Here is a 61,474-nt window from a genome sequence, read left to right as displayed (position 1 = left end):
TAAAGGGGTTTGCAGACCCCGAAACGTCGGCTTTTGCTCCACTAAAGCTATATATATATATATATATATATATATATATACACATACATACATACATACATATATTTATGTATATATACATACATATATATTTATGTATATATATATGCCACCCTGCTTCCCCCCTCCCTACCTGAATCCTTCGCCACCCCACATCCTATGCCACTCTGCGTCTCCCCTCTGTCACCCTACATCCTATGCCACCCTGCGTCCCCCCTCCCTGTATCCTCTGCCACCATGCAACCAACGCCACTCTGTATCTCCCCTCCCTGCATCCTCCACCACTTTGCGACTCCGCTCCCTGCATCCTCTGTCACTCTGCATTCCCCCTCCTACCCTGCATCCTGTGCCACCATGTCCCCCTCACAATCTGCATCCTATGCCACCCTGCGTACGTCCTCCCTCCCTTTGTCCTCAGCCACTTTGCATCTCCCCGCCCAGCATACTACGCCACCCTGCGTCTCCCCTCCCATGCACCTCATTTGCAGCCGGAGGGGCTGGGGACATAGCCAGCAGCTCAGAGAGCCACTAGCCATGCCCCCACAGCGTCAAAAAAATGGGCAGTGGCCTCATTGAAATAGACCACACCCCCATAGCCCTAGGCCACACACCCCAAAAAAAAATCGGGCGCACCTGCGGCGCGCAACAGGAACCCCCCAGGGCTGCCTCTAGATATTTCCCGGGCTGGTTTTAATTCCCAATCCGCCCCTGGTCTGAGTCACTTTGTGACGTGTGGCTGTCAATATCGGTGTAATGCCTATCAAATCTTCGCCTACTACCCTGGGTATTGCGCCAGGAGCGGCCTGTATTTTGTTTGTTGAGCCAAGGATACACACGCAGTTCTTTGTAGTCCTCACAGACTTTTCTATATTTGGATTTCTTAAAGCTCAACAATTCAGATTTGAAAGTATCCACAACTTCAGTGAGTTTGTTAAGCCAATTGCCCGCCTCGTCTGACTTTAGCACACCCAAACCTCCACTCTCACACTCTGCTATCTCACTTTGCAAAGTAGAAATCTCTGTGTTCACTTGTTGGACCACTAGGACCATTAGGTCCAAGCTACATTGATTTAAAATCATGCACCATTGACGGCAAAAATCTGGGCTGCTGCGTCCGATAGTGGGTTGATTCCGGATGCGGAAGCCGCGTGGTATTAGTTTATCTTTATGATATTGAGAAATTGTAAGACCATGAAGCTCCAATTCAATTAATCTTTGTCTCAGTTTTGATAAATCAGCATACACATCAGCGGGGCTATCTACATCAAAACATAATTCGGACGTATCAGAAAAGAGAATTTTAGATATGTATTTTTCTAAAAAGCGTTTTGTTCCCGTGAGGTCACCCACCTCAGGTTCCATGCTATTTATGTCTAGAGATATCTATGACACAATACAGTGGTAATCAGAATATACTTGTATAATAAGTCACGGTGCAATTTCAGTCCCAAACAAATGGAGATACAGAGAAAGTCTTGAAAAAATCGCACTCATTGATGTATAAGAAAATGCAGGGTGCCGGTCAAAAAATAAACAATAGATTCTTGCTAAGTAGCAAAGCTGCAAGCAGTAGAGTCACAGAGTAAGTGGGCCAGCAACACCAAATTAAATCATATATGGCTCCTTTAAAATCAGACTATGGGGGCATAGGTATAAAAAAAGCCTAAATAAATGGGGACATGGAGAATTCCTCATTCAAACCCAGTGGAGAGAGGGTCTTTAATTTGTATATCCAAAGGTTCTCTTTTTGTAGTAACAGTCTATGCCTGTCACCGCCTCTTCGTAATGGCGGTACGTGGTCATGACTTCTTACAGGTGTGTTTGATCTGTTGTTTAGGGTTGAGCTAGATTGTGCCGCCCTATATATAGCCAGGCTGTGTCATTTACTAGTTGAGCAGTCCAGGATGAAGGTGTTGTGGACACCGAAACGGTATCGTTGACTGTTGTACTTACTATCCCCATTCAAGCAAGGGGAATGTTTTTGTTGGATACTTCTGGCTGATGTCACATTAAAGGAGCCATATATGATTTAATTTGGTGTTGCTGGCCCACTTACTCTGTGACTCTGCTGCTTGCAGCTTTGCTACTTAGCAAGAATCTATTGTTTATTTTTTGACCGGCACCCTGCATTTTCTTATACATCAATGAGTGCGATTTTTCAAGACTTTCTATATATATAGAGAGAGAGAGAGAGAGAGAGAGAGAGAGAGAGAGAGAGAGAGAGAGAGTGAGAGAACACCTATATATTTCAGAACTCAACTACAGAAGGGATATGGATGGCTTTCAATTAACTAATTTAAACTAGCAGGGGAGGAGAGGTGCCCCCTCCATTGCCTCCCAGACTTCTGCCCCTGCATTATAGTATTCAAAAGGAGAACACACTGCAATGTAATAAAAGTGGCTGCAAAAGTTCTCAGATTGCTGAGAGCCGGTGACTAATGAACAAAATAAAGATGGATTTAAATAAATGAGTTCCTTCATGTTACATGTGAGGAAATGACAAACACACACACACACACACACACACACGTGTACACATCCCTGTATATCTCACATAACAGCTGCGCCATCACCAAGGGTAACATACCAACTCTCAGGCAGCAATAAAGGCCAATGTTACTTTCCCTTCAATGTCACCAACATAGATAGAAGCGCACAGATCCCTCCACCAGTAACTTTTCCCTTCTGTACCTGCTCCTCATGGGCCTGATTCAGACCTGATTGCACATGTGATTAGTAAGCTGCCACCCCCCACAGTGTAATCCCGCCCTTCACAAACCTGCAAATAGGTAGCGAAGATGTCGCAGACCAGCAAAAAGCTGCAGATCCATTTGCAGCTCACTCACCATGGAAAGATCTCACCGCTGTGTGCAGGCTGTGCGTAGACCTGGACTTACCCACTGTGGTGTGGTGTGGTGTGTTGTGTTGTATCTGTCCAATGTGTAAGTGTGTGAGGTGCGCTACGTATAAATATGTGTGTGCAATGGTCGAAGTGGAAATTTGGAAGTGGGGGTATGGTAAGGTATGGGAAATTAAAGGCTGAAGTTATGTGCACACTCCAGAAAAAGAGGGTTCCACCACTCAAAAGGGGGCATGTCCTTGAGTGTAGTGTCAAAAATTGGTTACACCTGCGCTGCTGAATTAATGCTTTTAGGCCTATGAGCTTTGCTGAACAAAAGGACAACCGGAGACACTCATTAATAATGTAACAAATTTTATGTCTCCGGTTGTCCTTTTGTTCAGCAAAGCTCATAGGCCTAAAAGCATTGATTCAGCAGCGCAGGTGTAACCAATTTTTGTTTCTTTAACACCATAGTGAGACCTAGCACGCTCACTCACACTCTGCAGCAGCTATCCCCATATATGGTATTTTCCTATTTAATTTTCTTTTTGGTTAAGCTTTTTTGCTTTCCATAAACAGCGCCAGGATCTGTGAACGGGAGAGGCTCTCCTTGGATCCTCTTACGTCCACAGAAAATCCCCCACCTCCTTGAGTGTAGTGTACCATGCTGTATGCCCCTTGTACACATTATGCAAAACAGTAGTAGATCCCCTTACACTTGCCCCTTAATTATTATGCCATGCGGAAAGAGCCAAAATTCCCCTTATGCGACACAGAATGAGCAAAAGAATTCACATTATGCAACATGGATTGAGGCAAAATTCACATCATGCCACCTGGAATAAGCCCAAATTCACATCATATAAGCAGCGCTGATAAATTCGAAACCATAAAATTGTAAATATAAATGAAAATATCAGATGGGATTGTCTGCAATATTATAACAATTTATTCAATACACATAATTTAAAAGCATTAATTTAAAACAAGTAGTTACTACTGAGCAGTAGTGGTGTGAGCCTTGGGGGGAATTTTTGGAGGAGACTTTCTGGTGCAATTTAAGTCCTCTTATATGGGCTATATACTGGATGTACAGCTGTACTTATCTCACCAAATTGAAGGGATTTTTCCGGCTTGGGTCCAGAGTCCTCACTATGATGCGGATGCGTAAATGATGGTAAGGGGTAACTGGAGGATGATCACGGACCTTGTGGGGCTTCCCAAAAGTGGTGTATTGTAGGATCTTTGCTGTAGCAGGAGGGAATCCAGTTATTGCAGTTAGCCAAGGTGAGGTGAGAATCTTAGTACCAGTCACTCCGTTCAAGGGTCTGTTTGCTGTGCCACCAGAAACTGCCCACTGGGCGCCAACGCGTTTCACTGAACTTTGTCAGCTTTTTCAAGCACCTACCAGAAGCAGTACAGAAGGGATACGGTCATTGTGTGACCAGCAAGTAGGTCGACAAGCATTATGTTGACACCATTACTTTGACATGCAGGAAGGTCCACATGACTTAAGGCCGACATGGGTTAGGTCGACAGGGTTGTTAGGTCGACATGGGTTTTTTTTTACTGTTTTTTGAGCCAACATGTGCCGACAGATGGTATTTCATGCCCTACCATCCACTAGGGCGTGGTGGGAGAATAAAATAGTGCGCCGAGCACAGCGAGACACCGTGCCCGAAGCATGGCGAGCGCAGCGAGCCATGCGAGGGGATGCGGTGGTACATTTCGGCGTCCATGTTGACAGGACATGTGCCGACAGGCAGTATTTCATGCCCTACCATCCACTAGAGCATGGTGGGAGAATAAAAGAGTGTGTCGAGCGTAGCGAGCCAAGCGAGGGGATGCGGTGCTACTGCTACGGGGATGCAGATAGCGCAGAGCTATGCAAAGCCATCCATCTGCTGGTATCACCAGCAGATGAGCAGCTTTCCCAGCGAATGATGCGGGAGCGCGCAGCAGCGCTCATCGCCCGGGCCTAAACACACTGGGTGGCTTTGAGCTGAAAGCTGCTCAAACATGCTGTTTTGAGCGACTTCCAGCGTGTATGGCCTTTTAGAATTATTCAACAGTATAACTGTTGAATTCTGATGTCATTGTTTATGAACAGTCAGCACTAATTAGCAGCAATCATTTTATTATTAATTTCACAAGATAAAGTTGTGTATAATACGGCTATGTGTCCCAAATGCATTACTCAAAAGTCCCTAACATGTACTGTACATAACATATATCAATTTATTCCTATATTCTTCTTGGCTGGAAAAAGACTACTTTCAACATTACAAAGTACTGCAAAGTGATAGGCTGACAGCTTTTGTTTCATAATAGAGATAGTTATGAATCCTTGTATTTCCCAAAGTCTTCTGCAGGTGCTGTTTAACTCTGCAGAATTCATTATGTGCACTCTGCACATACTTGTATCCAATAGCAACAATATTCTAAACTATATAAATTGTCCAAACAATTTCTAGCAGAATTATCTGAACTGCATGGGACTCTATCAGTCTAATCTCTAATGGACCAGATGTACTAAGCTTGAAAAGTGATAAAGTAGAGAGTTATAAATTGCCAGCTCTTAACTGCTATGTCACAGGCTGTGTTTGAAAAATGACAGTTGGGAGCTGATCGGTTGATGGTTTATCACTCTCCGTTTTATCACTTTTCAAGACTTAGGCCCTTATTCTAGTTGACTCGGACGGATGCGTATTTCGGATGGCCACCGAGTGTTTTTAGCCCCGCCTACCGTACGGATTGCTGACACCATCCGAATGCGGTAAGATGCCGAGCGAACGGACCGCAAGTGAACACCTACCCCCATCTGTGGGAACCTTTCCCATCCTCCGATGGTAGCCGACCATCGAATGATGGACCGATTGGTCAGGCAGCCCCAAGTGCTCCAGACCACTCGGACATGTTTCCGTGTGTAAGCAAGGATGTGGGCGGCCAGCTGACATCCAGCTATATCAGCTGTCCGCCCCCCACACGTGCGTCATGGCAGGATTACCATATGTATGCCCAGCGTTTTAAAGGGAACGCCCATGAAACGCGGGGCGTATGCATATGGTCATGAGCCCAAACAGCCCTTCACGCCCCTCTCCACCCCCTGCTCGGATGGATCCGTACGATCCTTTTCTGCACGTAATTCATGACGTGTTCGGACATGCATGGCATTTGCACATGCGCAGAAACGCCTCTGCACAATGCATCGGCCGTCCGACCAAACACGCAGCCGTCCGACTTAATCAGAATAAGGGCCTAAGGGTGGTATGTACTAACGGGAAAATGAGGTAAAATACCCATTTTATCGCATTTTCCTATGTATCAATACCCGTCCGCCCCGTTTTCGCTAGGCAGGGTATCGCCACCCTCTGAACCCTATAGAAGCCTATGGGCTTCTTTCGCCTGTCCGCCGCCCGCGCCCCCCCACCCCTCCCGTCCTCCTTTGATCTCCTCCTCCCCCAGGTGTCACAGCCGGGAGGACATCCGGCTTCAGGGGGGAGGAGGAGACGCAGGGGGACACTGGCAGCCACCGGGAGGTGACGCAGACCCCCGCAGAACACATCACAGGTATCGCAGGGGCTCTCCGTCACCGCAACCCGATGCTAGCTGCATATGTTAGTACATATGCGGCAGCATCGCGGCGGCTGTCAGGCGAAGGGCGGCGATGTATATTAATACATCCCGCCCTAAATGAGAATTCAGTTAGCGGTGAATGGCACAAATTCGCATTGTGGCAGTGTTGAAATGCCAGCAATGGCACCCTGTCTCGCAGCCTCACCCGGCTGGCAGAATGGCAAATTCGCAAAATAGTGCTTGCTATCCTATGGGGCAGCAAACACTTTTGTGCAAGATCAAGCTGCCACTCAGTGCGGCTCTTGTTGTGCTGATGCAGCCAGGTGAACAGTGTTAAAGTCCAATGAATCCCTAACCAATGGACAATAAGTGAATTGCGCAGTTTGCGTACTGTGTCCGTAAACTGATTACCTTTATACCTAACTACGGATGAACCAATGTGTAGCGCCACATAGTGAACCTTATAAGCGTATCACTCACGCTGAACCGATAACCTTAGGTTGGTATCATACACCAGGTATAATTTCCTGTAAACCCTTCCGCTTATTGTGAATAAGTACACGAGACTTGGTATAAATTCTGGAGTAAGGGTACAAAGTCCTTCACCGCATGTATTGAGTCCCTAATGAACAAAGGGGTAACAGAAATAAGAAACAATAACAGAATATACGAATCACTATACAATACTTAACAATAACAAATGTTGTTATCAATGCATTATCAATTAACGAAAAAATAAATAAATAAGGAAACTGCTCATCTCCATTACAGCTTATACGGCCTACACACATGCCGATATTAAGGCATTTTCTAAGTGATTTTGCTTAGTTTGGCAAAGGTGCTTAGCAAATGCCCTCACATCGATGTATGTGTGGGGGCTATATCGGCAGCAGTGCGCGTCCCCGCGCGTCTTTATCGCTGGCCGAGATTGATGGACAGTATCCATCAATCTCGGCATCGGCAGGGTTCTCCCACCGGAGAACACTGGCGCTGTCTGCTCGCTTAGCACACAGAGCTGACAGCTCGCTCTGTGTGTGGGCTGTCAGCTCTGTGTGCTATGCGATAGCGGCGCAGCACAGCACGGCCTAGCATAGCTAGGTCGCCCTACACACATTGCTATGTGTGTAGGGCCCATTATAGTTAAAATAGCAATATAAATGTTTCCACGAGACATACAGTAGCTTGCATAAGTATTCATGGACCAACTGTTCACAGCCATAGTAATTATATAACCATTGGTAGACCCTCAGCAGTCATCTTTTATCTTTCATCCCTATACATTCTCTGGTCACCTTCAGACTGGACTACTGTAATCCCCTCCTTTCTGGCAGCCCTGACAAATGTCTCTCTCCACTCCAATTAATCTGCAGTGCTGCAGCTCGGATCTTCTTCTTCATCAAATGTCTTACGTACACCTCCACTCACCTACAAGCCCTTCCCTAGCCCCCCTCCCCTTTCAAATCCCTTTTCTTTTTACATCTCCAACTTAATCTCAATTTGCACTCCCATCCGCTCTCTTCTCTCCAATAATGCATGCTGACTCTCCTGCATACCGATTACTTACTTCCATTCACTAAGATGGGAGTTCTATTGAAGATGGGATGTTGCCCTTAGCAACCAGTCAGAACATGCTTCTTATTTATTTAGCATCTTCTAGAATATAAAAGATAGAATCTGATTGGGTGCCCATAGTAAAATCCCATCTTCAATAAAACTCCCATTTTAGTAAAAAATAACCTCTATCTCTCTCCAAGGGGGAGATTCTGCAAACTAAAAATGCGGTAAAAACCCCGTTATCGACCCCCCCTCACCTGTGTCCAGGCAGCACAGTGCTGTGCTGCCCGGACCTGTGACCTACTCCTCCCTGCACTATGATCCTCTTCTGGGTGCAGGGAGGAGGACTCGGGAGAGCCCGGCGCAGCAGCAGCAGAAGTGCCGGGTAAGGGAGGGAGGGGGCAGCCCGAAGGTCACCGCAAAGGACAACCGCTCGTAAGACCCACTTCTTTACCAAACTGAGATAAATCTCATCCTAAACCACCCCCCCCCCCATTCTATTCTCACTGTCTAGCCCATTTATGTCACTTCTGTCATTGTGTCCCTTTCCTTTTGAACAACGAGCAGGGCTCTAACGAGCAGGGCCCTTTCCCCTTATGTGTCTTTCCTTCTCTTAAACCCAGTATAAGTTTTTACCTATGAACTGTAGGACTGCAGCCCCCCAGGTAAAATCCACCACTCAGCCCAAGTGAAACCAGGCTTCACTGTGACTGGCAGTGACTTCCTATTGGACGACCTGCCAATCACCCAAGGAAGTCCCATTGGGATGTATTCCCTCCCTCCGGGGGCCTCGTTGGCTTCTATGGGCTGCAGCAGAAGCAGCCCATAGAGCCATGCACAGTACCTAGGTCAGTACTGCACATGCACTGGGAGTTGGACCGGAGCAGTGTTGGTCAGTGGGGGGGGGGGGGGGGGTGCGCAAATCTCGGACAGTAGCAGCCCCCCTTTTACTATAAGTTAGGAGCTGCCACTGCTTAAACCATCTTCAAAGGCACCAAGGGGGTGATTATGGTCTGTTCGGACGTAGCCACATTTGGCCCCGTCCCGATGATGTTGTGTCTGTAATGTGAATGTGCAGGTCCCCCTTGCGAAAAACTTCTGCGAATTGCATAGTCGCCAAGCCATTCACAGGGATCGGGGCAGGCTCGGGGTGGCAGGGTCAGGTGTCACCCATGGGAATGCCCAGAATTTCATGGGCATCCCCATGAAAACGCTGGGGTTTCCCATTGGAATGCTAGTGGGAGGAAGTGTGCTGGAGGCTGACTACATATGACACATATATGTCTTCATCCAGGCGGCCGCTGACATATATCTGCGATGGCAGGTGAAATCATTCGATGGTCGGGGACCATCGAATGATTTCTCCTGCAGTGGTGGCATGCGAGGGGATGTGTCTTCATTACACATCACCTCGCATGGTAGCGATGGGACTCGGGGGGGTGTATTGGGCAGGGCGGGCTCTCTGGCACTTGGTAAGCTGCGATCCTTGCAGCTTACCAAGTCAACCAGAATCCACCACCAAATCCTTCAGTTTTCTGCCACTCTGATACTTATTTCATTGCCTGATGCAGCCATGTTTATGTACCTTGAACTTGTTCTCTGTTGTTTCCTGTTTTGCATATTCATTGATGTACTCTGTAATTGGCTGCTGTGGAACCTTTGCAGCAACATATAAATGAAGGATAGTAATAATATATGTCAGTCTTGTAAACGATCTCCGAAGATATAGACCACAGCTACTTCCCAATTAATCAAGCTGATACTGGGTGTCTTGCTAGACAAAAAAGCTAATCAAAAAGGGTACAAGAGGGTGGTTTAATCAGTAAGGAAAAAAGACCTCTCATGTATGTAATGTTTCATTCTAAATTCCTGCCAGGCCAGAGCAGGTGACCACTTCTTCCCCTGACAGCCATTAGACAGTGCCGCATGTCAGCCATACTGTCCCAGAATCAGTTGTAAGAGAGCAGGACACACTGGGTTATCTATATTGCACACCCTGCACCCAGTTAATCATAATCACCTCTCTGTCTGACATTTCCAGTGATTCGTGCATGGTATATGGAGGTGTCCTTCAGAACACGGTGCAGGGGCCATGAACCCAGAGAACTCCGCAGACACAGGAGACTCTGGCACAGAGTCTACTGCACTGTTGTACGGCAATTCGTATTCGTATTTTTTTCCGTTGCCTCAGGAGTTCTATTGCAGATGGGATGTTGCCCACAGCAACCAATCAGATGCTACTTTTTATTATTTAGCACCTTCTAGAATATAATAGCAGTAGCGCACGCAGGGGGGGTTTCTGAGTACCCAGAAACCCCCCCTGGAATCTGAGGGTGCGAGTCTGAAAGCTGATGGTCCCCTCTTTCCATGGGTACAAGAATTTTAAAAATCGGCCCTGGGGAACCGGAGATATCTGACTTCAAAGCAGTGGTCCCCATCCAAGCCTGTTAATTGCTCTCCCCAGTCAGATATTTCAGGTTCTGTCTGAGTTTTTCTGAGGTAATATTCCAAAAGCTGGGACTCTCCCCCATTGGTGGACACTAGTAGCTTGTCTCTACTGTTCCCAGAACCAGAGATATCAGCCTTCCAGCAGCTGGTTACTACTCCAGCTCCACACACCTGGTATGTAGTTTTATATACTCATTGGGGGATTGCTCTGCCTCCTGAACGCTGATCCCCTAGTCCCCACTACCATTTGGTAGGAGGGATTCTCTAGTTTTTAAGAATTCCATTAAAAGCTAAGAAATCTATTTCTGGGAACTGGAGATATCTGCAGTCAAGCAAGTTGTCCTCCCACCAGAAAATTATGAATAATAAGCTCACTCCACTATACACCCCTCCTCTGCATATTAAACATCCTCTACCACCCTGGAAGTTATGTATCAGGACCCCTTCATTCAGCCCAATGCCCCCTTCTCCCACCTCATCTCCCATCATCTGTACAGTAAAGGGGTAATTAGTGGAAATTACTGATCCAGGCCCTACATGCTGAGCGGTTGATATAATACCCCTACCACCCGCGGGACATCAAAGCTTCTGCTCATAGCACCCCCCACTCCTACCACTGGAGTATAGGTAGGGGCCCCAATACATTGCTATGCCCAGGGGTCTACACTGCTGTTATGTATATCTATTTATATATATATATTTATTATTATTTATATACATTTGGTCTATCTATAATACTTTAACTGACTCGGCATATACTGGGTCACCTAAGTGTCCATCTCCGTGCTTTGCTCCGCCCCTCTGGAAACCCCCTTCTGAAAATCCTGCGTTTGCCCCTGAATAGCCTATGGGCTTCTATCGCGGCCAGCCACCAGCCGCAGACGCCTACCCCCATCCTCCATAAAACTCCTCCTCCCCCTAGCAGTATGTCACAGCCGGATGTCCTACCAGCTGCAGGTAAGGGAGGAGGCGCCTGGGACAGCCACTGAGCCAGAGAGGTGACGAGACCCCCGCACACCACATCACAGGTATGGTGGGGGGCCTCCATCACCGTTTTGCGATGCTAGGTGCATATGTTAATGCATATGCGCTAGCATCTCTGCAGTGGCGCGGCGAGGGGTGGCGATGTATTTTAATACATCCCGCCCACTATCATTAAACAGATAAGACTGCTTTACTTATATATTTGGTAAGTGAGCACTTGTCATATTCTTTGACACATATCAATAAGAATTTTAAAACTACTCCTACTACTATTAGGTGCTTGTCTTTATGGGATTCAGTATTGAATCCCGGCGGTCGGGATCCCGGCGTTCAGAATCCCGACGCCGGAATCCCGACAGCCGAAATGCCGACAAGGGGGGGACGTGGATCGCCCCCCCTTGCGGGGTCGCTGCGCTCGCCACGCAGCGGGCCCGGTGCCTCGCTACGCTCGGCACGCTATTTTATTCTCCCTCCAGGGGTGTCGTGGACACCCCAGGAGGGAGAAAGTGTCGGCATTTCGGCGGTCGGGATTCCGGCGTCGGGATTCTGAACGCCGGGATCCCGACCGCCGGGATCTTAACTGCATCCCGTCTTTATGTACCCTTTACCAAATTCATCACCATACAATCAATCACACTAATAACAAGCTTTACCTATATCCACAATTTTTAGTTCTTGGTTTATTGCGCATTATTACAGGCTATATTTATTTATAGATACACATCTCAATGTATCTGTCACTCTTACATGCATTCAAAAATAGGAGGCATGATCTTGTGGCAAGGGGGCATGGGAGTCTCGCTGCAAATGATGCCCTTGTTTCCATCACATTGGGGACATGCCCAGTGCTTCGGGAAGCTGCTGGACCATACTTGCCTACCTTTGAAAACTAGTTTCAGGGAGATTATAGTTGGTAGTAGAATTTTGCACAGCGCCCCATTGAGGGGGCGTGACATGCTCCACCCAAAGGGCCTGTCTAGTTCCATATATGGAGAGATTGTGAAAAGAGATTGTGAACGTGTCACCTAGAAGCGTGGGTGTGTACTGCTACATCTGACAGGAATCTTGTAAAATAACTTATATCCAAATGTAGATGATCCCCAAAGCAGTTAGTAAGATCTACTATACTTGGTAAAGTGCTGGGAATTGTGCTGATGATTCAATGTAAATGTATCTGTCTCTCATTCCTTTTATCCCCCCCAAAAATGTAACAGTGTAATGTGGGCTAGGTGACATTAGGGAGATTGCTAGACTCATGAGGGAGAGAGGGAGATTGCTGCTATGTTAGGGAGTCTCCTGCAGAATGCAGGAGGGGAGGTAACTATGATCTAACAGTGTAATGTGGGCTGGATGAAATGAGGGAGATTGCTGGACTAATGAGGGAGAGAGGGAGCTTGCTGTTATTTCAGGGAGTCTCCTGTAGAATGCAGGAGGGGAGGTAACTATGATCTAACAGTGTAATGTGGGCTGGATGAAATGAGGGAGATTGCTGGACTAATGAGGGAGAGAGGGAGCTTGCTGTTATTTCAGGGAGTCTCCTGTAGAATGCAGGAGGGTATGCAGCTATGTGCTGGACGTGCCCCAAGGCTCTATCCTGCAAATAGATGACTTGAGGTAAAGGAGCTATTCTTCAATGTGGTCCTGCAGACATAGGCATTGGAGGGAGGGATGGACATTGCATTGCGATGTTTCACTACCATCGATGTGTTCCAATGGTCCCACCCCTCAGCCAGCCACACTGCAGTGCTCCTGCACATGCATAACTATGCTGAAGATGGTTGCAAAAAAGGGCTTTTTTTTTGCACATGCGCCAATCATATGAACTTTTTTCTATCGAATTCTTTGGATGCGATGGTCAGCAGAAATCGATCCATCATTTGATGGTGGGCTTACAAATTGGAGGTAATGTAATGTGGAATTCTAGTAACGCTTGTGAGGGAGGAGCAAGAGAAATGCCTGGCATGTTACCACTAGAGCAGGCATGTCCAACCTGCGGCCCTCCAGATGTGCTAAAACTACACATCCCAGCATGCATTGCCATCATTTTAGCATTCCCTAATAGCCAAATTGTGGCAAGGCATGCTGGGATGTGTAGTTTTAGCACATCTGGAGGGCCGCAGGTTGGACATGCCTGCACTAGAGGGTAATACTGCATTGGAGACCTATTGACATGTGGGGGGAGGGGAGGAATATGTTGTATAATTCTACACATTTTATAAAAATATTTAAAAATGTTCATTAATATGTTAGAGTAAATAAAATTGACAGTAAAAATCTGCAATTTTTGAGGCGATTTTTGGAAATTGGTTGTCTCTTTTTTAAATAGTTTCCTAAACGCCCTCTGGTGGAAGAAGTACAGAATTACACTTAATGGTTATTTTAGTCTTGAGTAACTTAGACAAAAAAGTTGACACATGCAAAAGGTCGACAGGAAACAGGTAAACACATCAAAAAGTCACATGAGTTATTCATGAGTTTTTTGTCAATGTCGGCACCTGTCTACATGTACCCCCTATTAGTGTACAGTGTATCCTCGCTTCGGTCGCCATGCTTAAGTTCAACATGGGCATGGTCGACACCCCCAAGGTCGACATGCGGTTTTCAGGTTTTTGTTGTCTATGTCGACATGGACACCGTATAAGTGTACCGCGTCCCCTGGCATGGCTCACTGAACTAATTCAGACTTGATTTCATAAATACGAATTTGCGCAGCCAATGTTCAGTTAAGCAGCCTTCCCGCTAGGGTGAAATCCCACCTTGCAGATGAATGTGCTCGCTGTGCGAATGGAAGGGACCGGTGCAGCTACACATCCATAAGTCGCCGACCGAATATATCTAGTATTTTCCTTACTATCTAATGATTTTTACACTGGGGACAAGTCATCGCAGGCTCAGAGTATCCAGGGCCATTCAGCCATTTTCTCGGCGATGCAATAGAACAAGACTTGATGTCACACACCCCCCATAAAATGATCAGGCGCGCCTAGCATTTTCCCGGTCACTCCCAGTGTTTCCGTAGGCTCGCCTGCTGCATTTCTCTTAGCACTAAACAGCCAGGTTCCACTTCCAGATGCCTATTTCCTGTCAACCACCTTGCAAATGACATGAAAATAGAAACGGAGCAGGGTTTCCCCTCAGGACGGCCTCACACATTCATTCTACAGCGCAGTCTATCGATAATGCTAATAATGCCGCTGTGCGAATTTTCAGCTGTAGGATCAGGTCTGAATTACCCTCTGCCAGTTTGGCTCTGATAATGTAGTCTTTTCGGAGGTTGTTGAATGGAGATCCATAGCTGCCAACCCTCCTGCATTCTGCAGGAGACTCCCTGAAATAGCAGCAATCTCCCAGTCTACCTAAAAGGTCTAGCAATCTCCCTTATGTCACCTAGCCCACATTACACAATGGTTACATCTTTGGGCAGAAAAAAAAGACATACGAGATACTGTATATACATTCAAATGGAATCATCAATGCAATTTCCCTGCATTGGCTATAAGGCAGAATTATCCATATGGCTACATGCATTTAAAAAATAAATAAAAATTATGGCCACTTATTTGGAACCATTTGTAAACCACATGTACAAGTCTTGTGAAAAGAAGAAAGAACCAGGGGTATAGCCAAAGCTGCTGTATAGGGAGTGAGTAAGTCTCCCGAATATATAAACAAAACATACAGTGCTTGGGGTAAACTGAACGATACACTCTATCACTGATAAAAATATTTCATTTATTAAGATGTTACGGCGATGTTCCATAAAGCGGTTCTTAAGTGGGCGTGTAGTGCGTCCCACATACCTAGGGCCACAGGAACATGTCAAAAGATATATCACAAATTTCGTATCGCAATTTATGAAATTCCTAATTGTAACCAACTCATCTTCAGTCTGTACCTGCAGGGTCCTATTGGAAACGTGGTTGCACGTAGCGCAGCGGCTCTTTCCACATTTATAGAACCCAGCAGGTCTAGAGATCAACCATGAGCTGGTACACAAATTCTCTTTTTTTTCTCAAATGACTGGGAGCTAGAATGGTTTTTAAAGATCTGTTATTTTTATAGATAATGGAAGATTTATTGGCTAACAAATCTCCCAAGACCCTATCATGTTTAAAATGCCATAATTTTTGTTAATTATTTGTCGAATTTGATAATGTGCTGTATTACAGTATATTTACAAATAAAGGCTGTCTCAAAGTGATACCACTTTTACATTGCAAAAACCTGCTTTCAACCCGTTTTTCTAAACGTTTCTTAAAACTGGTCAAAAGCCAGTTAAACCCCTTTCATATTGCATGATGTAAAGGTATATTGCAGTTTAAATACCGTTTTGTACCTTTCAGATTCAACTCGTTTCACCCATAGAAAGCCATACAATGTCTTTTTAAATGTTTTTTTTCCTGCTTGTGGGCGGGGATCAAGTGTGGTTATCATTTGTAGCAAATACCTTTTCTGAGCTGTTCAGACTGCAGGGAAAACGGCTCAGAAACGTGTAGGATCCTGCTTTTAACACGTGTCAAAATACCGGTTTTCTGTAACCGGTAAATTGACAATGTAGCTTTCACATTGCAGCTGGAACCGTTTTAAAGCACTAAAAAAATGGCAATATAATGTGTTATAGCTGCAATGTGAAAGGGGTATTATTGGTCTGTTGTTTTTTGAATTTGTTGACCAAGAGATCCTCTCTATTCATTTGGCAGACTTCACTGAGAGCTTCTTGAAGGAGGGGGTCTGGGTATCCTCTTTGTTTGAAAGAAGAAATTATATTAACAGCTTGTAAATCAAATAAATCCAATGCTGAACAAATACGACGAATACGCATTAGTTGTCCCTTGGGGATATTGGTCTTCACACCACAAATCCTGGAAGACCAATATGAAGTGAACTGTTAATATGTATTATTGTCTTGTTTTATTATGAGAATTCCCATATATTGTACAATATATCTTTTTATTTAATAAATTAAATCTTTTTATCAGTGGTAGAGTATATCATTCAGTTGAACCCAAGCGCTGTATATTCCTTCTTTGTTATGTAAAAGTCTTGACACGTATCAGTAATCAACAGGTGCAGTAGATCTTACTAACTGCTTTTTGGCTCATCTACATTTGGATGTAAGTCATTCTTGTAGCCTGCCCAAGGGCCCCCAATAATTTTGCCTCCTTTACAATTTCCCTGAAATACATTCTCAAAATTAGGTTCAATTGCATTTGGAATTAATGCATAGGCATTACTTTTTTATCCCATATATTAGTTCGTTAGAAGAAAATAAATATCACTCCAGCTACAGAGCCCCCTAAGACAGGAGGCACTGACACCCTGCGCCCCCACTTAATCTGACTCTGGTCCATATATGGAACTAGACACACCTTTTGGGTGGTGCAAGACAAGCCTCCCCTCAACAGGGCGCTGTGCGAAATTCTAATGCCAACTATAATCTCCCCGAAACTAGTTTTCAAAAGTAGACAAGTATGTGGAGATCCCTATACAAGTGTAATTGGGGAAAGTGCCGGTGGAAGGTAAGCAGATCTCTGTGATATCTCCAGCATTTTCTTTATAATGTATACAAAAAAGGAAGAGAAAAAAGTACTCTCTCTTTTTGGGGGCACGCTTAATATTTAGTATAAAACTTAACTTTTAATTATCTTATATAAGAGAAAAGGAATGTCACAAAACTACATGACAGACAACACAACAAAGAACATATAATGTATACCCCTGACACTTTATACAAAAGTAGAACAAATGTTAATTCTCCCCCATGTAATGATGTGTAATATAACAGCAAGGAGGACTCCAAAGGTCAGGTCTGTGAATAGCATAAACAGGGGCCCTCTCTAGCCTATACACACACGTCTAATTATCCTTAGTCACAGTCATGGAGCATAATGTGACCACCAGCCTTCTGCTACCTGTGAGTGACACAGTGAAGGACTATTTTCCCTTAGTAAAAATGGCGGCTGAGGGAACACCGTGACGTCTTTCCGGTAGGCCGGCAGCCCCCTGCCCTATAAGTAGCAGAGTGCGGCGGGATTTCTCCCTCTCTTCCTGCATCCAGTGTGGTGTACAGAAGCTATTGTCCGCCTGCTCCTGGCTCACCGCTGTTCGCTCGGTTTCCACACGAATAAGTCGGTCAGGAAGGTGATCAGACATGGTGAGTGTACGCCGGGCTGAGTGTAACGGGCTAAGGGGGGTTCTCAGAGGTGCGGTGTCCCGCCCGCAGGAGTGTGATGGCACATGTCGCTGCACGCTTCTGGTAGAGAAGTGTAATGGCGCTGCCGGATGCTTCGTCTTAGTAACTAGCCTTACGGCCTACAACAACGCGTGTTAAAACCAGAGTAACGGCGCACGTAGCAACGCTACTGTGCTCCATGCAAGTGTACCGCAGTCAGGGTCCGAGGCCCTTTATAGTAGGGTCAGACATCGCATCGCGATGGACCATCGATGTTTTTGTCAAAGTGACAGTGGTTATACCATACGATGGTAGTCTTTTTCTGCCACTGAATGGTAAGTATTTGGAGTTGCGATGGTCCTGCCCACAGTCCCATCCCCAGCCTGCCGTGCCTCGGATATTTTGCGCATCATAAAAAATAAATCCTATCAAGAGCTTCTGATGTGATGTTCATTTGTCATTGCATCATTTGATGTTGGCTCTCTCCATGTTGTCCTAACTTTAGGGCAAGCATGGGCAGCCAGCTCCCCCTTGGCAGTGATTGTTTGACGTCTGTTTAATTACATAATGCCCAACTTGTGCTGCAGAGCTTTACAGAGAAGACTTGGCCGTGCTCTTCAGTCCCTGTGCGAGTGCAGCCTACGGTCTATAATTCCTGTCCCTTATATGCACACACATCAGGGTTTTTTTTTTTTGTCTGACGTCCTGTATTACAGTATATTTTTGACCTGTATGTTGCAGCTGGGGTCCCTGCTAAGTGCGCCTCATACACCAGTGATTTGTTCCCTTTTCACGCTACATAGAAGATAAATTGTGTTACTTCCTATCCAATGCGTGTTCAATGGGTCTGGTAATTATCACTGCTGCAATAAGGCTACACTTTCTGCAGCGGTGAATGGGATCACATGCAATACTTTGTATGTAAAGTGTCTGCATTCATTTGTTGTATGCAAATTAACTCTGGAAGTTGCCAAGGTGTCGCATGCAAAGCTGTAGGTGATACCTTGTCTGTGTGTATGGGTAACTTTCTACTAAAGATGCATACGCAAGCCGCGAAAAATTCCAAGTATACACGAGTATACATGGCAACGTTGATTCTGATACACTCCTGTGTTCCCAGATATTGATGGCAGGTGGGCTCCAGGATCAGCAAGTGCATACACACTTGCTGAGGGGGGAGGAGCGGCGACCATGCTGCATTCTGCATGCCCATTGTTAGTTTATACACGCTGTGCATGTATGGACAACAGGGTGTCTTAAACAACCTGTGCAATCCAATTAATGTGACTCGTCCAGAATTGTTATTTCAGTATTGGCTCAGCAAAAATGTCAACGTAGGACACAAATTACAGGCAACCATACGCTTATACTGTAAGTGCCCGAGAACAGTTTTCTCCGGCAGCCAAAGCGAAATCGCAGTTCAACCAAAAAATGGGGCATTTCCAGTAAAGTGGTTTTAGGTGGGCCTTTTTGGACTTCCAAATTAATTAGCCTGAAAAAGAGGAAAAATAAAACATCGGGAAAATGCACCCGGTTTTTGCCAGTAATTGAGTATTGGCCAATTGTTGAGTCTTTGTTTCTATCAATTTGATTTGAAAAGGGAAAATATCTAAAACTGTAAATTCTTATTGTAAATGGTTTTCCCACTTTGTATCTTCTAGGCATTTAAAGACACGGGCAAAGCACCTGTTGAACAGGAAGTGGCTATTCATCGCATCCGTATTACTCTAACAAGCCGGAATGTAAAATCCCTAGAGAAAGGTATGATTCCTGATATGATATAACTATACTTTAGTGTATATTCCACCTCCATGGCCGCTTCTGACTTTGCACGGGAGAGTGGTATTATCCGTAATCACTTTTGCAGTTCTGCAGAGGAAAGTAAATCCACATTTATGGGGGCTGTACTGCTCACATGCAATTTTTGAAGTGTTCCTCCATTGGAAAAAGCGGTTTTGTCCTGATCAGGTCGGCAATGAGGATGATACTCTTGTATGAGTAACAATGATTCACCTATACGCTATTCTGAGCTGACCTGGCCAATGGCTTATCCTGAAAGTCTCCAGACTCCAATCTAATTGGCTGCTTAGCCAAAGTTAGACAGCACAGTATGTTTAGAATTAGACCCCCCCCCAAGCTTTAATATAAGCTGATGTTTAGTGAATCCGTTCCTAAATCTTGATGTGAGCTGACATTTCTCTTTATTGTAACTCTGTTCTAGTCTGTGCTGATCTAATCCGTGGAGCCAAGGAGAAGAACCTGAAGGTCAAGGGACCCGTGCGTATGCCCACCAAGGTGAGAGGAAGCAAAGCTACCATGTGACATCTGTGTTGTGTAACTTGTAGTGTCATACTCTGTGATGCAATTTATTAAATATATATACAAACTATTTAGTGCATTCTTTAATAAGGTATGGTGGAAAGATCTGGAAAATAAGCTTTATAATTGACCACATTAAACCATAGCAGGAGTAGAGGGTTGAGAGTATTTCCTATTCATAGAGTACCAAATAGTCTCATGTTCCAAAGTCATATTCTAGATTTTGAATACCCCTTTTACACCAGCCCTATAAGCCTGGGTTTTTGCATGGGAGTGTGCAGTTCCCAGGGCTTGCAGGTGGTGTAAACACTCAGGATGCCAACCCGGCAAATGTTGCTAGTTCATCCTGGAATCCAGGGTGAAAAGGGAGGCCAACCTGTTCACTGGAAGTGCAAACTCGGGCCCTGGCTAGTGGGGATGCTGGTGTAAAAGGGTCAAAAGCCAGGTCCAAAAACCACATGAGACCTGGCTCTTGGGTGTAAAGGGGGTATAAATGTTAGAATACTCTATTTCCCACCTTGAGCTTGGCCCTTGCACATATTTGGGCCAGTTTGTCAGCTTCAGTTTGGATAATGGGCAAAAACCATGTAAACATGAGGAGAAACCCAAACAGACTGTTCAGAATAAATTCTACAGTCCTAGTCCTGACACTGCATGCTAATACCTGTGGCAGTGACCAGTTCTGTCTAATGAATATACCTTCCTCTACTGAAATAGGGTAACTGAAATCAAATGGAAGCTGCATACTGCCACTTCTGTTACTGTCAGCTTAAATGTTAAACCGCCAACTTTGGTGGTTTTAAAATGATCACAATTGAAAGCTGCTTTTCGTGCGTCTTTGTGTAAAACCCTGGCAATATGCTGGAGAATGGCTTGTTGGTGCTTTGTACAAGATAAGGGAGTTAGTGTATACCTGAAAGCTTTCAGCCATTTCTCATGTCTTATTACAGAATACTTAGCTCTTGCGTGTTCTCATGTACTGGTGACTATTGCTGTGACATCACGGTTACTGTAGTCTTGACTGGAAGCCTATTGAACAGTAACGTAAATGTTTCTCTTCTAGACCCTGCGTATTACAACAAGAAAAACCCCTTGTGGTGAGGGTTCCAAGACATGGGATCGGTTCCAGATGCGCATTCACAAGCGCCTGATTGACCTGCACAGTCCTTCCGAGATTGTGAAACAGATCACTTCCATCAGTATTGAACCTGGTGTAGAAGTTGAAGTCACAATTGCTGATGCATAAATGGCACCTTTTCTGAATAAAAGACCATAACAGGATCTTCTCTTTGTTTATAAGTTACCTAGTAGAAAAGGCAATACTTCTCACACCAGGGGTTCCGTTGCTACAACACCCCCTTTCCTGTACCACACTTTATGAGCTGATTTATAACCTGTCAAATAGGCCTTGGTCAGTTACTTGCCTCACAGTTAATAATGTACATTACCTTAAGTGTTGCATATTCCACACAGCTGCCTATATCACATGGTTCTATATTTGGTAGCAAGTATTTGGTCCCTTCTCAGATGCCAGTCCTGTATTCATCCAGTGTGGTATATGCCTTTATTGGCATATACCACACTGGAAATGAGATACATGTGTACTTACTGGTTAGTACATAATCTGGCATTAGAGGTACTACAAAAGAAGCATAGCTTTTTATACTTTGGGTTGCTATTGAGATGCTTCAATGAGAAGTCCTGCTTAAGGTGCCCACACACGCACCGATCCCGGCGATGCTATATGATGGGGTGCGCGCTCCCGCGGCACCCCATCGCACATTACAAAAAGTATGTGCTTCACATACTTTTTGTACTAGCTTTTTCTAGCATTGCATCGTATGCACAAGGCATACAATGCGATGCTATGTGTGCTAGTTAAGCCCACAACGCACGCCGGGATCGGTGCGTGTGGGCACCTTTACAAATACTTTTGATTTGTGTTCTAAAGCCCTGTACACATGCGTTTTTTTTTTTTTTTTCGATTTTACTTATAGAAGCAGAATCGAATCCTAAACTAAATCGAATGGCTTTTAGGACACTTGATCTACATTCGATGCACGCTCCCGGTTTCACAAAATCGAACAGAAAAAAATCTACTGTGCAGCCAAGGAAATATCGAATTTGATTTAGTAAATCGAATGTATATCGAATGCAAAAGTACAGATCTAATGCCATTAGGAATAATCTAATGCCATTTCTAATAGAAAATCAAATCTTACATCGAATCAAAAGCAAATCACTGTGTGTGTGTTTGCAGGGCTTTAGGAGTATGTTCTAAATTTGTAAAAAAAAAAAAAAAACACTAGTTTTACAATGATTTTCATTTGCTTACTCAAGTACTGGTCAGTGTTTAATCTGCTAGTTATGTACTGCTGGCTGCGTAAATTTCCTTTCATAAACTTTTTATGAATAATTGACTACAACAGATAGTTGGTTGTAATATCAGGTACATTACAGATTTAATAAACTGGGGGGTCACTGGGTCCTCTGACAGCAGAAGAGGAAATTGCTGGTCGGGGCAGGTGAGTGAAATCTTGGTGTAAAAGGTTTATTAAAGTTAGAACTCTCTGGATGTCTTTACACTTTTTTTTATTATGGGTGAACTACAAGACCCAGTGGGGCACATTAATGCCCTTCATGCTGGGTATTGTAGTTTTCAAGTAAAAAGAAATGTGCCTTTTATTTTTTTTCCACACACATCAGCCCAGCATCCACCACCCATAAACACCAGGGTCAGCCCTGGATGGCTGAGGCCTGGGGGTAACATTCCTTGGGGAGTCCCCACTCCCTCAGGTACACTGTCCATGGCTGCAGAAAAGTGGTCTGATATTTCAAAAGCGCCCTTCCCAGATCCAGAAACACCTTACTGGTTCAATCGGCCAGTAAAAAACAATAGTGGTGCAGAGCAAGAAATGGGGAACTAAATTATAGGCGCTCAGGTGAATGTTTAAAATAAAAAAATAGAAAAACCGTTCCTTAATGGTAGAAAATAGTGCTCAAACATTTATTATACACAGACATCAGCATGTTCCATAAAAGCATATAGCAACATGGTTTAAAAAAATAAATTCAGACTCCCAGCATAAATATATGCTCAACAAACATGCAGAGTGAGAATGGGGTAGGAATGATCATATAGTGTAAAGTACCTCTACTCCCATCTCTGGATCTTCCACTCTAATGCTGAGAACTGTCCGTCTCCGTGAAACCACGTGGGAGCCGTTCTCCTGTGTCCTGCAGCTGTGGAACTGACTTATGAAAAAACTTCCACTTCGCATGGTTCCTTCATCATTGGGGATGATGGGCAAGCATATATTAAATGTGGGTATCCTTGGAATTATTCCGTATCTTAAAATCCAATCTGTTGGTGACCACATCTACCCACTGGCCAACGCGTTTCGATCTACTAGAGATCTTTATCAAGCCTTGATCGAAACGCATTGGCCGAGTAGTCAGAGATCCCTGACCGAACAGGCCTACTGTTATGAGTAAATCTGCATATGTGAATGACTCCTTAATCTCATGACAATCTCGGCGACACACTTTATTAGTAACATAGTTAGAATGTCAATAAAACAGTGTGTTCCGGTGCTCACTTACCTTCTAGCATATCTCCTGGTGGCTCCAGTGGTATAACCTGGATCAGGTGACGGTGAGTTCGTGCTGTCACCAGTTGGTTTTAGCGGTCCGTTAAGGCCCCCATACACTGTGATATCACAATGTTGATGCGTGCTCCCGCGGTCATCGCACATTACAAAAAATATAGGTGCTATACATGGTGCAACAGGGCAGTGTGATGAGATGCGCGCTCGTGTGCACATCAAGTCTGTGCAGCCCGTGCTTTTAGTACTAGATTGCATCCTATTAAGTACAAAAAGCAGGAGGACATTGTAAGCTTTGTAATATATGCTGTTCAATCTAGTACTAAACGCACGGAGTTCATCGCACCGTGTATGGGCACCTTATGTGCTGCACATACTTTTGGTACTGACTTCGAATCGCATCGCACACGTGCGATCTGATTCAATTTAGTACAAAATGCATGGGTGCTATCGCACCGTGTATGGGTACCCTCAAACTCATCCTACTGTAATCCCTAACCCTGCCTCAAGTGTTTAGCCAGAACCCTTCCCTCCCACAGCCTAACACTAATGGGTCCTACACACAGGCTATTTCAGGGCATTTTCTAAGGGATCTCACTAGATCGCTCATGGGGCCTACACACGTAGCAATATGCTGCATGCTGGATAAATCTACTTACATCGCTGGTCAGGGCCAGTGTTCTCACCGGAGACAGATCGCTCAGCACACATCACTGGCGCAGCGCTGTGCAGCACTGTGTGCTGAGCCATCTAGCATCGCTCAAAATCGCCCCGTATGCAGGCCCATAACTGTCCCTTCCTGTTGCCTAATATGTGCATTTAGTGCAAAGTCAACATTTAACGTGGTATCAACTTTAAGATTGTCATAATATGGTGTTGGCATTATGATTGTCAACATGGTGACTGCATCCCCCGTGCATTGTGCAGATGCTAACAGGTTCAACAATGTGGATAACATTACAGTCATTGTGATTGCTGTAATGGTGACTGCACCCCCTGGATCACTGTATGTTTATTATAGAGCTTCATCCAATGCATACACTAAATAGATGCCTTGCTGCTGATCCTCTACACAGCGCTTCTCCAGAGCGAGGTGGGTATTTATTATTTATTAACAGTTACTTATATAGCACAGCATATTCTTTACAATAGCAGACAGGGATACAACAAACAGGGTATTTACAGACAGTCAAAAGGTCGGAAAGCCCTGTTCGCAAGCTTACAATCTATAGGATATAGTTACTATACACATCTTTGCAGCAATTATTAAAGTTAAGTAATGTCATGGTCATAATAGTGTCCTAGTTCAATTTCTGTGCCACCTAGTAGTGCCCGAACCATTGTAGTTCCCTAGTTTACTTGTTATCACATTGTAGGGATCCAGTACACATTATGCCATACATTGCCCCCAATACACAGTATGACATACATTGTCCCCAGTTTATATTATGTCTCCTGTTCATACCGTGCCACTTAGAGTACCCTCCAATTCAAATTATGCCACATGTCAGTGTGCCAGTTCATATTATGTAACATTATAGTGCCCTCCACATTACAATGAGCAGATGAGATTATGACACATCACAGTGCCCCCTTACCACTATTATTCCCACTACACACACACTGCTCACTGATAATGTAACCTGTTTCCAGCCCCCCTCGGTCTTTGGGGGTGCCGGACGGAGTCCCAACAGTCGGGATCCCGACTGTTAAAACACAGACGGCCAGGTTTCCAACGGCCGTCGGCTATTTTCCCTTGTGGGGGTCCACGACCCCCATAGAGGGAGAATAGAATAGGTGGCGAGCGTAGCTCGCCACCTTGCCCGCAGCATGGCGAGCGCAGCGAGACCGCAAGGGGCTTTGTTGCGCTGGCCACGCTGCCTGAGACCGGGCAGTCGGGATAATGACTGTCGGGATCCCGACTGTTGGTGAAACATACCACACCCGGCCTTTGGGGCTCTTGCTTACTCCTGCGGTATTGCTGCCTAAGAGCTGTGCAGTCAGGATTCGGAGTAATGACTGTCGGAATCCTGACTGTCAGTGTGTTATACCACACCCGTATTGCTGCCTAAGAGCTGTGCAGTCAGTATATAGCAGTAATATGTTACATTGGTTTGTCATAGGTTTATTTTAGTCTCTTAGCATCCAAATGAGCACTTCTTTATTAATTACAGAGTAGCAGCCATATCTACATTAAGGGCCTGATTCAGAGGAAGACACCGTGAGCATTGTGGCTGTATCTCTGGGTGCAGCAGCAATACTCAAATTCAATGTACACAAACACTCACATTGACGGCCAAACTGATGCATAGAAACTGCAACTATCATAGTGTGACTGAAGTGCATTTACCAACGCACCAGACAGTAATTTGGTGTGTATAAGCGCTCAGTCAGCATCTCAGCCCTTGCACATTGTGATTAGGGATGCCAATTCCGGTGCATATTTTCAATCCCATTTCCCATTCGGGATTGAAAAATGCCTAACCCCGGGAATGGGTTCGTCAATAAATTACGCACAATAATCCCCCTCTGTCCCTCAAACCAAGTGTAACTTATCCGGCAATCATGGTGGGAGATGGTGGTCAGTAGCCCGGCGGCTGTGATTGGGAACCTTGTGGTGGGGTTGAGAAGCGGCCAGCGGTGCAGGAGCCGGGCAGCTGTGATTGGGAGATGAGGTGGGCAGTGGAGCCCGGTGGTGGTGGCGTGCCTGGTGGCGACTAGGAGGTTGAGTGCCAGACAGTTGTCTGGCGGGTGGGTGTGGAGAAGCAGACAGGCTGCGCAACGTGACCTCTGACCTGACATCAGGTCATGCTGTGCGCAGAGCAGAGTACTGGAGTTTGGGAGCAGCCGGGCAGCGTCTGAGCTGGTCTCTCAGTGCTGCCCAGCATTGATTTGCGAATGCACAGGCCAATCCTGGTGTATTTAGGGCCAAATCCTGGGAATGGCCACCCTAATTCTGATGCATGTCTGTACAATAGGGAAGGGCTTTGTAGCAGCATTATCATATGTGACTGCTGCAAAAGAGCCACAGATGCATCTGCATTCACCTTTGAATCAAGCCCTTTTCCCGTACACACTAAACTACTAGGGCCGCCGCCGATATAGCGAACTATATTAACGGTGCCGCTGAGTGTTTACACTGACCGATATTAATAAACAACTTAATGCAATGACGTCACAGGGACCCGTTGAATATGCAGGTTGTTGGGTATATAGCCAAAGTCAAGTTTGCTCAATAAGCTGTGAACATAGCAGTGTACTGAGCGCCTGTGACGCCGCCCGTCCAAACGCCCCTAGCCCACCGATTCCTCTTGGTAACCAGTAGCGCACGCAGGGGGGGTTTCTGAGTACCCAGAAACCCCCCCCCCCCCAGGAGTCAAAGCTGAGGGTCCCCTCTTTCCATAGGTACAAGAATTTTAAAAATCGGCCCTTGGAAACCGGAGATATCTGACTTCAAAGCAGTGGTCCCCATCCAAGCCTGTTAATTGCTCTTCCCAGTCAGATGTTTCAGGTTCTGTCTGACTTAGAGTTTTTCTGAGGTTATATTACAAAAGCTGGGACTCTCCCCCTTTGATGGACACTAGCAGCTTGTCTCTACTCTTCCCAGAACCAGAGATATCAGCCTTCCAGCAGCTGGTTACTTCTCCAGCTCCACACACCTGGTATGTAGTTTTATATTCTCGTTGGCAGATTGCTCTGGCTCCTGAACTCTGATCCCCTAGTCCCCAATACCATTTGGTAGGTGGGATTCTCTAGTTTTTAATTCCATTAAAATCGAAGACAGCGGTTCTCAAACTGTGGGTCCTGACCCCAAAGTGGGTCGTGACCATCTCAGCATGGGGTCACCACTCCATTTTGCTGACCGTCACACTGATGAATTTCTCAGTCATTGATCCAATCAGTATGAAAAATCACATTGAATTGGCTGTTATTTCAGACTCCTCCCATCATTTTGTGCCACCACAATGCTGCCATGCATGTGCCATCTGCTGACCACAGGTATGTGATAACCTTCTGGTAACTTGCTGGGGTCCTTTAATAATTATTATTGTCTGATGGGGTCCCAGAGCAAATAGTTTGAGAAACCCTGATCTTAGAAATCTATTTCCTGGTAACTGGAGATATCTGCAGTCAAGCAAGCTGTCCTCCCACCAGAAAATTATGAATAATGAGCCCACTCCACTATACACCCCTCCTCTGCATATTAAACATCCTCTACCACCCTGGAAGTTATGTATCAGGGCCCCTTCATTCAGCCCAATGCCCCCTTCTCCCACCATCTGTGCAGTAAAGGGGTAATTAGTGGAAATTACTGATCCAGGCCCTACATGCTGAGCGGTTGATATAATACCTCCTACCACCCGCGGGACATCAAAGCTTCCCCCACCCCTACCGCTGGAGGATCGATAGGGGCCCCAATACATTGCTATGCCCAGGGGTCATACACTGCTGTTGACGCGCCTGTATGTATATATATATATATATATATATATATATGTATGTATGTATGTATATATATATATATATTTTTTTTTTTATTATTATTATTATTATTATTATTTATATACATTTGGTCTATCTATAATACTTTAACTGACCAGGCATATACTGGGTCACCTAAGTGTCCATCTCCATGCTTTGCTCCGCCCCTCTGGAAACCCCCTTCTGAAAATCCTGCGTTTGCCCCTGGTAACATGCGAGGGGATGTGTAACAAAAACACATCCCCTCACATGCCTCCGCTGCAGGAGAAATCATTCGATGTAGATATCAGTTTAATGTACAAACCCCACCCTAATCTAACTCTCTCTGCACATGTTACATCAGCCCCACCTGCAGTGCAGCATGGTTTTGTCCATTAGAGAGTGATTGTGCCTTCCCGAGTGAATCAGAATAACCCCCTTAGTGTGAATCCAGATTTTTCCATAGCCTTTATATGGATCCGGATTTTTCCATAGCCTTTATATGGATCCGGCTTTTTCCATAGACTTAGTATTGATCCGGCTTTTACCCACAACCATGGCTTTGTCTGTGCTATATTCAGTTCTCTATAAGACTCAGCTGCTGCAGTCAGATGTGGGTTTGCTTCTGGAGCTGGTAGAATGGACACAAGAAATGAAAGCTGCATGTTCTCTGCAGACCTGAGCTCTGTACTGGAGCCCACATCATGCAGCCTTGTAGGGGACACCCTGGTCTCTGACTCCTCCACACTGGTAGTAATAAGTGTATTTTCCTGGGGAACCTACATTTGTAGCTGGGACTGCTTATTAGGAAACAATTAAGATCTAATCGTGTGACTCTTTATTTCCTACCTGATGGCCTAGAAATAAAACTTAATGAGCTGCAGAATTAAAATATCATTATTATTATTCAGGCAAAGGTTCTTTTATTAATTTGTGATCTTTAGTTTAAAGTGACATGCAGTGGTGCGAGGGGCTACCTGTGGTATGGGGCAGAACATGTACTGGTTTGGAAACTTGGGACACGTTGCCTTCAGGTTTCAATAGCTTGCCTATAAAGCCATAGGACAACTAGACATCATTGTCTAATCCTGCTCTCCAAAAATAGAAATGAATTGCAGATTATCTTTAGACTTTTACCTAATATTAAAGAGAAATGTTTAATAAACTAATGTTTTCTGTCTGTTTTGGTTATTGAGCAGCGGAACTAGTTTCTAGACATACATAGAACCTTTTTTATTTATTTAAATCCCCTGTCTTGTTGTTTTCAGACCCCTGGACTTCTGATTATAGTGTTTGTGTGTGGTGTTGGTGGTGGGTCTTTTTTTCTGTAGAATGATCAAACAACGCATCCATTGAAAGTATTTTTGAGAGTTCGACCTTTTTCAAAGGCAGAGCTGGCAAATAACGAGTCCCAGGTTAGTGTGCAAAATGTTTTATTCTTCTATAATTTTTTTTTTTTTTTTCAATTCAAATCCCCTTTGTGTTTTTTTTTTTTGTTTTTTTTACAAAGTGTTGAGCTATTGTGCTGTACCTTTTGAGATACTCCTGATAAAGGCAAGTTAAATTATAATGACATACACTAGAGCAGGCAAGGCCAAACTATGGCCCTCCAGCTGTTGTGAAACTACACATCCCAGCATACCTTGCCACAGTTTTGCTATTCGGGAATGCTAAAGCTATGGCAAGGCATGCTGGGATGTGTGTCTGGAGGGCCATAGTTTGGACCTGCCTGCACTAGAGGGTGAGGAGAGCCCTGCTCAGATGAGCTTCCGATTGCAGTGGTGTGAGAACACCTATTGCAGAAGGTAACCAATTAATTATTATTTAGCATAAGCAGGATTATCCTCTTTCAAAAAAAAAAAAGTCAGCCATAGGTGACTGACATTTCTGTGCAGCTACTGGTGGCTGGCTATGTATGTGTGGTTGGGGGGGGGGGGGGGGACACCGGTTTGGTTAGCAGTGCACATGACATTCATGGTAGTTTCTAGGGTTACCATCCTCATTCCTATAAATCTGGACACATATTAATTACACCAGTGGCGTAAGTTCGTTCCAGTTGCCTGGAGTCAAGACCTATATTGGTACACACACCTATGTAACCTTATATAAAATATATATTTCTGTATAGATAGAGAGCACATCTGTATTTCAGAACTCATCACAGAAACAATATTGTTGGTTTTAAATAACTGGGGGGTGCCCCCTTGGGAGCAGGAGCCCGGCGGCAGATGACTCCATTGCCTCCAAGAGTTCTGCCTCTGACTTACACAGGTTCTGTGGCTGATTAAAACCAGATGAAATTGAGTATTTGAAGTCAGCCAGCCACAGAACCTCTGCAATACTGTACATGTCCACAATTAAAGGGATGGGTTGGTAACCCTAGTAGTTTCCCTGTGGAATATGTGGGGCAAATGGGATTGTGATTAGCACAAGGTACTGTTCATGAATTGTACTTTCCATATGGCCAAATTAAATTACCCCCTATGGGTGTCGCCCTTGCATGTTGCCGTCCACCGTTGACATGGTCTAACTACACGCGGTCGACCATATTTAGGCATCTACACTAGATGCCTTTGACCACTAGTGGTCGATCATGGTATTGTCGACCTAAACATGATCAATATGATATACCATAACCATATATAGAATTCATTTTTTTTTTTTCTCCCTAGGATTGTGTGACCATTGAAACCTCTGAGCTGGTCTCGCTGTGCGCTCCTAAAGACTCCTCTACAATGAAGAACTGTGAAAGAGGCATTGGGCAGTCTGTGCACAAGTTTACTTTCTCCAGGGTAGTACAGTGCTATCATTACTTATCTTAGGGGCAGATGTATTAAGCTTGGTGAAGTGATAGAGTCGCCGACCAATCAGCTCCTACCTGACATTTTCAAACCAAGCCTGTAACTTCACAGTTAGTAGCTGATTGGCCAGTGATAAAGACCAGACACTCTAGCACTTCACCAAGCTTAATACATCTGCCCCTGAGGGGTAGATGTATGAAGTAGTGATAAGGGAGGAGAAGTGATAAAGTGCCTGGTACTTTATCACCAGCCAATCAGCTCCTGACTTCTAAGTTACAGGCTGGGTTTAAAAAGAAGCTGATTGGCCAGTGATAAAGTACTAGGCACTTTATCACTTCTCCTCCCTTATCACTGCTTCATACATCTAGCTCTGAGGGGTAGATTTATTAAGCTTGGTGAAGTGATAAATTGTCTGGTTTTTATCACCGGACAATCAGCTCCTACCTGTGAAGTTACAGGCTTGGTTTGAAAAATGACAGGTAGGAGCTGATTGGCCGGTGATAAAAAACCAGACACTTTATCACTTCACAGAGCTTAATAAATCTGCCCCGTGGGCAGATTTATGAAGCCAGGTGAATTGATAATGTTGCTGGTTTTTTATCATCAGCCAATCAGCTCCTACCTGTCATTTTTCAAACCAAGCCTGTAACTTCACAGGTAGGAGCTGATTCATCACCGGCCAATCAGCTCCTTACTATCTTTTTTCAAACCCAGCCTGTAACTTGACAGGTAGGAGCTGATTGGTCAGTGATAAAGTACCAGCCACTTTATCACTTTACCAAGGTTAATAAATCTGCCCCTCAGTTCCTTGTTGGGTTTTCTCCGTTGTGCCAATGTGTATGTGCTCTTATCTTCTGCTCTGCAGATATTTGGACATGAGACCACACAGGCTGAGTTTTTTGACGGCACAATAAAGGATCTAGTGACTTCTTTCGCCAATGGACAGAATGGGCTTGTCTTTACATACGGGGTAACCAATGCTGGGAAAACTTTCACAATCCAAGGTATGTGGTCTGTTAGTGTATTTGGAATTTATCACACACTTGTAAGCCTACGTTTGTAAATCTCCTGACCACAGCCTGATTCATTCCCGTGGGATTCTGAGAAGGGGCCCCCCTATGCAGAGGCATTATTAGTATTTAACACCCAGAGTGGCGGCAGGAACTAAACAGACCACAGTTTCTTTGGCCCTTATTCTGGTTCACTCACAAAGGCAAATTCCTTCTCAAATGGACAAAACCATGTTCACTGCAGGTGGGACGGATGTAACTTGTGCAGAGAAACTTAGATTTGGGTGGGTTATTGTTTCTGTGCAGGAAAAATACTGATGGCTTTATTTCTACACTGCAATATAGATCTCACTTTGAAATAAAACCCCACCCAAATCTAACGGTCTCTGCACATGTTGCATCTGCCCCACCTGCAGTGCACATGGTTTTGTCCATTTGAGATTTGCCTCTGTGAGTGAAGGACCTTTATCTCTTCCGTTCTGGGGGTTCCAGAGATGGCTGCCCTCGGTGACCGTCTAGGCTGCAGTGTCTACTCCTACACTGCACTCCTACTAATTGTCCGGGCTTGCTGGAGGGGCCCAGCAGGGGCCCTGGTACCAACCCCCTTCCCCCTCCGTCCCTCCCGGCGGCAGCAGCACACATACATATATTATTGACAGCTTGAATGTTAGGAGCCCCCACAAAACTTGCTTTATATGTAATTCAAATATGATGTGAGATGACCGGAACTAGAGTGATTGCAAAACTCATTATGCTCTTTCTCTTGCATGTTAAAGCAAGATGTAGGCAAATTGTACATCTCTAAAATGTAAGCCATAGATTATTATTATTATTATTATAATTTTATTTATAAGGCGCCACAAGTGTTTCGCAGCGCCGTACAAAGGAACAATACAGGGAGACAAAACTTGGCATAACATTGAATAAATAACAAAAAATACAGTACAAATATTAAAGAGCACCACAGTTTCAATACACAATAGATGATAGTTTTCAATAGATGATCAAGGTTATGCCCAGGGGAGCCGAGAGAGGGGGGGAGCGGGTACTAATTACCCGGGCCCACACTTGCTGAAGGGGCCCCGCAGGGGCCCTGGTCTGACCCCTCCCTTCCCCCTCCATCCCTCCCGGGTAGCAACAGTAGCACACACTTCTACAGCATGTGATGTGCTGACAGCAGGCTCAGCATGAGTGTCTCACTGACAGCATGAGAGGTCATGCTGAGTCTGCAGTCAGCACAGCACATGCTGTAGGTGTGTGCTGCTTCTGAGATTACAGTTTTTAGAGTTTTCTTTCACCCTCCTCTAAACATTTTGGGGGCGTGGCCTAAGTGTGGGAGGTTCCCACAACACACACTTAGGCCACGCCCCAAAAATTTTACCGGGGCCCGGCATTCCTCTCGGCTGCCCTGGTTATGCCCCGTACACACTGGGCGAGTTCCGCTTTGTGCTGAGCGACACTGAATCTCTCAGCACTGCACCAGCAATGTGTGCTGAGTGATCTGTCACTGTCCGTGTTCTCAATAGAGAGAACGCAGGTGATGACTAGATATTTCAAGCGTGCTGGAAATACCTAGTCTGGTGATAGCTCGTGCCGGGCATTGCTATCGCTATGGGGACACACACACACACCGATTTGTGCTTAATTGCTAAGTGATCTAGTCAGATCGCTGTGTGTGTATACCCCATAAGACTATAAATTAATATTTTTTTGATCTCCATGAAGACTGTTCCTATCAAACTTTCTTTTCATGTTGCCTTGCTGATTAAAACCAGTATATTACCCCTACAGGAAGCCCAAAAGATGGAGGTATACTTCCACGGGCGCTGGATGTCATATTTGATCATATTAGATGTCGGCAGTACACCAAGATGAATCTGAAGCCTTATCTAGGCAATGATGTTATGAAGCTAGATTCTGCACAAGTAAAGCAGGAGGAAGCTATAAAAGCCGCACTGCTCTCCAATGTAAAGGAGGTCAGTATGTAGCAACGCACCTTATGTAGTAACTGTAACTCTGGGACAGTGGTAGTGAGGGTGGAGTCTTTCCCATCTTTCAGGGAATATGACACGGCACCAAGCGCACAGAGGCTTTCATTCATATGTGGCTGGAACAGCACCCAATCCTGCCCAAATAAGTCCTGCAGTGTAGAATGGGGGCAGTTTGTCATTTGACGGTCTGCTTCCATTTGGGGGGACAGTGGCCTCCTACATTTGTGTAAAGGTGTCTTTCCATTGTTTAGGGAGAAGGAAGAGGCCTCCATTATTAGGTGGAGATCTCCTGGGTGACTTACATAGAACCATGGGTGCTGCAAGACACCGATGGTATGTCAGCAGGTGGTAATACTTGTAATAGACACCTCCTTTGCATTACCATACACCAGGGGTGGCCAAACCTGTCCTCAAGATCTACCAACAGTTCATGTTTCTCAGTCAACCTATGGATCTATAGTAGGAATGAATGCAGCCTGTTTGAAAATGTGACAGTTAATGACTACAGCTGTGCTCCAAATAGGTGACCTGGGAAATGTGACAGATATTCCAGGCATACCACAATACAGTAGGTGCCTCCAACTGTGCACCACCTCTAGGGGCACCCCCTGTTGCTTCCACTACGTGCTCCTCTCCAGCAAGTCACTCCCCATCCCGGCTATTGTACGCCAGGGCTCCCCTGCCACTGCACCCACTGCCATTCACATGAGTTAAAATGCGCCAGCAGCAGGCAGGCTCACGGGAGTTTGGGTGCCCCAACATCCCCGAGCCTGCCTGGTCACTACCGTGAATGGCGGCAGGGGAACCTTGGAGATCCGGAGTGGGGAGTCGGGACTGGGCGGTGAGCTACAAGGGGGTGCTGGCCCTAAGTTCTGTGGTGGGTATTCCTGGGGCAGGACAAACCTGGTAGGTTTGTCCTGCTCAGAAAAACCCACCACTCAAGGGGTTAAACTTGCTAATTTTGGACAGGATGTTCTAACATCCTCCGCTCCTCTCCGCCGGCTGCCACATACACACTAATGGCATATGTATGCACTAACATATGCAATGTTAGTTTGGAGCATCCCAGCCAATGAACAGTGTACAGGAAGCCAATTCAGTGCAATCACAGGAAAGCTCAAACTTGCCCTCTTTGTTTTATTGTGCTAACAAGCATACCTTCTACTGTGTGTACCAGTTCTAATGCAGGATACACATCATGTACTACGCAAATAAAGCATTGTAGCATTGGATTATTCTCTTCTGTAACAGGATGGTACGAAGACTGTTAAGAGCTCGGTAAATCTACAGAATGTTTCTTGTGTCGGTCTTTCGACTGGTTCTCAAGGTAACCAAATTATACAGTATTATCGCATTGTGAATGAATCATTTTTTTTTTAAATAAATGGAATAACTTTATTTTTGTTTGTTGCTAGAAGGTGATGAACCAAACACTTACCAATTCTCTACCTGGGTATCTTTCTTTGAAATCTACAATGAGTATGTCTATGACCTTCTGGACCAGATCCCTTCATCGAAGAACCAAAAGAGACCTGTGTTGAAAATCTGTGATGATCAGTCAGGCACTTCCTATGTTAAAGGTGACACCACCCCCCCACCCCCCTTAATGTGTTTATGGAGTTATTGAGGTACAATCCCAGCATGCTGTGCTGCTAGCCATGGACTGGAAAAGCATCAGATGAATATGGGGAGATTCATCCAAGATTGGAGAGAGATAAAGCACTAGCAAGCCAATGGAGGTCAACTTCTGTCACTTTACACACATGCACACTACCTGTAAAATAACAGAAGCTGTTTGGGTGATACTTTATCTCTCTCCAAGCTTTAACAATGCTTTGCGTTATTAAATGGCTCTCTGCACTCGCCATGCTTTCCTCTATGCCCGCTGGGAGGCTATAAAATGAATGTGTGCTTTTAAATCATGAAAAACTTGTCAACCTACTGTTAAAGTTGACCTCCTGTATGTCAACCATTCTTAGGTGTCACTGTTGAACATTAGTGGTCAACCTAGACATTTTTGACCTATTAGCAGGATACCATATTGTTAGACCTGTATACAAAAACAATTAAAATTCCAAATGACTTTGTTAATATTAATTTAAAAAAAAGTTTTTCTAATATTGGTAAATGTTATCTGTGTAAGAGTATAGTCAAAGTTTCATCTCTTGCACCCATAATGAATGGTGACTTGACCATCTCTATTCAGGAGGTTCAAGTTCAGTACATGTGGTACACCTGCCTAGTTGATTATGGCAGCCCCCTCTAGCACTCCTTTTCCCTTCCTCCTTGCTGGCTGATGGCCTCTAATTGCTCCCGTAATGCATAGGCAAATGCAGGGGGGGGGGTTTCTGGTTGGCCGGAATTCCCTCTTGGCAAGTGCCTTAAATTATGGCACCAATAGCACTGGTATATAATATGATTAATAGAGGTGCCACCACATCATGCAGTGTAAGGGACAGAGCGGAGCTGCTGCACATTCCCAGTGTACCTGCTTCTTCTACCACATTTACTGTATGTGTGGATCTGAGCCCTCAAACATCGCAATGGACCAGAGAGCAGCTGGCAGGAGGAAGAGATAGGAGCCTTACCATGAAGTGGGAGATTGTGAGTTTAGAAAGTGCAGTATTGGTTCTATTATGTTTGTGTATTTATTATTATGCATACCACGATACAGTAGGTGCGTGCCTCCAACTGTGCACCACCTCTAGGGGCACTCCCTGTTGCTCACCTCCAGCAAGTCACTCCCCATCCCGGCTATTATCTTTCTCTCTCCGTCCCTCCCTTGCAATGCTGCCCTATGTACCAATATTGAGTAGCATCGCATTGGGTCCCTGGGTTACCACCATTCTGAGATGGCTGTATCCTATAGGCTTCCAGCGGGGCAGTGCGGTCAGTACATGTCATCACTAAACATGCCTGCGCAGACCGCAGGAATGGACTCCTTACAGTGCCCTGGTCCCTGCATCTGCAGGGGTGTACATCCCGGCAGTAGAATCACCTATTTCAATCCTGAGTGGTAGCTCCTGTCAGATCACATTGCATATGCGATCCTATGGTAAATGGGGCTCCCCAAGTCACTTGTCATTCTAGGGCCTATTTATCATGCAATATTTGCAGCACCTAGTCTACACTAATGCACAGTTTGCCCAAAATCTTAATTGGAAGCTGCTCTTTTCATCATAGTCACTCCATTACCTGATGCACTTAATGTTTTCTTATTTATTAAGTCAAAGAAATCCTTTTTACTAGACTTAAAGTGGGTGAATATTGGCAGCACTGAGGAAGCATGCAAGATCTTACTGACCGGCAACAAAAACCGAAGTCTAGCGTCCACCAGGATGAATCAGCAGTCCAGTCGTAGGTGAGATGTAACATACTGTGTGTGCTCTCTGCTTTCCTGTTCCTGTTGAAAAATGGGGGAAAAAAAGCTCCTTTTATAATAAACTCCCTCCATTGTCACCAGTCTTTATATATATTTTAGTTATTTCAGTGGCGATGCTTATGGGCTGTGAGCCCAAGTACAAAGTGTAATTCTCCTACATATAACTCCTCTCACTAAAACCGGGTACTAATAGCTATATCAGTCGTTCTACCGGTATGGGGCATAGGGTCCACAGAATTTAGGTTTATGCATGCCATAGATCGACGGGGTCTTGAGGTCAACACAAGCATTAGATCGACAATGGGAACGACGACAGCCGATCATGAGTTTTTAGTGTGACGACTTTAAGTCAGCATGGACACCATATCAGAGTAACTCGTTCCCTTGTGTGGCTTGCTGCACTTGCCAAGCTTCGGCCCGGTGCCTTGCTGCTAGGGAAGCCAATCCCGGGGCATTTTTTTCAATCCCGGGTATCAGGATTGAAAAATGCTCAATCCCGGGATCGGCTTCCCTGGGAGCTGGGCAGGTGGCGGGTAAGGTGGGCTGCTCCTCCGGGAGCTGGGCAGGCGGCGGGTAGGGTGGGCTGCTCCTCCGGGAGCTGGGCAGGCGGCGGGTAGGGTGGGCTGCTCCTCCGGGAGCTGGGCAGGCGGCGGGTAGGGTGGGCTGCTCCTCAGGGAGCTGGACAAGCGTGCAATGAGTGTGGTAGGCTGTGTGACCTCTGACATAATCACGCTGCGCAGAGATGCTCTGCCGGGCACGGGAGAAGCTGGGCAGCGTCTGAGCAGGGTCTCAGACGCTGCCTGGCATTAGACTGTGCATGCGCAGTCTAATCCCGGGATTGAAATCCCGGTGTTTTTAGGGCCAAATCCCGGGATCCCGCCGATCCCGGGATTGGCCACCCTACTCGCTGCGAACGGCACGTTATTCTATTCTCCCTCAAAGCTCTAGCGGATGGTAGGGTATGAAATACCGCCTGTTTGTTTATTTTTTATTTATTTTTTATCTCCTTTTAACCTAATGCTTGTGTTGACCTTCCGAACCGGTCGATCTTTCTCATGTGTTAACCTAATGTATGTCTACCTTAATTTATATCTACAAACGGACGTGCGTCGTGTTCTCCATACACACTGCTTGATCTGTCAGGACTGACATCCCAAATGGGTAGGCGCATTTATATCGGATCACCCATACACACAGCATGATTGTGGGTCCATGGCTTTTGACATCGGCACAAAAAAAAAATCTACTTTTTTTTTTTTTTTTGTATTTTTTTTTTTTTTTTACCCTGTCGACCTTTTAGGGGGACATGTATTGTCTGTCGATGTAGACACTGTCTATCTAATCCACACCCCTCCCCATCAGCCATTGGCAGTTTTTCTGGGAACCCTTAAGTGCTTCACTTGTTTAAAATGGGCTAAGCAGGATTTGGAGAGGAGTGCGGTAGTGCACCTCTGTGCCCCAGTGGTGTGCATGCATGCATGTTCTAGAACAGTGGTTCTCTAACTCGGTCCTCAGGGGAGGGGCTGAAGTGCAGTTTCAAATTCAAATAGGGCAGCCCCACCAACTGCCATTCCAAACTGACTCACTGGCAGTTGGAGTTGCTCCCCTAGCAAAATTTTAGACTGTGCTGCAGCCCTTTCTCTGGAGCCGCCACTGGTTTAAGCTATGTGTTTACTATCTTAAACTGTTGGAAACCTTCTGATTCCCTTGTTCAACTAAAGGGGGCATACGTATGTTGTGATGTGTGCTAAGCATTTTTGCTAGGCTATTTAGGGTAGGTGATTTTCCAGTGTCTAGATCACCCATCGAGAGCCCATACACATGCAGTGATGTGTGCTAAGTGATTTTACTTAAGCAATGAAAAAGAAAAGGGTAGTGGTTAAGTGATGTAGATTGCCATCGCTCATTCTGTACACACAGAGATTTGCAGTCACTTGCTAAGCGATGAGACCCTGATAGTGACATGTGGGGTCGCTCATCCTCATTGCTCAGGAGCATACACATGGAGCAATTTGTGCTTACTTTCTAAGCAATCTAGTCACTCAATTATAAAAATAGTTTGTAAACAAAATAAAAGTATACAATTTTTTTTTTCCCCCGCAGTCACAGTATATTTACAATCCGACTCCTAAAATTAGGTCCTGGTGATGACCCCAGCATCCTTGGAGTCTCAGAGTGAGTATATATACTACACATCTTCTAGGGGAACTAATTCTATTGCATTACACAAAGGAGGGTAGTCAATCCCGGGTCACGACTGTCGGTCTGTCCCGACAGCCGTGACCCTTTTTGTTTTGCTCGACCGCAAGTCAGCAGGCGGGATTCAGTGTCCCACCTGCCGATCAGCGAAAAGGGGGTGTGGCCACGTGAACGGCTGTGGATTGTCGGGCCCGTTCTGTCGATCTGCTTCTCCAGTGCTGTCGGGCAAGACAGCATTGAATAGGCTTCTGCTATTTTCCCGATCGGAAATAGTGGCAGGGATTGAATATCCCCCAAATTTGTGTTTTAGAACTTAACATAAGCTAGAACAACCAACTGCATTTAATACACTTCTTTTTTTTTTTTTTTATTTACTGAACTTGGATCGCGAAACGTACTGTAGTCTGTCTTTCTGGCTGATACACATTGCATTGTAACACCTATATCCTTTTGCCGTTGCACAGGATGTCGCTGTGTGATTTGGCTGGGTCTGAACGCTGTAACAAAACACAAACTGTTGGTGACAGATTGAAAGAGGCTGGAAATATAAATAATTCACTACTCATCCTTGGCAAATGTATTGCAGCTCTGAAGCAGACTCACATCCCAAAGTAAGTGTATCTTTTGAAGGCAACAGGCTGTAGCATGTTTCAGAGAGTGAATGGGCAAAGTGGTTCATATCTGCCATCAAAATGGAATTCATCATCGTGAAAAACTTATTAGCGCTAAGGCATAACAAATTATATGTAGTGCACACTAATATCATAAAATACCTATGGATCTGTGATCAGAATAAATACAACTATTAATAATGAAAACATAAAATAATTAATACAAATCAAATAATGCACCACACAGGTGGGGATACTTATCAGATAATGTATGAATGGAAATGAGCATAGATTTTAGGAGAGTACATGCAGTATTAAAAAAACCTCCCATGTGATCCTGGCATCCCGCAGTGTCATCCTGCTGGCCTAGTGGTAGTGCGGTTGGCTGTCATAGCACTCTCCTAAAAGTGCAGTGAGGGGGAAGTTGGTGTCTTCCTCCAACGAGCACTGAAAGGCCGTTATACACTTTCTTGAGTATGGATCACAGGGTTAGCATATGTGTGTGTGTGTGTGTGTGGTGTGTTTTTTTTTCTTTATGTGGTCACATAAAACAAATAATAATAATAAAAAAAAAAACTGAAAAACAAGTCAACCTTCGCGAGTCCATGTCGACACTTGAACATGTGGACACCCAATTAGTGTACCACGTACACTTGCATAGCTCTCAGCTTACTATGCTTTGGACCAGGCCTTTTCAAGTCAACATGGATGGTAAAGTATTAGTGTCCTTTTTGTCATGTCAACCTTTTTTCTTTTTGTGTCATCCTATTGACTGTCTGCCTTGACATTGTCAAACTATCATCCAGATTACCACTTATCTAGTGAATGGGGAAATTCTAACACAGGAGAGCATATGGATCCTAGCTCGTGGGGGGTATGTGGCTCTATCACCACTAGGCATGTGATTTGGTGATTGGGGGTGGGGGGTGTGGTGGTAATGCAACTTTGGCTGTGGATCCTTTGCTGTTGGGGGTTCTATTCACACGGAGAGGGGGGGGGGGGGGGCAGTCTTACAATGGAGGTCTATGAACACTGTGCAAGAGACACTCTAGACTAGGACAGGCCAACCTGTGGCTCTCCAGATGTTGTGAAACTACAAATCCCAGCATGCCTTGCCACCGTTTTAACACTCCCTTATAGCAAAACTGTGGCAAGGCATGATGGGACTTGTAGTTTGACAACATATGGAGAGCCTTAGGTTAACCAGGCCTGCTCTAGACCTACAGTTGGAGCCCCAGTCAACTTTGTTCCTTAGGTCGTGGCAAGCAATGGCTATCCTATTGTTCTCATCAGCAATACAATACATAGTACAATACAGTAGGGGATTAGCAGAGTAATCCTATTACTCAGTTAATCCCATAGGTGCTGATTCTGTGGGTGCTCAAGGGCCCAAGCACCCAAGGAAATTAATGAGCACCTACGGGCCCCAGTACCACTGCTGGGCTGCCATATTAACTTGCTAATTTGCAGCTGCAGCACCCACATTGCCGGACCTGCCACCTGGGAACCAGTATGCCGGGAAGAGTGTATTCTGTACGCGGAGTACCTGCACTGCGGGGGCATTTATGTATGTGGAACTCTGTTGCCGTAATTTGAATATTGGAGACAACTGTGCTCCATAATATAAATTGGTATTATTTTGTGGCCACACCCTTTCCTCATGAAGCCACTCTATATTTTTGGCTTGAGCACCCACCAGCAAAACCATAAATCGGCACCTATGGTTAATCCAATTAACAGGCTAAATGAGGAAGGCTCCATCTGTACAGCGGGTGTTTACTCCTTTTTTTTTATATAGAAAAATCCTTTTTAATTTAAATGTTTTCTGTCCTTCCAGAAAAGCCAGCTATGTCCCATTTAGGGAAAGTAAACTCACCCGCCTTTTCCAGCCCTTTTTTTGTGGCAAGGGCATAGCCTGCATGATTGTGAATATCAATCAGTGTGCTTCTACATATGATGAAACGCTGCATGTCATGAAGTTTTCCGCTGTTGCTAAAAAAGTAAGTATTCGGTTTTGGAGTGGGGTCTTCAGGCAGTTATCAGTTGTGTGCTAATATATTTTCCCTTGTTATATATTGAGTTTTGTGTTTTATCTATAATCTTTTCTGCTTTAGACTGTTCCATCTTACTACTTGTTGGCAATTCTGGGTTTTCTAAAATGTGTATTTAACTACCATGATAGCTGAGAGAAATTCCATAATTCTGCATAGATCTTCATTCTAGAAACCATTTTTGTTGGTATACAGTATTGTCAGTAAAAAAGGCAAGCAACCTTTGTATCTATATTCAGCACTGTTGCAGCAGCCCAATATATTTCCTGAACCAAAAAATGACACTGCAAGTAAACATATTTGACCTACTGCTGCTGTGGTAATGATGGTTCTAACACTGCGATTGACTAGCTTGGGTGGTGAAAGTTGTGTTTTTGTTTTTCCCTCAATTTAAGGTTGTTCAGACCATTCAGCCTAGAAACTTTGATTTCATGAACCCCAGAATAGTGGGAAAAGATGGTAAGGTTATAGAGCTTGATGCTAATGTGTCTCTTGAGGACCTTCTGTCGGAGGATGAAGATGAAGAACTGGACATGACTGTGCTGGATCCAGAGGTAAGGTTATGCATTTCCTGTTGTAACTTAACAACTTAGAAACGTGGAGACTACATAAACGATATTTCTTCAACTTGCTAAAGACTTTCCTGTCTAGAAAAAATACCTTCCCACACACAGTACAAGGCGGCGCAGGGTGCATAGGCGTTTTACCTTCTCTACCACTGTGTGCAGGGTTGTGTAGTGCTGCTGCTGCGCCTGTCAGACTATGAAATGCCACGGCGCTGGCAGCAGAGGATACTTGAGCACAGCAGCAGTATTGCCGGGAGGGCATCACGCCCCCCCCCCCCCCCTCATCTCAGCATCCAGGTCATGACCGCATGTGCCAAGCTATGATTGGAGGAGCCTATCGCATGCTCCTCTGATTCCTGGACCACCGAGGATCTCACAGCAGGGCCCCCTCTCATGAGTAGAACAACCATGCCCCCTGCCTCCTCTATCTTTGTTGCAACTCTTGCTCAATCTGTCCATGCCCTTCGCCACATCTGTCCCTCTCCCTCTGCCTTGCATATTCCCATATCTCTCCTCAACATCTCCCCACACATTTGGTAATTGGATCACCCTCGGGCGCAGCTGCTGGTGAGTTTCAAACACTTATTGAGGAGTCACCACTCCCCCAAAAACATAGATACACACAATTTTATAAGTGGAAACCCTCTAGCGCTTAGACATGAACAAAAGTACTTCCCTTTATTGGTTTTTAGATGCTCCTGTGTAGACAAGTATGTAGGATAGATCGTCCTTGTGGTGAATTTTCGTAGATGTTTTTTTAGTCCATGTAACAAACAAAAAGTAATAAGGACGTCAGTTTCATCCACACCACAATAAATGGTTCTACACCCGTGCAAAATAGATGGAGACTGTGCAAATTAATCTTCCTCTATCCAACACAAGGAGCAGACAGATGTAATCTGTAAGGATAATTTTTGCGTACCCAGACTCACATAAAAATGTGGCTGGTTCCACACATCAAGGTATCTTTTAATCTTTAATGCGTACCCAACTCACAGTTAAGGAGTATGGTATCCTCACATAAAGGTATCTTTTGACCAAACGAATAAATGCCAAGGGGATGCGTACCCCAACTCACTGGTAAAGATGCTGTACAAATCACATCAAGGTATCTTTCAGGCCACTCAGCTGGTATATCAAAAGTGCTTTTAATGACTTCCACATCCAGAAGTACACAATATGTAATAAAATCAAACAAAGTAATCACTGTGACTGCCGTGAACAATAGAACAATGGTGCAAACTAGGAGTCTACAACCTGGGTGGTCTTCCGGATGATCAGGCCAGGGAGTAGGTCAGTCAGAGTTCCAGGTTCTAGCAGTCATCTGGGGATCACCTTCCTCTAGGTACACACGACGCGTTTCGATCCTGCTCTGGGATCTTTTTCAAGTGTATAGAGGATAAAATTGAATGGGTTTATATACCCATATACAGGAAGTGACAGGACTTCCTGTTTCCTGTGCTGCACAAAATTCTACAAACATTTAAATTCATAAAAACATCCAGTACATAGTGTTACCTAATGTACATTATATCTGATAAGCCCATAGTCACATATCCCAAAAATATGTAAAGAAATCAGGGTTCCCAACGTATTTAAAAGGACGCTGGACACCGCGATACCGGAAGTGTGGTGCGTTCCACTGCACCCACTTCCGCGTGTCACGCTGCCGGAGGTTGTATGCCGCGCTCTTAGAGCCGGCGGGATGGAGGCTGTGCGCTATAGATATGCGCGGCGCCTCTAGATGATGTGTGCGTGTCAGCACAGTTATAGGTAAATCCTATATTCAGCCGGAGACCCGGAAGTGCGCGCGATGTTCGTGCGCGACGCTTCCTGATGAGGTATGCGTTCCAGCAAATAAAGGAAGTGTGCGTTCCAGCACACTCTACGGTAGACTCTATATATAGAGAGCCAGCAAATGGGGAGCGCGCGCGATATTAAAGCGCAGCGCTTCCTGATGCAATAAGCGTTCCAGCATATCTAGATTTGCGTTCCAGCTAGTTAAAAAACGAGCTGCCATATAACAAAATAAAACATGCAGCTTAAAAATGTTAAAAGGTTAAAAAAATCTATTGGGAGAGATGACTAGGGGCTGTACAAAAATACAAAAGTACAAAAATACAAAATCAACATACACATATACATAATAAAAAAGCATGTATAGTATAAAGCGTCCGTGTATTTCATTATTTCTTCCTGATGGCCTGGATGAAATGCTACAGAAAAAGAGAAAGAGGCATGCCTAAGGATACATAATAAAAAAAAGTTCATAATAAAATAATTTCTCATAAAAACCATTTTAGTTCAAAATCACTATTGTGGCCACCCGGAAATAGTGTATTGAATTTGAAGATATATTCCATTTCGGCTTTTGCCAGTTTACTTGCCACATCTTTATCTCTTAAATCTGCACTCACGGTTTTTAACCCAAAAAAACCTGATATATAAGCAGGTGAACACTTGTGTGCAGTTTTAAAATGGGCGGATAATGCATGTGTTTCGACTCCTTTTTTTATATTGCGCACATGCTCGGCAATACGGACTTTTAAAGCCCTTGACGTACGGCCGATATAAAACTTGTTGCATGTACATCTAATAGCATATACTACATTTTGGCTATTACAAGTGATGAAATCACAAATTTTTACCTCTTTCCCATTTATAAAAATTTCCGTGATTTTGTTTTTTCCTTCCCCATTTATATGTCTACATGGTAAGCACAAACCGCATCTATAAAAGCCCATTGATCTAATCCTCCCAGGTCGAACTGGAGGTTTTAATTGGCTGGATGTCAGTTTATTTTTCAAATTAGGTGCCTTTCTGTAGATGCAAGTTGGTTTATCTGGGATCAGATTTTTCAGTATAGGGTCCTTATGCAGTATTGGCCAGTGTTTCTTAATGGATTTTTCGATTTCCCTATGTCTAGGGTTATATCCTGTTATAAAGGCAAACTCAAATTTGTTATCCTTTGTTTTCTGAGCCTTGGATTTGACTGTCATTAGAGTATTCCGGTCTATGTCTTTCACATTTTGGATTGTAGTTTCCAATAGACTCGGTTCATATCCACAGGCCAGAAATCTTTCCTGCATTTCTTTTGTTTGTGTATCTAGTACCTCTGGTTCTACACAGTTTCTCTTAAGCCTCTTGAACTGGCCACTTGGTATGGATTTTAACCAGTTGTTATGATGACAGCTGGTGGCCTGTATATAAGAACCTGAGTCTGTCGGTTTCATAAAGTTCTTAGTGTAGATGCAGTTTTGTTTAATGTAAACCGTGATGTCGAGGAAATTAATATTTTCCTGACTTTTTTCGAAACATAATTTAATGTTTTTGTCATTGTTGTTTAATGATGAACAAAAAAGGTCTAAATCAGCATCACTCCCACGCCAAATGAAGAAGATATCGTCTATGTATCTGACGTAGGACACAAGGCTCGCTCCCCAGCTCGTATTTGCCCAGATGGTATTGGCCTCCCAGTCCCCCATAAAGAGGTTGGCATAGCTGGGGGCGAACCTTGTGCCCATCGCCGTTCCTGTATTTTGAACATAGAACTCATCTTTAAACAAAAAGAAATTATTTTTTAGGATAAAGGAAATGCCTTCTATGATGAATTCTTGTAATGTAGAGTTAAGATTGGACTCTGATAAAGCTTTAGTAGCTGCCTCAATACCATGACTGTGATCTATAATAGTATACAAAGATGACACGTCGGCAGTCACCAACGTGTCACCTTCTTGCCACTGTATCCCATCAAGTGTCCTAAGAAAATCACCTGTATCCTTCAGATGTGACCGATTCTTGACCACCAAAGGCTGCAAATGGTGGTCAATAAATTGTGAGAGATTGGCCGTCAGGGAGCCTACCCCCGATATAATGGGTCTCCCCGGCGGCTTTTCCAGGCTTTTATGTACCTTAGGAAGCACATATATTACTGGAGTGATGGGATTTTCTGGAATGAGAAATTTACTCTGTGTCTCAGTGATGGTTTGATTACTACAGAATCTTTCTATTAGATTTTTTAGTTTTATGACTGTAGTTTCAGTGGGATCTTTTTTCAGCTTGCTATAGACATTAGCATCTCTTAATTGTCTATACACTTCTCCTTCGTAGTCCTCCAAATTCATGAGTACTACCCCCCCCCCTTTATCTGCTGGCTTCACAATGAGGCCGTTATCTTCCTTTAAGTTTTTAAGGGCCTTTCTTTCTTTAGCAGTGAGATTATTGTTATATCTTTTGCTATTTTTAGACAGGTTCTCAATGTCATCTTGCACTAGGGTGCAAAATGTTTCAATGTATGGGCCCTTAAGATGTTTAGGGAAAAAAACGGATTTTGGTCTAAATTGACTATTGGTGGTATCTAAATCGTCACTGGAATTCTCTTTGTCAGCGAAGAACTTCTTAATCGTTAGTTTCCTAACGAAACGCTGTATATCCAGAAACGTCTCAAAGGGTTGGATATCGTTTGTAGGCGCAAATTTTAAACCTTTGCCTAACAAGGAGGTTTCTTCTTTAGTTAGGTTATGATTACTCAAATTGAAGATTTTTGTCATCTTCAATTGTTGAGAATCTGCATTTAGTAGGTTCTTTTTTGGCCTTTTGCGGTTGTTATGTTTACGTTTATTGTCTCTATTTCTAGAGTGTTTGTTTATTCCTCCCCTTTTACCTCGCCTCGTCTTGTTTGTTTTTATTTCCGTTAAGTTCTCCAGCCTCCTCTGTCTAAAAAAGGGGTCCTGGGTGTTTGATCTAATTCTGTGAAGCGGTTACGCCATTGGGGGTCTGGATCACTGTTCCTCAGATTTCTTCTCTCAAACAGGTCACTATGGTTCTGTTCACGCCTATATGAGTTCATTTGGGGTCTATTGTGGGGGTATCTGTTTTTTTCCCCTCGTTTTTTCCAATCCCCGTGATGGATTAATGGGATTGCTATTCCACTGATTTCTATGTGGTTTATTGATCTCTCTATTATGGATAGGTGGACCATAATGGATAGGTGGGCCATAATGACTTGGATTAGCGTTACCATTGGTTTCTCTGGCATAAATATGATTACCATAATGATCATTATATTCATTCCTTTTTTTATCCCTTTTGTTGTTAATTTTTGGGTTTCTAGATCTTATATATTGTGGGGTAGGAGGTTCTTCCGCTGTATTGACTAAAGCTTTTTTTATATCGTTATCCCGATGAAATTTTTTTAATTTTTTTGTTGCTAGCATTTTTTCTACTTTACTAGTACTAGAAATAATCCTATTCTCATACTGTTTATATTCAGGTGATGCATTGAATGGTGTCACTAGTTCTTTATACTTGGTAATTTCTTTTTCAATATTTACCAATTCTCTCTTCCTCTCCTGAATAATTAAATGCATGAGAGAAAAAGAGCATTCATCGGTTATTGTGTTCCATTTATTTTTAAACTCCTTGTCTGGAGTAGTGAATGATGCTTCTTTTTCTATTTTAAGCCCTTTCGGAATCAATTTATGTGCCAGGTATTCCTCCAGGGTCGCAATTTCCCACCATGTTTTGCAATCCCTGATCAGCACTTGTTCTAATTTCCTCATGAGATTCTCTAAATCATCGTCATAAAGATCTACAACATCCTCATTTTTGTTGAAAACATTTTGAAATTTTGACAATCTGCATTCTCTTGCATGAAACATGTTTTTTTGCAGTACAAAATATTAAGCAATATAATCTTTGGCGCAAAAAGGGGGCAGCACTTAACCTCACTGGGAGTTACCTTCCCAGTAAAATATAAACAGTAAAAAGAAATGAATGGGATAAAGCGCCCAACTGTATGATACAGGATAATGTAGTCTTACTTTCTGCTGTGACTGTCCATAAGTTCTTATAGTCCTGATATGTGGTTCAAAACGTCCAACGATATTACTCAGGCAGTTTTCTCCATATACCACATGAAAAATAAAAAGTATAAACAAACAATGTGTAATTCTGTCTGATACAGTCTTATAATAAAGGTGATCCCCAGGGATGAAGAAATCTTGTGTATATTCTTTTCCTCCTTTTCCCACCAGTGCCTATTCCAACCGATAGTCTTAATAGGTTCACCACGTGTCCCCCAGTCAATGATTTTCTTACATGTATGCTTACATGTAATCTACACCTTCTACACACATCAAGGTTTCTTTCAGTCAAAGTTATGCGTACTTGTATGCTTACTTGCAAAGTGCTTGACTACTCCTATCAAGGTTTCTTTAGATAGACATCTCAGACACGGTACAGGTCCAACCGGTATTTTATTGGTAAAAAAAGGGAGTATTTTTCTCCTTTCTCGTATAAAATACAACAATCCACAACAATGAGATAAAAAATGGAAAACCTGGACCACTCCACCTGATACTTTCACTGGGAGTTTCCCTGATGTTATTTTGAGGCCTCGAGAAGCTCACCGGTTCCAGCAGTCAGGGGGTAGAACCAGGGTCCAAAAGTAAAAAAGAGGTAGCAACACCGCACCATGTTTTTTTGCAGCCTAACGGTGATACCAAAAAAAGGTGAATTTACAAGAATACAACACAATTGGTAATTGGATCACCCTCGGGCGCAGCTGCTGGTGAGTTTCAAACACTTATTGAGGAGTCACCACTCCCCCAAAAACATAGATACACACAATTTTATAAGTGGAAACCCTCTAGCGCTTAGACATGAACAAAAGTACTTCCCTTTATTGGTTTTTAGATGCTCCTGTGTAGACAAGTATGTAGGATAGATCGTCCTTGTGGTGAATTTTCGTAGATGTTTTTTTAGTCCATGTAACAAACAAAAAGTAATAAGGACGTCAGTTTCATCCACACCACAATAAATGGTTCTACACCCGTGCAAAATAGATGGAGACTGTGCAAATTAATCTTCCTCTATCCAACACAAGGAGCAGACAGATGTAATCTGTAAGGATAATTTTTGCGTACCCAGACTCACATAAAAATGTGGCTGGTTCCACACATCAAGGTATCTTTTAATCTTTAATGCGTACCCAACTCACAGTTAAGGAGTATGGTATCCTCACATAAAGGTATCTTTTGACCAAACGAATAAATGCCAAGGGGATGCGTACCCCAACTCACTGGTAAAGATGCTGTACAAATCACATCAAGGTATCTTTCAGGCCACTCAGCTGGTATATCAAAAGTGCTTTTAATGACTTCCACATCCAGAAGTACACAATATGTAATAAAATCAAACAAAGTAATCACTGTGACTGCCGTGAACAATAGAACAATGGTGCAAACTAGGAGTCTACAACCTGGGTGGTCTTCCGGATGATCAGGCCAGGGAGTAGGTCAGTCAGAGTTCCAGGTTCTAGCAGTCATCTGGGGATCACCTTCCTCTAGGTACACACGACGCGTTTCGATCCTGCTCTGGGATCTTTTTCAAGTGTATAGAGGATAAAATTGAATGGGTTTATATACCCATATACAGGAAGTGACAGGACTTCCTGTTTCCTGTGCTGCACAAAATTCTACAAACATTTAAATTCATAAAAACATCCAGTACATAGTGTTACCTAATGTACATTATATCTGATAAGCCCATAGTCACATATCCCAAAAATATGTAAAGAAATCAGGGTTCCCAACGTATTTAAAAGGACGCTGGACACCGCGATACCGGAAGTGTGGTGCGTTCCACTGCACCCACTTCCGCGTGTCACGCTGCCGGAGGTTGTATGCCGCGCTCTTAGAGCCGGCGGGATGGAGGCTGTGCGCTATAGATATGCGCGGCGCCTCTAGATGATGTGTGCGTGTCAGCACAGTTATAGGTAAATCCTATATTCAGCCGGAGACCCGGAAGTGCGCGCGATGTTCGTGCGCGACGCTTCCTGATGAGGTATGCGTTCCAGCAAATAAAGGAAGTGTGCGTTCCAGCACACTCTACGGTAGACTCTATATATAGAGAGCCAGCAAATGGGGAGCGCGCGCGATATTAAAGCGCAGCGCTTCCTGATGCAATAAGCGTTCCAGCATATCTAGATTTGCGTTCCAGCTAGTTAAAAAACGAGCTGCCATATAACAAAATAAAACATGCAGCTTAAAAATGTTAAAAGGTTAAAAAAATCTATTGGGAGAGATGACTAGGGGCTGTACAAAAATACAAAAGTACAAAAATACAAAATCAACATACACATATACATAATAAAAAAGCATGTATAGTATAAAGCGTCCGTGTATTTCATTATTTCTTCCATTTCCAAAATGTGAAAGACATAGACCGGAATACTCTAATGACAGTCAAATCCAAGGCTCAGAAAACAAAGGATAACAAATTTGAGTTTGCCTTTATAACAGGATATAACCCTAGACATAGGGAAATCGAAAAATCCATTAAGAAACACTGGCCAATACTGCATAAGGACCCTATACTGAAAAATCTGATCCCAGATAAACCAACTTGCATCTACAGAAAGGCACCTAATTTGAAAAATAAACTGACATCCAGCCAATTAAAACCTCCAGTTCGACCTGGGAGGATTAGATCAATGGGCTTTTATAGATGCGGTTTGTGCTTACCATGTAGACATATAAATGGGGAAGGAAAAAACAAAATCACGGAAATTTTTATAAATGGGAAAGAGGTAAAAATTTGTGATTTCATCACTTGTAATAGCCAAAATGTAGTATATGCTATTAGATGTACATGCAACAAGTTTTATATCGGCCGTACGTCAAGGGCTTTAAAAGTCCGTATTGCCGAGCATGTGCGCAATATAAAAAAAGGAGTCGAAACACATGCATTATCCGCCCATTTTAAAACTGCACACAAGTGTTCACCTGCTTATATATCAGGTTTTTTTGGGTTAAAAACCGTGAGTGCAGATTTAAGAGATAAAGATGTGGCAAGTAAACTGGCAAAAGCCGAAATGGAATATATCTTCAAATTCAATACACTATTTCCGGGTGGCCACAATAGTGATTTTGAACTAAAATGGTTTTTATGAGAAATTATTTTATTATGAACTTTTTTTATTATGTATCCTTAGGCATGCCTCTTTCTCTTTTTCTGTAGCATTTCATCCAGGCCATCAGGAAGAAATAATGAAATACACGGACGCTTTATACTATACATGCTTTTTTATTATGTATATGTGTATGTTGATTTTGTATTTTTGTACTTTTGTATTTTTGTACAGCCCCTAGTCATCTCTCCCAATAGATTTTTTTAACCTTTTAACATTTTTAAGCTGCATGTTTTATTTTGTTATATGGCAGCTCGTTTTTTAACTAGCTGGAACGCAAATCTAGATATGCTGGAACGCTTATTGCATCAGGAAGCGCTGCGCTTTAATATCGCGCGCGCTCCCCATTTGCTGGCTCTCTATATATAGAGTCTACCGTAGAGTGTGCTGGAACGCACACTTCCTTTATTTGCTGGAACGCATACCTCATCAGGAAGCGTCGCGCACGAACATCGCGCGCACTTCCGGGTCTCCGGCTGAATATAGGATTTACCTATAACTGTGCTGACACGCACACATCATCTAGAGGCGCCGCGCATATCTATAGCGCACAGCCTCCATCCCGCCGGCTCTAAGAGCGCGGCATACAACCTCCGGCAGCGTGACACGCGGAAGTGGGTGCAGTGGAACGCACCACACTTCCGGTATCGCGGTGTCCAGCGTCCTTTTAAATACGTTGGGAACCCTGATTTCTTTACATATTTTTGGGATATGTGACTATGGGCTTATCAGATATAATGTACATTAGGTAACACTATGTACTGGATGTTTTTATGAATTTAAATGTTTGTAGAATTTTGTGCAGCACAGGAAACAGGAAGTCCTGTCACTTCCTGTATATGGGTATATAAACCCATTCAATTTTATCCTCTATACACTTGAAAAAGATCCCAGAGCAGGATCGAAACGCGTCGTGTGTACCTAGAGGAAGGTGATCCCCAGATGACTGCTAGAACCTGGAACTCTGACTGACCTACTCCCTGGCCTGATCATCCGGAAGACCACCCAGGTTGTAGACTCCTAGTTTGCACCATTGTTCTATTGTTCACGGCAGTCACAGTGATTACTTTGTTTGATTTTATTACATATTGTGTACTTCTGGATGTGGAAGTCATTAAAAGCACTTTTGATATACCAGCTGAGTGGCCTGAAAGATACCTTGATGTGATTTGTACAGCATCTTTACCAGTGAGTTGGGGTACGCATCCCCTTGGCATTTATTCGTTTGGTCAAAAGATACCTTTATGTGAGGATACCATACTCCTTAACTGTGAGTTGGGTACGCATTAAAGATTAAAAGATACCTTGATGTGTGGAACCAGCCACATTTTTATGTGAGTCTGGGTACGCAAAAATTATCCTTACAGATTACATCTGTCTGCTCCTTGTGTTGGATAGAGGAAGATTAATTTGCACAGTCTCCATCTATTTTGCACGGGTGTAGAACCATTTATTGTGGTGTGGATGAAACTGACGTCCTTATTACTTTTTGTTTGTTACATGGACTAAAAAAACATCTACGAAAATTCACCACAAGGACGATCTATCCTACATACTTGTCTACACAGGAGCATCTAAAAACCAATAAAGGGAAGTACTTTTGTTCATGTCTAAGCGCTAGAGGGTTTCCACTTATAAAATTGTGTGTATCTCCCCACACATGCCTCCCCTCTCTTCCCAGCATATGCCTGCCCCTCCCCTCTCCATGGCCACCATATGGCTGTCCCTGCCCAGCATCTGGCTGTCTCTCTCTCCTATTTAATTGTATTTTTTCACATGTACCCCATCTATCATTTCTATACTCCCATCCATAGTCTACCATTTTCCAACAACACCCTCTTTTTCTTTGTTCTCCTCACATCTCACTGTTCCTCTCCCATTTTCCCATTCTTGTGACTCCCCTTTCTTATTCCTCTTCACACCTTACATCACTACTACTACCTACTACTGTGGGTATTATGTGTAATCGGCACTACTGTGGGCGTTTATTTATAAGGGACAATACTACTGTGGGCGTTATGTTTAGGGGCATTACTTCTGTGGCATTGTGTATAAGGAGCACTACTAATTTGAGCTCTGTGTATATGTGGTGTATTGTGAATCAGGGACACCACATGTGGCGTAATGTGAATAAGATTGTGCTACTGTATGGTATAATTGAATTGGCGGTGCTATTGTGCGGCTATGCCAACTTTATTTGTGTGAGCTGTCACTGTATTGAATATGGGAGGGCGCAGCTATAGAGTTTGCAAGAGGGTGCAAGACACCCTAGTACCGGCCCTGCCTAAACCATAGAGAGTTGGCCAAAAAAGTAAAAAGCGTTTACACTATAATCGCTTCAGTATAGAAATCTGTCTAGTAAACAAACGGTTTTTTGGCTCAAGCTGCAGTTTACTAGAAATTGAGGTGGCGGTCTAGCTGATATTTGGTATTACATGTGTTTATTTTATTTTACACCAAACAGGATCTACTGAGAAAAATAGAGGAGCTGAGGGAGAAGCTGCTGTCTGAGCGGCAGAGCAAACTTCTTCTGGAAATGCAGATAAGAAAAGAAATGGGGGAGGCCATGTATCAGCAGATGGTGCATCTGGATGAGACTTGGAGGTACCGTCGTGAACATTTTACAGGATGTTGCTATGGAATTTGTTACTGCTAATGTAAAGCTGTGTGTAGATAATGCTACCCCCAAACTGAAAGCTTTCAGTAGCTATGACGCATTGGTGAGGTGCAAGGTTATACAAACTTCGCGTCAGACTCCTCTGTACTTGAATTGATGAACATTGAGACAATGAGCTTTCAGAGAGCATGGAACTATCTCCTTGTTCCTGCAATGTGTGCACCTTGCAGCATACTGTACCAGCACGCTTACATACGCATGCTCCAGCCATGCCTTAGTAGACAATGGGAGCTGGCTGCAATGAGGACGTTCGGCATTCTGTGATGCATTCGCATCGTGATCCCGCTACAGTAAGCTGCTATATTTAGACAAGTTGTATCGGGACACACTTGTAACATTTGGTAATCGGGGATCTAAAGAAACATTCCAGTGAGGACCTGATTTTAAAATCTATTCAGTAGTTCTCTAGTGAACATGCATAGAAACACACTATTCTAGATAATCTATAGATGGATGTATGTGAGATGTTACTTGGAGGAACTTTTTTAGTTTTTATGCTTTCATACTAGTAAACGTTTAGAAGATTACAAAGAAACTACAGAGGAACAACTGGAGAACCGACTGGAAATGTATAGGAAGGCCATAAAGAACCATGCATATCGCCAGGCCATGGAGGACCTTGAGGAGGATTATGTCCCCTTAGATGAGTTCCAAGCTGAACAGGAAAAAGTAGAGGTTAGAATGGCTTTTTTTTTTTTTTCTAGTGTAACTGTGCACTCCAGTAAGGGTTAGAGTGTGTGTGTGTATTTAGATGACCCCTGTCAGGATGCGGCAGTCTATACTATGACCACAGGTCATTTATGAGTGCCGTTGTAGACTTGCATAGTGTATGTATGTGTTTGTATATATCTATATCATGCACTAAGTTAAAATCTGACGCTGGGGTTCTGCTGTTTTTGTCCAAAAAGGGCTTTGTATACAATTCCAGAGACAGGGCACCAATTTCCATTTTGCAATAAGTAATTTTTTTTATTTCTCAAATCTACTGCATAGTAACTAACGTTTCGATCCTAAACTTTGACCTTAGTCACGGCACAGTCCATCATCAGAGTCCCCAATTTATAGGTTACTATATCATTCCGAATATTCTCAATACATTTATACCTTCTTGATACTATCTCATTGGGTCCTTATCAATATGTTTCTAAATATATAGAGAATATTATGTATCCATAAAAAAGAACAATTATACAAACGGGTGAAAATGAAAAAAACATCCATAATGATCATCATCAGTCCATAATAGGAGACGAGAGGAACTATTACATTTTATCTTTTATTGGAAAAGAGAGCGACAATAACACTTCACGATGTTCATAAAGGAATATCCTATATATTCAGATGCTATCTGTATAAAACTTCTATCCCATACTATACATTTCAGTCTAGTATAATGTACATTCTTAGTGCTCCGTTGGGTTTGTCTATGGTCCAGATGGAACTCTGGTCCCAAATGCACACCCAAAAGGAGGAGAAAAGGAAAAAATATTATTGCAATATTCTCCTTACTGGTCTTTCCAAGAACACTCTGGCCACTGCAGTTTGAATGCTGCTGCGAGGCTGATCTTCCTAGCAAGTTCCTAGAAGTTCCACGCACACCTAACCCTCAGAGGCATTTGGCTATTATATAGCTTCCCTTCTGGACATGCAACTTGGTGGGACTGCTATGATATTACTGGTGCCTGTCCTTGTGTCCCCCACCCCCCTTATGTCCCTATAGATTGTAAGCTTGCAACAGGGCCCTACTAACTCCATGTCTGTCTGGTGTTACCCAGTTTGTTCTATGACTTTCTACAATTGTAAAGCGCACCGGAATCTGCTGCGCTATATAAGAAACTGTAAATAATTATAATGAGTAAAAGCCACAATCACTTGGCCTGCATGTGATCCTGCCACCTAGGAAGGTCCCGATTGGCTCCAGGGGGATCGGCTGGCCACACTGCTGTGACTTCTAGTGTATCTCCGCCTTTTTTTAAAGCCTTCCTGTGAGCTCCGAACTAGCCAACTTGAGATGCAGGGCCTTATTCTGGTTCACTCTTAGAGGCAAATTCCATCTCAAATGGACTAAACCATGTGCACTGCAGGTGGGGCAGATGTAACATGTGCAGATAGAATTAGATTTGGGTGGGGTTTTTCTTCGAAGTGAGATCTATATGGCTGTGTAGAAATAATGCAGTCAGTATTTTCCATGCACAGAAACAAAATAACTCACCCAAATCTAACTCTCTGCACATGTTTCATCTGCCCCACCTGCAGTGCATATGGTTTTGTCCATTTGAAAAGGAATTTGCATCTAAGAGTGAACCAGAATAAGGCCCACAATCTTGGTAATGCTAGAAATATAGATCATTGCTCTTGTACACTCGAACAACCTTCATGCTACTCAATTCTAGGGCGTGGCATGAAGGTGACGTCAAATAGGCTTGTCCAGTTTGCTGTACACACTGCATAATAGGCACCAAACCGCTAGCATTGTCACTAGGTATGATTTGCAGCACTCGAGACCTGACAATGCGGGAGTGCGCATATAGACCGTACACACTAAGCAATATAGGTAATATGCTGACCCACCCAACCGGACCGTGTATCGCTCAGCATGTACCCAGCTTACCTAAACTGTCTCTGCAGGAGAGGGACCGTCAAATTGAAGAGTTGGAGATTGCACTCGGTTTAAGTAAGCCATCGAATGATGATGTAACCAGCAAAGGTATGTAGTAATCTCATGAGGATGTTGGATACAGAACCTGATGGGTTTACAGTAAAGTTGATGATGGTAAAAATTGTTGGTACTTATGTACTAACTGGGCTGCCGATTTTGAAATCTGGTCCATCGCATCGCATCCGACCATATCGCATGCGATGCGATGGACCCAATTTTTCCATAGGATTCAATGTTAAAATGGACTGAGTCCATTTTAACATGGAATTCAATGGGAAAAGGGGTCCTTTTCATACCCCTACTATCCAAGTGGGCATGGAGTTGGATATAAACCTGTAGCGAGCCACTGAGCCCGAAGCGTGGCGAGCCCCGCAAGGGGACACAGAATACCGTCCCCTCGCGGGGCTCACTTCGCTCGCCACGCTTCGGGCTCGGTGGCTCGCTACGCTCGCCACAGGTTTATATCCGACTCCATGCCCACTTGGATAGTAGGGGTATGAAAAGGACCCCTTTTTCCCATTGAATTCCTTGTTAAAATGGACTCAGTCCATTTTAACATTGAATCCTATGGAAAAATCGGGTCATCGTATCGCATGCGATTTGGTCGGATGCGATATCGCATCGCATCTGATTGTATGCCTTAAGTTAAGGCATACAATCAAAAAATCGGCAGCCCAGATAATACATAAGTACCAAATTGTTTTTGTTGAAGACAAAGGGGAATTGGATCTTGAGACCATGCAAATATTTTTAGATCTTTTAAAGGCCACATTTTTCCTAAGCAATGCTTTCCATTATTCTATTCTTCATCCATGGGGGTAACCTCCACAAGGGAAAATAGCCCCTGGCAGTCAGGATCCCAACTGTCAGACATTTAGCAGTCGAATTCCAATGTCAGTCGTCCGGCACCTGCTTTCACTAGCACTGCTGCTGTTGGCAAACCATTAACACTTTGTCTTCTGTGTACTAATACTTGATATTCCCTTTAGAACAGGATCCCTTGACTGGTGCTGTGACTGCATTAACCAAACGTTGTCAAGATAAAGAAAAGGTATATTGCTTATTTATTATTCATATAGAGCACACATATTTCACAGCGCTTTTACAGGGAATATATGGCCATTCACATCTGTCCCTGCCCCAGAGGAGCTTGCACTCTATATTCCCTACTGCATGTATATGCATACACATTCACATTCGTGTTCATTTTGTTGGGAGCCAATTATCTTACCAGCAGAGCCAGCCCTAACTAATTTGATGCCCTACGCAAGACTTTAGATGGTGCCCCCTAGCACTGGCGCTAGTTCAGGCTCGTGTCTCAGCAACCTTCTCCTAGCACAACACCCGTCACCCATAGCAATCCTTATTTGTGTGTCCTGTGCAAGCAAGAGCGTTAGTGGCCCTTCCTGGCAGCCCCCCTCTAGGAGCAGTGGCAACTTTTGTAATTGCCCCCACTGTCTCTACTCCTTGATCTTGCACTCATGGTAGGTAGCCAAAGCCGAGCTGCAGGGCCATCTTCCTTTCAGGTGCCCTGTAAACCATTGTCAAGCTGAACCAGTCTTAGAATGCATGCCTCTAGGCCAGTGGTCTCCAATTTTAATCGGGCGTGAGCTACCCGAGGCAGATTTAACCTTCTAAAGAGCTACTAAAAGAAAAAAAATAGCCAATAACCGAAAAATGCCCCTTACACATGTGCCGCACGCCATAATACTTATTACACATTATTCCACACTTCAATGCTCCTGACAATATGCTGCACACCGTAATGCCCCTGACACAATATGCCCTATGTTGTGGAGGAGCAGACATCAGTGGCCTAGCTACCCGGATCACTGCGAGGGGTTGGCAACCCCTGCCTATGCTTAGGGCCAGCTCTGCCTACCAGTAGATGTTGGATTGTGGGAGGAATCCCAGAAATGTGAGGAACTATTGCTAACCATTAAGTCGGTGCTGCTGATAATTAAATAAAACACCTTAGTCTTGTGTCCTTTATAAATTGAGTCAGGTTGTTATTAATTTCTGAAATTTTTGGGTAATTATATCTCCAAAAAATGAAGTACCTGTACTGAATACATATCATTGTGTGCATGTGAGTGTGAATGGTCTAAATTTTTATGGCGCAGACATACATACAATCTCATGCTATTCAATTGAATCCTAAAAATTGTGCAGATGTACAGATGTAGCGCCTCTCAGCCAGCCCAGAGAATTGCCAGATTCCCTGAGCTGGCGGAAAGGCGCTGCATCTGATGGGGACGCACAAGTGTCGCATGCGCATCCCCTTCACTTGGCGGCGGATGGAGGAATTCCTGCCCATTTCCGCTTCAGGGAGACTGGCAGGGTTATTGGGGGTTCAAAGAGTGGCGATGGGCTCCGCAGGAATGGGGAGTGCCTGTGCCCCCTTCTTGCGGCTGGTGAGTGGTGACAGATGGCGATTCTATCGCCAGGAGCAGCTGTAATGAGAGCTGCTTCATCTGTATGATCAGAGTTGGGGAGGGGGAGAGTCAACTTCGGTCCATTTTTTTGTTTTGGCGAGTAAAGATTTTAGTATGTTTATTACTGTATGTTTGGTTTTTCCATATGTATATAGATTGGAACATTCATATGTAAATTGGTAACTTTCCTACTTTTGTTAGGTGATAGTTGGTTTGAAGGTACAGATACTGAATATTAGGGATGAAAGTGATCTAAATGTAAGAAGACTGACTGAAGAAAATGAAATGTTGAAGCAGCACCTTAAAATAAAGGTAACTATGTATCCAATTTATTGTAATTTAATCTTTTTTTTTTTTTTTTTTTTTTTTATACAGAGAAGCATTGCACAGATCTGACTGATATGTGCAATGCTGCATTTTTTTTTTTTGGGCTGCCGGAAAACTCCTCGCCGGAAAACTCCTCATCAGACAATACGAATCATGGGAATTCGATAGCTTAGTAAATTTGCTGAATTCTCAGGCCGTATTTTTCGGGCAGATCCCTGTAGTACCTGTTAGTACCACTGAACGTCTGGGATTGGCAATCTTGATAAATTTCCCTCCAGTGTGTTAAATGACAGACGCTGATTGGCTGGTACCATCTCCCAAGGTTTTGCTATATTTCCTCACCCCTAAATAGCCTCCCTCACAAGACCACTTCTGCTTTGACTGCAACACTCGCATGTTATCCCAGAGCATAACTAGGACTACTATGATTGCATTACTAGGATTACTATTCTTGGTGCTATTCAAAGTGGATTTTCTCTGAATATTTGGGGGAACTAAGCCATTTAGAACCATGAGGCCGTTCTTTAGGGTAAAGGTTAATAAAAATTGCCTGAAGGGGTGGTTTGGCCTTTTAATTCAATGGGGCAGATTTATTAAGCTTGGAGAAGAGATAAACTGGAGATAAAGCGGAGAAAAGGTAAAAGGAGATAAAGCACCAGCCCAATCAGCTGTGTTTGAAAAAGACAGTTGGGAGTTGATTGGCTGGTGCTTTATCTCCTTTTACCTTTTCTCCGCTTTATCTCCAGTTAATCTCTTCTCCAAGCTTAATAAATTTGCCCCAATGTTAGAACATGTATACCTCTCAATATTTTCTGTGCGTGCTGTAAATATGGCCCATACTGCTTCTCTGCTGCAGGAACAGGAGATCCGAGGTCTCCAGAACCTGGCGGAGCGCGCCATTCAGTTGGAAGCTTCTGTAACCGAACTCCAGGAGCAGCTTGATGAAAGCCGGAAGCTTGGTTCAGCTGTGGACATAAGTGAACCGAAACCTAAAAAAGGCTTATTTTCCAACCTACGAAGTACAATGACTCCAAAGAAGACTAAATCATCAGACAAAACGGAAGAAACCCCAGGCCTGGCCAGAAAGAAGCCTTTACTCTCACGTAAATGAGATATGTATTCTGTATTTGTGTGTAGATATAACTTATTGTTTTATGTAATTTTAATAAGTATTCAGATTGTTAGTTACTGGTATGAATTTAATAAAGAGCATTTTCAGAAAGTACGATACAGATTTATGGTTTTATAAAGTTGTGCCAACTCGCCGATCTTGCTGTCCGCGAGCATCTCGTTGAATGCAAAGAGAACCATTGAGTTTCAATTCCCAGATGCAGAATACTGTCGGCATAATGCAAGTGCTAATTTTCTTTCTTTCAATAGGAGGTGAGTTAATGGCTGTCTCCCATCCTTTTTATTAAGGTTTCTTGTAATAGGTGATAACTTACAGCCTTTACTTAATGGATAAATATGAAATAATAATAATATTCAAATTATTACGATTTTGTTTAAACATTGTTCTCCCATAGATAAACTGGTAAAAGCATATAACCAACACTTGTGGGATCTTCCCAGAGACATCAAACTTTACAGGTCTGTGGGCATAACCTGTCCCAGATGTATCAGCAGAATGGTATGAGAGAAGGTGTTTGACCCCGAATCCTCCAATGTCCGGTCCGTGTTGGTCAATCCCTTTTTAGGTTCCTCCGGGGGTTTAAAAGTCACCAACCTGATGCATTTCTGACAATCCTGTCCTTCCTTAGAGGCATATAGACTGTGAGCTCTGGGACTCCTATA

General features: G+C 43.8%; 2 protein-coding genes and 1 non-coding gene across 4 annotated transcripts; all 3 read left to right on the top strand.

Moving 5' to 3' along the window:
- The first annotated feature begins 17,438 nt into the window (after nt 1-17,438).
- Nucleotides 17,439-21,215, top strand: RPS20 (ribosomal protein S20). Its single transcript, XM_083187114.1, has 4 exons — nt 17,439-17,597; nt 19,277-19,376; nt 19,837-19,910; nt 20,998-21,215. Exons 1-4 carry the CDS (start codon nt 17,595-17,597, stop codon nt 21,178-21,180), a joined length of 360 nt encoding a protein of 119 aa, XP_083043240.1. The 5' UTR covers nt 17,439-17,594; the 3' UTR covers nt 21,181-21,215.
- LOC146005921 (small nucleolar RNA U54) lies at nt 19,586-19,651 on the top strand. The gene has a single exon (XR_014444079.1). It is a non-coding gene; the product is annotated as a small nucleolar RNA U54 (small nucleolar RNA).
- Nucleotides 21,216-28,203: 6,988 nt separating the features above from the next.
- Nucleotides 28,204-60,905, top strand: LOC146080167 (kinesin-like protein KIF20A). 2 transcript variants are annotated; one of them, XM_083187113.1, is made up of 18 exons: nt 28,204-28,750; nt 29,332-29,415; nt 30,673-30,792; nt 31,667-31,805; nt 33,603-33,787; nt 35,054-35,129; nt 35,221-35,382; nt 37,052-37,163; nt 39,288-39,359; nt 39,848-39,994; nt 41,832-41,994; nt 42,441-42,599; nt 54,047-54,186; nt 54,769-54,934; nt 56,888-56,966; nt 57,908-57,969; nt 59,555-59,665; nt 60,537-60,905. In XM_083187113.1, the coding sequence occupies exons 1-18, from the start codon at nt 28,640-28,642 to the stop codon at nt 60,789-60,791; spliced, it is 2,343 nt and encodes a 780-aa protein (XP_083043239.1). In that variant the 5' UTR covers nt 28,204-28,639; the 3' UTR covers nt 60,792-60,905. The 2 variants fall into 2 exon arrangements, with proteins under 2 accessions (XP_083043239.1, XP_083043238.1); XM_083187112.1 differs by having other exon boundaries at nt 28,206-28,750; nt 35,218-35,382.
- Nucleotides 60,906-61,474: the final 569 nt, after the last annotated feature.

The sequence above is a fragment of the Crinia signifera genome, chromosome 5, assembly GCF_055691185.1.
Source record: "Crinia signifera chromosome 5, ASM5569118v1, whole genome shotgun sequence".
In the NCBI taxonomy this organism is placed as follows: Eukaryota; Metazoa; Chordata; class Amphibia; order Anura; family Myobatrachidae; genus Crinia; species Crinia signifera.
Note: the sequence above shows the minus strand (reverse complement) of the source record. Positions and strands in the feature narration are given on the sequence as shown.

Coding starts and splice junctions, on each gene's coding strand:
- RPS20 (XM_083187114.1), top strand. Junction 19,377..19,836: donor TGTAAAATCCCTAGAGAAAG/GTATGATTCCTG, acceptor ACTCTGTTCTAG/TCTGTGCTGATCTAATCCGT. Junction 19,911..20,997: donor CCGTGCGTATGCCCACCAAG/GTGAGAGGAAGC, acceptor TTTCTCTTCTAG/ACCCTGCGTATTACAACAAG.
- LOC146080167 (XM_083187112.1), top strand. CDS start 28,640: ATGGACACAAGAAATGAAAGCTGCATGTTCTCTGCAGACCTGAGCTCT. Junction 39,360..39,847: donor AGCATCCTTGGAGTCTCAGA/GTGAGTATATAT, acceptor GCCGTTGCACAG/GATGTCGCTGTGTGATTTGG. Junction 39,995..41,831: donor AAGCAGACTCACATCCCAAA/GTAAGTGTATCT, acceptor CTGTCCTTCCAG/AAAAGCCAGCTATGTCCCAT.